The sequence below is a fragment of the Talpa europaea genome (genome assembly GCF_964194135.1).
Source record: "Talpa europaea genome assembly, chromosome: 2".
Lineage (NCBI taxonomy): Eukaryota > Metazoa > Chordata > Mammalia > Eulipotyphla > Talpidae > Talpa > Talpa europaea.
In genome coordinates, this window is record NC_140068.1 from 156,459,294 (window position 1) to 156,527,810 (window position 68,517).

Sequence of the window (68,517 nt, forward strand, 5' to 3'; positions counted from 1 at the left end):
GCCCTGAGGGAGGGGGGCCGCTGCCCTGAGGGAGGGGGGCCGCTGTCCTGAGGGAGGGGTCCGCCCGGGCGTTCCTACAGCCTCTGGTTTGGAAACGCCCTCTACTCCCAAACCTAGGTTCGCTCCTCAGAGCCCTCAGGGCGACGCGCGGCACCGCAGCGCCGACATTTAAAATCCCCACGGCCGCAGCGCGCGTGCGCGGGGCTCCGCAGCGGCCCGAGCGCGCCAATGAACGCGGGGCGGAGGGCCCGACTCTCGCGGGAACCCGAGGCCCGCGGCCACGTGACGCCCGGCCGCGCGCGGCGCGCAGCCACCGTGGCGCGTTCTCCGGCGGGGGCGGGGCGCGGCGGGCCGTGCGCGTGCGCGTGCGCGCCGGGGCGGGGGCGGGGCGCCGGCCTGCGCGTGCGTGCCCCGCCCCCGCGGCGCCGGACGCGGCGTAGCGCCATTGCTGCCGGCGCCGGGCACTCGCCGACGCGCCGGACTCCGAGCGGCCGCGCCATGGGGCTGCCCCCGCGCCTGCTGCTGCTCCTGCTCGTGCTCCCCGCCGCGCTGCTGCTCCGCGGCGGCCCCGGAGGTGAGGCGCGGGCCGAGCGGGGGACGGCAGCGCGGCCGCCCCGGCCCCGGCCCCGCTCCCGGCCCCGCTCCCGGCCCGCCGTGGGCCCCGGCGCGGCGTCCGGGCCGGGCCGGGGTCCCGGCGGGGTCCTGGCGGGGTCCCGGCGGGGTCCCGGCGGGGTCCCGGCCGGAGCGGGGTCCCGCGGGGCGGGGGGTCCTGGCCGGGCAGGGGCCTCGGCGGAGCGGGGGTCCCGCGGGGCGGGGTCCCCGCCGGAGCGGGGTCCCGCGGGGTGGGGTCCGGCGGAGCGGGGGTCGCGGCCGAGCGGGGCTCCCCAGGGCCGGGGTCCCGGGGCGGGCCGGGGCCCTCCCCCGCGTCGCCCCGCCCCGCCCCGGCCGGGCTGACGTGTCTCTAACTGCGCGCCCGAGGCCTCATTCATTCGCCGGGACCCGCGCCCCCAGCTCGGCGCCGGCTTTGGGGCCCGCGAGCTCCTGCCCCCGGGACGCCCCCCACCCCAACCCCCCCGCCGACCAGCGCCGGGCCCGCCCTCGCCCTGCGGCGGGGCGCTCTTTGCCTGAGGGGCGCCGCGCGGCCCTGGGAGGCGCGCTCTGCCCGCCGTCGGGGCGTTTATTCCTCCTCAGGTTTGCTGCCCCGGCCTGGGGCCGGTGTGACAGGGGCCTGGCAGGACGAGGCCGGTGCGGAGCATGGGCCGCCGGGCCCGGGATGCGGCCCAGCGGCCTGAGGGCAGCGAGCCCTGGTGACAGCTGTCCACCCGCTGCGCGGGGACGGGCGAGCCGGGCCGAGGGGGCTGCGCCTCCTTTACGAGCTGCTCGCTGCTCGGGCGCGTTTGGATTTTCAAAGGAAATTGGTCACTTCTCCATGTGGATACTCGAGACTGTTACTCTTTTCGGCCTTTAAGAAGGTTTTCTGTCTAAGGAAACGTCCATTGAGGAGCCAAACCGAACTGGCTGTCTTTAAACACGCCGTTGTTAGGAAAACATCAAAAGATGTTTTTTCTCTTAATTGTCCAACTCGAAATTGTTAGACTTTATAGGTGCCAAATTGTTGCTCATTCGTATTGAACTAGTTTAATGTCCACTGAAACGGAGGGTGAAAGGCCATTTCATACACAGAGTGAAAGAGAGGAGCACAGCTCCAGTCAGTATTATCTGACCGGTTTTTGAAATGACTCCTAAGTTGGGAGGGGGCTCTTCTAGTCTTTGTTCATTAAGGAGTAGAGGCTGTTTTCCAGCCGTAATGTTCAGCTCGCCCTTCCTTGCTAATTTGCGTAAATATCAGCCGCCAGTAGGAACGCCAGTAGGAACTGAGGAAGCAGCACCGAAAACTCGGGGTCCTTAGCAGATGCTATTTCCCACACCGCCATTCTCTCCAGAATGCCACATCAGCGCTCTGAGAAATGGTGGAATCACTGTAGCTTTGAGATTCCTTTCGAGGGTCTTGCCTGAAATAGATTTCATGTAACCTAGAGTCTTTTGGCCAATAAAATTAGGCAAAACTTTTATTTTGATCTTCAAGAGGAAATTTTAAAAGTACCTTAAAGCATGTTTGAATTCACAAGGAAAGCAAAAGCATGTTTTCTCTGCTGTCAACTCTGACAGTATCAGTATAGTTTTTACCAGACAGAATGTGCTTTATAAGAGCAAGCTAGTTTTTCTTATTTTTAATCACTGGATATTTTTTAAAAAATCCATTTTTTTTAACATCGATATTTGTCCCTTGAACTCACGTGCTGTCAAGTCCTAATCGTTTTAGCTGGAATCTCCATTAACAGTGTTTCTTGCCTAGATGTTGAGATTACTATTTTCTTTTAAATTTGAGGTTGGGTATCATTTGTTTTATGTGGTTAATGCCAGGGACTAAATGTTGCAGTTTCTTATTTTAAAAAATGTATCATTTTCCTTAATTTGTGTAACAAATTTGCTGTAAGCTTTTTACTTAGGCCTCAAGGCAATTTTAGTTCTTGCAGTTTATTTTCAACTGTTGGGTTCTGTGAAAAATTAGATAACATTTCCCATTAAAATTAACATGCAGTTGAGCCTTTTAATAAGACAAGCCACGTGAGTACTTTTGGATGCATTGTATTACCCCTTGGGAAATTTTCCTACAGGTTCGATTAAACCACAGGAGTTTTCCAGGGTAAAGGTTAATTGCCTGTTTTATATTTATTGCTAGGGTCATTAGCAACAGCCCAAGATCTTACAGAAGATGAAGAAACAGTAGAAGATTCTGTGATTGAAGATGAAGACGACGAAGCAGAGGTGGAAGAAGATGAACCCACAGATTTGGTTAGTGGTCAGTGTGTTCTGGTCTGTGTATGTCACATGCAAGGCAGAGCCTTTTAGAAATCTGTTGCTATGATCAAAGTGGATGGAGTTGGGAGGACAGGCCCAGTCACTCAGGGTGGGCCAGTGAGTATTTCTGAAATGGGAGAAGTGAAACAAAGAACAGACAAGGGTGGTATGGCTGTGCACTGAGGGAGGGGGTAGAGCCGTGGGACAATCCTGCCCTTTTGTGGAGAGGGCCTACTGAGCCTTCTGGCCTTGGGCAGCATTTCCTCCTTGGCTTTATGAGGTGAGCATGTCTCGTTGAGTCCCTGCTCTGTGTCAGGCACCGTTCTCCAAGCCAGGGGGACATATTCTTTCTCTGCACTTAGGGCAGTCTTGAGACTGTGTGTGTGTGTGTCTGTCTGTCTGTCTGTCTGTCTCCTGGTGGCAAGGGGTGAGAGGAGCAGGTGAGAAACAGCGTAGAGAATATGTTCTGTGAAGCCTGTGGGGCTCAAAGAAGATCTTAGTCTTCCAGCCTGGCCCTCACTACACAGTAAGGTGTGGCAGTCAGGAGACTGGGCTAACCCAGATCCTCTGTGGCCCACGCCCACCAGGACCCGCCTCCCCTGCCCGCCCTGCACCCCTGAGCTTGCTTCTCTTGCCATTATGCCACTCTCGATCTTGGAACCTTTCATGATTCTGTATGTGGTCTTTTTTTTTTTCCCCCCCAGAATAAAATCCCCAAGTTCATATTTTTTAGTTAATAAAAATATTGAATTATTAGAAAAGTGTGGCTGTTAGTGACTTTTTTTAGCCCACTTTTTTCCAAGTTGTGTGTCATGCTCTCAGCAGACACTGCTTCTGTTAGTTGCAGTGGACGCTCTGGGCCCCAGGCAGGTGTGGGCCAGGCCTGGCCAGCCGTCGGTACACCTTGGCCGTGGTTCGCAGCCATGGAGCCTATCGCAGCAGAGACTTCTCGGTTCCTGAGGCTGAGGAGCCCTGTTGCTGCCCGGACCAGATCTGCTCACCAGCGTGGGTGCTGCTGACATCCAGAGATGTGCCCCTGCCAGTCCCAGCAAGGCCTCATGGAAACTGTGTTTTGTTCTGAGTGGAGGGAAGTCATGTTTAAATGATGCTGTGTTTTCCCCTTAGTAACCCTTTTTTACCATTCTATTAGGTAGAAGATAAAGAGGAAGATGATGTATCTGGTGAGCCTGAAGCATCCCCAAGTGCAGACACAACCATCCTGTTTGTGAAGGGAGAAGGTAAGAGGGGAGCATCTGATGCCTTCCTGAGGTGCGTCAGCACCTGTCATGACAGCAAAATAATTCCTTTTGAGTGTAAACATTAGTGACATAATACATCTTCACAATCAGGCCATGGTTAGAGGCAGGTTTCATGAAGGGAGGTGACCAGAATGGCCTGTGGGGCAGCTCTGCCCAGGCATGGTTCTCGCCCCTGTGCCATCTCCCCGGCAGCCGGTGGCATCTCTTGTTAAGTGAGGTTCAGAGAGCGGCCTGGGCCATCTGGAGGCTGAGCGGATAGCGTGGACTTGGTGTGCAGACCGTCTGTTGGGCCCCACGTCTGCAGTGTGGGTGGAACGCCTCTCTCAGGACAATGCACTCAGGGCACGACTGAGTGATCTTGTCTTCTGCAGGTTTCCATCTGTTGCCAGGACTCTATGCTGACAAAAGCGTAATTAGGGGTGTTTCTTGAGGCAGCCTTCTTGGGTCTTAAAGATTTATTTATGCATACAAGAACTGGGGTACAGGCCAGAGATGCAGGGGGTGAGAGAACTCACCAGAGACAGAGCGGGGAGCAGATCAGGCAGACTGACTGAAATCCACTGCTGAGGGGAGCAACGGGGAGACAGGAGAGGTCTGCTGCGCCATGCTGGTTGCTCCCTGATTGGCTGGGGATCAAACTCGTGCTGCAATGGCTGCAGATAGCTTCATAGGTTGTGTGTTAACCCCTTGCGCCACCAGGGAGGCCTGGGTCTTACTTTCAAATGTACTTGCATAGAACGCAGGGCTTGTTGGATGAACTATGCTCTGACAGAGTTCCCATTTCAGCTGAGCCTCTAGGCTTTGCCGTCAGCTGTGGCTCTCCTCGCCCTGTCTGAAGTGGGGTGGGAGCAGGTGTGACTTCCCTGAGACTTGTGCTCCCTGTGGGCAGTTCTCTGGGGTGTGAAGCTGCTGGGCCCATTCTGGAACCCTCATGGAGACAGAGGCCGACTGTCCGTGCCCCCCCGGGGGCTGGCGGGTACATGACGCTGTGCTGGGGAGGGGATTCTACACCCAGGCATGTAGCAGGCGGACCCCCATGGTTCTCGGTTACCTGGTTGTCCTCAGTGTGTCCTGACAGGTTTTCTGACCTGACTTCCCTGTCTCCATCCCGCAGATTTTCCGGCAAACAACATCGTGAAGTTCCTGGTTGGCTTCACAAACAAGGGGACGGAAGATTTCATTGTCGAGTCCCTGGACGCCTCCTTCCGCTACCCTCAGGACTACCAGTTCTACATCCAGAACTTCACGGCTCTTCCCCTAAACACCGTCGTGCCGCCCCAGAGGCAGGCCACCTTCGAGTATTCCTTCATCCCCGCGGAGCCCATGGGCGGCCGGCCCTTTGGCCTGGTCATCAACCTCAACTACAAGGACTTAAATGTAAGGCCCTCCGTGCCCCTTCTGACTTGCCTGAGTTAGAGAGGGATGAGGACAGTCGACACTGCTCATTGAATGCTCTTGTAATTGCATGTCCTGGGGCAGTTTGGGTTGAAACTGATTGCCGCCCCCCCCCCCCAGGTGAAGCTAGAACACAGTATGCAGCTCTGTAGTATAGTAGAGGGACGGAAACTGGCACCACGGGGTCCCCAGCCGGGGAACCAGGCCGCAGGCAGTGCTCTAGGGCAGTGGACGGGCCTCCGAGGGCGGGCGGAGCCCCTGGGCTGAGCTCTGCCATCTGTGGACTGCGTGATTTGTTTGAAACATGTTTTTGGTGCTCGCCTTTTGCCCTCAACTGTTTAATTTGTAAGTTCTGAGGGCTCTCTGTAGCCATTTTTCTGCTATTTTATTCCATAAATAAACATAACCAAATATTTTTAAGATAGTTAGCAGGAAGATTTATGGCTTATGAGGCATCAGGAGCCTGATAAAAGCTCTGTGGCCTTCTTGTTTTTCACATCCATACTATGCAATCTAAACCATTGCTCTTTCCAGGAGTTTCCTTAGAAGGAATTACCATCCTCTTCTGGAAGGAGGTTTATTCCGCCTTTCATCACTCAGTGTCAGCGTTAGCTACATTTCTTGTGCTGCAGTTAAGCTTCCCCTTTTGTGAGAGTAGAAAGGGATTCTCATCCTTTCTGTCTTCAAAATAAGGTATTAAGCTTCCTCAGCTTTATAGTTGAGTAACTTGAAGAATCTTATAGTTCATCCTGTTATCAGAATTAAATTTAATCCAACAGGCATATATAATTTGAGTTCATTTTTTAAAAAATAATTATTTATGCATACAAGAACTGGGGTACAGGCCAGAGGTGTGGGAGGTGAGAGGATCCACCAGAGACAGAGCAGGGAACAGAACAGGCAGATAGACCGAAGTACACTGCTGAGGGGAACAGCGGGGAAGACAGGAGAGGTCTGCCATGCCACATGGGTAGCTCCCTGGCCAGGGATTGAACTTGCACTCCAGAGGCTGCCGACAGCTTCACAGCACTGCGCTCAACCCCTTGCGCCACTGGGGGAGCCCCAATTTGAGTTCATTTTGAATATCAATTTCCTCTGTGTGTTCTGGTTCCTGAATTGTCAGAATAAGAATACAGATTCCAAGTCTTGAGGTAAAAAGTGTATAATTACAGTTTAGTAACAAGCAGGAGCGTTGAGAAAGGACACTGGAACCAGCTCTCTTAGGGTCTGTCACAGTGATTCTGATGTGATCGTGTCGAGCTAGTGATTGTTTCAAGAGCACAACAGGAAGTAATGCGATACTGAAAATCACCAGCTGATTATAGTGATTTCCAGTTCTCTGTCTGGAACAGGACTCTTGTTCATGTCTGTTCTCCACGTGGCCTGTGGCAAGCCCCTCCCCTGCTCCCCACGCTCTCCCTCGCCTCTGGTGACGTGTCCCGTGGGCTTGCCTTCTGCACGTTTTGTCTGTCTCTTACTCCCCTGGTCCTCACGCCTTTCTTCCCCTACCCAGAAAAAGGGGAGTCAGCTGCCAAGCTGGAGGCACTTTGTTTTGTGGGAGAAGCACGTCACGCCATGGAGTTATTGTGATTACCTGGGTGGCATTGAGTCTCACCAGCCTTGTAGAGGGGATACAGCTCAGGGAGTGGCTTTGAGACTCTTCATTCCCACACTGCATTTCAGTCTTGGATTGGATTTTTAGATTTGGAGTCTTGGATTTTTTTTTTTCTTTTTTAAACAGGGTAACGTGTTCCAGGATGCCGTCTTCAATCAAACGGTTACAATCATCGAAAGAGAGGATGGGCTAGATGGAGAGACGTAAGTGGAAACTGCTCTGTGGGCCTCTGTCCTGATGTATGGAGGGCGCCCTCAGCCTCCATGCCTGCACTCCTGGGTGAGCGCCGTCTGTGGTGCCCAGAAGTCTGGCGAGCACCCCACAGCGATGTTGAAAATGGTGAACACGACATGGGCCACAGAGTGGGGATGTCCTGACTGCAAACGGCGTTCTTCACCCAGTTCTTAAAGCTGTTCCCATCAATGAGGGAGGACAGATACAACTGAAAGACACTTTCTACAGCAGTAGGCTTTCTGCCCTTTGCCCTGCTGACGTCTTCTGTGCCCCCATGCTCTTCAGCTGGGCACCAGCTAATGCAGAATGCCTCTAAAATTGCTGTTGAAAACATTAATTAGGGGATTTTTACCCTGAAAAGTCAGTTCTTTGTGAATGATGAGTCATTTCTTACTGAGTACTTACATGCAATTCAACAGAAGTAATTTTTTTTTTAAGATTTATTTATTTATTTACATAAGCACTGGGTACAGTCAGAAGCGCGGGAGGGTGACAGAATTCACCAGAGCCAGAGTGAGGAGCAGAACAGCCAGAGGGACCGAAGTACACTGCTGAGGGGAACAGTGGGCGCGGCAGGAGAGGTCTGCGCGTCATGTGGGACCCTCGCCTGGCGGCTGGGGAATCAAACCAGCGCTGCAGAGGCTGCAGGCAGCTTCACAGCCCAGCACTCAACCGCTGCACCACCAGGGAGGCCCAGAAGTAATTTTTTTTTTTTTACTTATTTTGTGTAGAGGAATTGGGGTGCAGACCAGTGGTTTTGGGGGGGAGTAAGATGATGCCCCAGAGACAGCGTGGGGAGCAGAACAGGCAGATCCACTGAAACCCTCTGCTGAGGGGAACAGCGGGGAGACAGGAGAGGTCTGCTGCACCCTGTGGGTCAGCTCCGTGGCTGGGGATTGAACTTAGGCCGCAATGGTCACAGCCTGAGACTCAACCCCTAGGCCCCAGAGAGGCCCCAACCAGAAGTAATTTTTAAACCAAGTTGTATACAAGAGACCTAACATCGGAGGGCACGAGACCTGGTGCACTTCCTTGCTAAGTGAGCTTGAGTGTCACGGATTAGAAAGTGATCTTATTCAGCTCATCAGTCCTGAGTATTTTGATGGACTGGTGGTTCTCAGGTGACGGTGTACACGGACCTTAGCACCGGGTTTAAGCCGGATTGAAAGCCCCTCCCCAGAGCTGCTTGGAGAGTCTGTGGCATGCCAGGCTCATTGCTGCTGGGAGTGGGGCACAGGATGCATGCTAACACCACTTGGTCTCTCTCCTACAGAGTCTTCATGTACATGTTCCTTGCTGGCCTTGGGCTCCTAGTGGTCATCGGCCTGCATCAGCTCCTGGAGTCTAGGAAGGTAACTGTGCAGTGCTATGTGGGCCCCGGGTAGGCCCCTCAAGTACGCCTTCTTGCCCTCGCTCCTGCAGGGGCTCGTGTGGCCACCGCTTTGTGGTGCCTTTTTGAAGGGACACCTGCAGGCGAGGCCTGCTATGCGCCCTGAAGCCGCAGCCCCCGCATGTTAAAATTAACATTACTCACAAGCCCTTGCTCCTCAGAGAGAGCACCCCAGGTGCTGACTCCAGGGCGTCCCTGCGTCTCCGCGGGGCACTCAGCTGGCGTTGCTCGGGGGTGCCGCCATCTCCTTTTTTTCATTTAAGATTTATTTATACAAGAACCAGGGTACAGGCCAGATGCGCAGGAGGGTGAGAGGATTCACCAGAGACAGAGTGGACAGCTTCACAGTGCTGCACCCAACCGCCTGCACCACTGGGGAGGCCCCGCCATCTCCTTTTCCCTGCCCTGGGCATAGAGCTAATACTCAGTTTTCTGTGAACTCAGAGTCTAATTTTTGGACTTCATTGTTAATACTGTTATTAATATAGTTCTTTTTCAGTAGAATCAACGTGGAATCGAATCACTTTCTAGCAGTTTGCTGCTTATACTCTAGGGACAGAGTTTGAGGTCGTTAGCATTGGTGTTTTTATGTTTATCTCATCTCCGCCAACTGGTTAACCTGCCTGCAGGCAACATCTCAGTAATCATCCTACATTTTATTTAATGTGGAGATTGTTTTTTAAGATTTGCTTCCCAGAGGAGGTAAGAAATCACGGTGCAGAGAGAAATTTACTTCAGCCCCAGATGGACCAGGAAGTGGAGCTCTGTAGCAGGGCCCAGGTCTTGAGAGCCAGAGGGGAATCAGGGTCTGGTCCTGGTCACGTCATGAGTGCTAGACTTGGGTGTCCTCTGATGCCTGAGATGCATAAGCAGGGCGGGACGTGCCTGTCAGCGAGTAAAGGTCATAGTGGACACAATGGTGGGGCTTCCTTAAAACAACACATTTCTGTTCTCTCAGCGCAAGAGACCCATGCAGAAAGTGGAGATGGGCACTTCCAGCCAGAATGACGTGGACATGAGCTGGATTCCCCAGGAAACGCTGAACCAGATCAGTAAGTGCCCAACTGGGCGGCGGTTCTCTCGGTGGGGCTGACGCGCCTTAGATGCAGTGGCTCACATTTAACAGAAACGCTTGGTCCGTGCTCTTGCTTGGAGAGACTCGTGCCCCGTGGTTACCGACAGTGTACACTGCCTGCCATGTGGTGCTCACGGGCCTAACTGAGAAATGCTGCCCAGCCTGCAGTTTACATGCAAACGTGAGAATTCTGTGTCCCTAACTTTTCTCCTCTTTTCTCTCCTGTTGCTTCAGTGCAGAGTAGAAGAGGTGAGGCCATGGCGCCGGCGGCGGTGGTGGTGGTGGTGGCGACAGCCGGGGCTCGTGCCGCACACGCACCTTGAGCACCTTTAGCGGGGGCAGCGCTGCTCCCTGGCGTCGTGTCATTGGAGAGCTAACCCCACTCACCACCGAGCCCACGCGCTGCCTTCTCAGTGGGGGCTGCTGACTGCTGTGATGCCCTGAGAGAATAACCCTGAAATGCTTCTGGGAGTTTACGTAATGTGCACTTCAGTTTTGTCAGCCGTGCAGCCAGCTGAAATAGTGATCTTTGCAAAAGAGCGTAGCTTCTCCCCACAGTTGCAAACGGATTCCTAAAGAGCCTGGCTGCAGGAGCAGCACGGCCACGCTGCGGACCCCTCGCTCAGACGTGAGGTCTGGGCTGGCTTCTTGGTCCGCCCACTTCCCCCGCGGCTGGTGTGTAGGTGTGCAGGGCATGGCTGGCCGCCTGAATGGCGGCGTCTCGCGGCCCCTGCTCCATGCTCCTGCGTCTTTCGCCGATGCTCGGTCTCTTCCGTGCGCGTGTCTGTCTTGGGCCTCTCCACAGACGGGTGGTGTTTCTAGGCTCTCCCTCTCAGTGAAGACATGTGACCACTCGGTGTGGACTGAAGTTCGCAGCTAGCCAAGTGCAGGTGTTGCATGTGCTGTGGTTTCACAGCGGGGTCCCGTCTCCACCCAGAGACAGCACCACTTAGGCCCAGCACAGGGGGTGGCCGCCCCTCCTCCACCCACTCCGTACCGGTCCCCAGCGCCGTGCACACTGGCACGGTTGCATCCGCCTGCATGTGAGATGGCAGCTTCACACGCATGTCACCCTCATTTCAGGGCTGCCGCGTGGACGGTGCTCCTGGTCTTGGGGTGTGCTGTGGGTGGGCAGTGTCAGCTGGAGGGCCTCCCTGCAGGAGATGGACGTCCTCTGCGGGGGTTGGGCTAGAGTGCAAGGCGCTGTGAAAAGGCGTCTTCGAGGTCTCCTGAACCTGCTCATGGTGTCTGCCTTCTAGGCAGCCGAGGCGTCGTAGTAGAGCAGAGGACACGTGCTTGCAGGAGCTGAGGTTCGCTCTGGTCAGATGGTTGGGAGCAGGGGCTGCTGGGAGTGGGCGTGGGGTGGATGGTGTCAGGACGCCAGGGGTCGTTAGGCGGCATGAAGCGCACTAGTGGTGGGGGCCTGGGTTGGGGGAGGTCTCTGAAGTGGGGCAGACGGGGTTTTGGGGGAGTTGAGGTGCCTGGGGCAGGTGAGTGCTCTGAGCTTAGGCAGCTGGTTGGGCCGACCCCACGGAGGAGCAGGGAAAGGCATTTGAGTAAGGCCAGCACACGCCACTGGGGCCTGGGCCGTCATCAGGGGTGAGGTGCGCCAGGCCTCAGACCTGTGCGGGACACCAAGGGGCTGTCCAGGGGGAGCATGGACACCACTGCTTTTCCAGGAGCTCACATCTCCTGGAGGGAACTAGTCACGCACGGCAGATGTGGATGCTCGGGCAGCTGAGGAGTGTGTGCTGGAGGGGTGCCGCATGCGGGCAGGCGGCACTGGGGTGAAGGAAGAGAGCCGTGGCCCCTGGGTGCAGAGTGGGCAGGCAGCCCCTCGAAGGCAGTAGTGGTATCGGATTCAAGGCAGGTTGGGTGCTTGGTCCCTGGCAGCCCGGCAGGGAGAGGGTTGCTTGCTGGCAGCTCTTGGGCTGGGGCGGGTCTGTGGACCCCGCATCCCACAGGGCCTGCCACCGCTGTTACCCTGGCAGCATGCGGGGCCCTAGATGGAGCCGGCGAGAGAACAGCCGCCCGTTTTCCTGGGCGTGGTCTCCTGGGGGACGGGCGAGGACGAGCCTGCGGCTCTGCTGGGCAGAGGCGACGCCCGCTCACTGCTTGTGACAAGTGCGGAGGAGAGGGCAGAGGTCATGCTCCCTCGGGCAGGCCCGGGTTGATGCCATGTCGCTCGTGGCAGGCAGATCTGTGCATTTGCCAAAAGCCATGCAGACCACAGGGCTGCGTTTGTGAAGTTTGATTTGTACGCTCGACATAACACTTTTGAGCTGCAAACGTCACACAGCTTTGCTCCTTGTGAAGCATTTTCCACGTGCGCTAACTGTACGCGTGCCCGGCTGTAGGATATGAGGTTTTTGCCTGGTGGCTGCCACCATGTAGCCGCGTCCGTGGCCCCTTCCGCCTGAACTGCAAATGCGCGTTTCCCTGTAACTGCAGCACCTCTTGGAGGGTGGGCTCAAAGGCTGGTGTGGACAGGGTGGTAGGGGAGAGCCTGCGCTACTGCTCGAGGGCTCTCTTGCACGAGTGTTCTGTTTGGAACGTCGCGGTGAGTGTTCTTTAGTGCTTTTGTGTTCAACGTACTTGTAATGTGCAGGAAGTAAAACGTTCTCTTGTCTTCCAGATAAAGCCTCGCCACGCCGATTGCCCAGGAAGCGGGCACAGAAGAGATCAGTGGGATCTGACGAGTAAATGTTCCCTTGTGCACCAGTCCAGTCTGCGCTTAGCCCGCCTGGGTGCCTGGCCCGGCTGGTCAATGCAGGCGAGCCCCGCGGCAGTAGCCCCGCCCATGTGGACCCAGCCCGTGCGGGCCGCGGCGTGTCCAAGCGCACGGTTCTCATTTTTCTAAAGTAACAAATTTGGTTTGTTTTAAACCGTTAAAAGTGCTGTGTGTGCGTGTGTGCACGAGCAGTGGCCGCCCGCACCGCTTCCAGACCGCCTTCAGGGTGCTGGCTGCGCGCCCTGCTCCTCTCTGGCGCCCCACCGCTGCTGCCGGGTGGCTGAGCTGTGCCTGCCTGGGCCGGGCGACAGCAACAACGCGTTTTTTCTGGACAAGCCCAGATCAGCCGGGTGCCGACCAGCTGCCCGTCCTGCTGCCCTCGCCGGTGCCCTGAAGGCCGCGCGGCCTGCTGCTTGCCCGCCCCAGCCCTTGCGGTGTTTGCTGCTGTTGCTGCCACGCCCACCTTCCCAGAACACCCCCTGAGCTCAAAGAGCGGGGATCTCTGTCGCACCATGGTCGAGACACGGCAGAGCCCTGCTGATCGGATCTAGAAAACCAGCCCCTCCTTTTTTTTTTAACAAAAAAAGAAAAAGAAAATGGTACATTTGTGAGAACTAAGTTGTCCTGCGCTGTTCTGTCTCTGACCCAAGGGGGAGCTCGGGAGGGCTTCAGACCCGCTTTGTTTTCAGATGGCACTTTTCTCTCCTTAGAAGCGTCTTGCTTCAGAGAAGCCGCCTGGCCAAGCCCGCACTAGAGAGGTGTGGGAGAACCACTGTTCCCTGGCTAGCCGGTTGTTTTTATCGGATGCTCTGGTGGATTTGGTTCTTGACAGAACTTTAAGTTAATCTGAAAAATTACAAAATCTTAAGTGCTTTAGTCTCAGAACCGAAACTAAAGTGGAACACGACAAACCCTCTTAGGGTTCATGCTCGCCCTGGGAGGACATGAGGTTTGGCCTGGTGGTCAGGCTGGGTGTGGGGCTACCTGAGTGCGGGGAGGAGGCGGGCGCTCTGTCTCGGGGGCTGGGGCTGGCGAGCCTGCCCTGGCCACAAGAGCACTGGGCTTGAGAGGGCAGCTCCCCCAAGGCCCGAGCACACCCCACCCAATGGGGGCCTCCCTGCAGTCTGGTTCTTGTCCTAGCCCGTCTCCTGGGTGGGGGTGGGGGGGCGGCCACAGCCCCTCACTGGCCGCCATTGGGGTGCCTGCCCCTGGTGCCCAGTGCTCAGCAGGCTGGCCTGGGGGTGCCGAGGCAGTGTCGTTCAGCTCTGCCCAAGAGGATGGCAGGCCGTGTTTGGAGCTGGAGGCTGAGTCTCCTGTGGTGCTGGGGCCCTGGGGCCCGGAGCAGCATCTGAGCTCCATGACTGGTGAGGCCAGTCCACTCTGCCTAGAATTTCCTTCAGCTCCAGGCTGTGATCAGCCCAAAGGAGCCCCCGCCCAACGCTTGCCTGGTGGTTTCTGAGGAGGCACGGTCTGTGCTGGTGCTTGGCCCACCCCCGGCGCCCCAGGCCAGCAAGTCCTCCCTGGGGCACAGTCATTCCTGGTGCGTGTCCCATCCCCCCCATCGTGCCTCTTCCTGGAGGACAGACTATGGCATGGCCTCAACCCACCAGTGGCGCTGTCCCCAGCATGGACAGGTGCCCGCCAGTGTGTAGCAGCCTGTGGCCCTGACAGGACAGAATGCACCTGGCAGCACCTGCTCCCCCAGAGCCCTGCGCGCGCCCCCTTCTGGGCACAGGCTTCTGCCCTTCCACGCCCGGGGCTGCTTTTCTCCCCCCCTTTCAGTCTTCACCTGAGCTCCTGTCCCCAGACACTCTGGCGAACCCTGGCTCCCCACCGGCCGCCTTTTCAGCTCAGGCCTCCGTCTCATCCCACTCAGCGCCCCGTTCCCCACAGGGCTGTGCACGCCAGCCTGGTCGGCTCCGGCCCTTGGTGCCGCCGGTTGGCCCTCCTTACCTCGAGGTCCCGGGGCGGCGCCTGTGGGCCCCGCGCGAGGCTCCGGGCGGCAGGGCAGCCCACCGGCGGGTCGGGCGGCAGAGGGGCGGCTGAGCCCGGCTCCCAAGGGCGTCGAGGGACCCCGGGGCGGCGGGTCCAGGGCGGGGCAGCAGGAGGCGGTGGCCGCGGTTTCCCAGGGGAGGAGGCCCCCAGCGAGCGGCCTGCGCCCCGAAGTGCCCCTCCCGGGCGCGCAGAAGCGCCCCCTCGCAGCGGGGAGAGCCGGGCGCCCGTGGCCAGCGGCGCCCCTTCCCCGCAGGCCCTCCCGGGGCCCAGCCCTGCGGCGCCCGTGCTGCCCGCGCGGCCTCGCCGGTGACCCCGCCGCGGGCCCCGCGCAGCCTGCGCCCCAGGACGCGGCGGGGGGCGGGCGTAGGCGCAGGACCCGCGGCCTCGGGACGACGCCACGTCGCCCCCGCGCACGGCCCGCCCGCCCGGACGGCCTCCGACGGCCCCCGCAGGCCTCCGCGGCCCGAGCCCCGGGGCGCGCCGCCCGACGCGGGCCCGACGCGGACACGCCCCCGGCCACACCCGACCCAGCCCGGCCCCTGCCGGACCGGAGCCGCCCGCCCCGCCGCCAGGCTCGGGGGTCGCCGCGTGCGTGGAGCCGGGGCCTGTGCCCCGCGCCTCAGGGCGGGCCCAAGCGCCTCGCGGGGCGCTCCCGGGAGCGCAGGCCTGGCGGCCGCCCTGCACACAAAGCCAAGGTGGGGGCGCGTCCTGCACCCGGCCCGGCCCCCCCAGCGGCACCCACCCGCCCCTGCTCCCCAGGCCGTCGAGTGTGGGGACGTGGGGCGGCCCCTTCCCGGCAACCCCTGCCTCCCCCTCGGCCCCGTCTGCCCGCGCGGAGCGGGGCACTGTGGGGAGCTGCCCTGAGGTCAGATGCCCACCGAACCCCCACCCGGGTCGGAGCAGCCCCTCTGCTCCCTGCAGGCCGGAGGGCGGGTCCGGCTGTTCTCCAGTCCTCTGCGTGGAGGACCCCGGGGTGGGAGGCTCTTCATGGGGGTGACCCTGCCTGGCTGCCCCGGCTGCCCGAGGGGCCCGCCCGGCGGTCGGGAGGCCTCTCAGAGGTCACCCTGTCCCTTTGTCGTTTCAGCCGCAGGAGGAGGGAGACGCACTGAGCTGCGGCCGTCTGCTCCTGCGCTTGTGGCCGCTCCAGGCAGCGGCCGGAGCCGCCTCTCTCCACGCTCCGGAGGTGACCTGGGGCCCTTGGCCGGCGGCTCTGCTGGGGGGCCGAGGGCCTGTGGCCGCAGGCGCCCGCACTGGGTGTTCTGGCTGGTGGGGCCTCCCAGGAGGCCGGGCTGCAGGATGGGGCCTGGTCCCCGCAGCTGGGACTGGACAGCCACGCCCGCCCCGCATCCCCACAGCGCCCAGGTGAGCACACGCGCCCCGGGACACCAGGCCCCTCTGCTAGGGGTCTCCCCTCTGCCTCCTGACGCCCCGGGCATGTCCCTGGTGCTGTGGGGTATGTCGCCTTGCGTTGTGCTGAATTGAGCTGAATAAACGGCATCGGAGCCCCCAGACGAGCTGAGCTGATTCTCACGCTGGGTCCAGGCCCTGGGCATGAGAGACACCGAGGATACTCCGTCCACTGGGGCCGCCGGGTGCAGATGGCCGTGGTGGGAGGGAGGGAGAGGCCGCATGGGGCTGAGGGGAGCCCGGGGGGAGAGGGGGGATGGGCACCAGGACCCGGGTCCCGGGAGCACAACTGTGTGGCCGTGGCCAGGGCCCTGTGCTGCGTGGAGGCTCCCAGGAGAGAAACGGAGCGGTGGCCACTGTGGAACCCGGGGCAGCCGCCCTTCAGAACAGACTCCACCTGGGCGCCCTGAGTGGGGCGCGGGAGGCTGGGTGGAGGGGCTGGGGCGCGTGGGTCGGCGGTGTCCCACACCGGAAGGCAGGAGACCCGAGCATGCGACTCTCTTGCCAGGAGCCGAGGAGGGGCTGGGTGTGTGCGCCAAGGAAGCCGCAGCCCCTCTGGGCTGGAGCTGGCGGGAGCTCTAGGGAGCGCGGCGGGGAGATGGAGGGCTGAGGGGCGCTGCCTGGGGAGCCCGGTGCCCGCACCTCTGACCCGACCCCGACCCTCGTCTGGCCTGTCCTCAGCAGAGCGGCCGATGACCTTCCCAAGCTAGTGTCCTCAGGTCCTGATGGGACGAGTGCGCCCTGGGCTTGGGGGTCCCTCTGCCTCCTGTTCTCCGAGGTGGGGCTGACTGCCCGCCCACCCTGGCTGAATGCAGCCCCGGGCCTGGACGGGGTGCCAGGCAGAGGGATAAACTCCATGGAGAGGTGCAGGGAGAGGCTCGCTCCTGCTTTTTTTTTTTTTTTAATGTACATGGGATTCTGTTATTTATTTTTTTTAAAGAGGCACGTATTTTATTTATTTATTTATTTGTTTGTTTGTTTATACATGCACTGGGTACAGTCAGAAGCGCGGGAGGGTGAGAGAATTCCCCAGAGCCAGAGCGGGGAGCAGAGCAGGCAGAAGGACCGAAGGACACTGCTGAGGGGAGCAGCGGGCGGCAGGAGAGGTCTGCGCGCCATGCGGGACCCTCCTCTGGTGGCCGGGGAGCAGCCGGGGATCAAACCAGCGCCGTGGAGGTCGCGGGGAGCTTCGCAACCCAGCGCTCAACCGCTGCACCACCAGGGAGGCCCTCGCTCCTGCTTTTTAATAAGGCCCCCATTCTCATTTTGTTCTGTACCTCGAAAAGAAGATTGTTTATCCAGCCCCCGCCGATGGACTAGCAGGTGCCAGAAGACGGGGTGTCCCAGAGCCCCAGGGGCTCGGGGCAGGGTCGTGGACCTGCGCGTGGGGGATGGGGCTTCAGAATTCCCTGGAAATTGCTGGAAAAACGTGAGATGGGCCCCGCCTTCCAAGGTTCTCGAATCTGTGGGTCTTAAGTAGAATTTCTGGACGGGGGAGAAGGGGTTCTGCCCATTAGCCCCCCCGCCCCACCCCCATCCTTGCCCCACATTTGGACGTGAGTGGGGACAGTGGGACTTCAGGGGTGGAGCCCCGGCCGTCACTAACCCTGCCCCACGCGTGTTTCCCGGGCCCCTCCTGTGCAGGGCTTCTGGGAGGTCAGTCCTGGCCTAGGGCTGTCCTGGCTGATGGGCGGACTGCCCCAGAAAGCCCTTCCACCCACACCCCTGTGCAGAGGCCACGTGACTTCTTTGCACTGATCAGGGGGACAGGAGAGAAACGCGGCAGGAGACCCCCGTGGGGTGCTAAGTCCCGGGGGCAGGGGGAGGGGGCCTGGCTGGGCGGCCATGTCTAAGCAGCGCACACTGGGTCTGCAGACACACATCGTGTCCACGACAATGGCAGTTGTGTGAGTCCTGCTTCCCCCGAACCACCACCTCCTGGCAGCAGAGGCCCAGCCACCTGTGCCTGGGCAGCCCAGAGTGGAGGGCAGCTGTGAGGCTGTGAGAGCAACCTACAATTGAGTTTAAAATAGCCCAATGCCTCCCTGCCCTGCCCATGGAGCCTGGGGTATGTGGAGGAGGGGCCTGGCTGGCCCTGGGAGTAGGCCTGCTGTGGGCAGCACTGGCCGTGTGCCTCAGCTCTTGGCCCCATGGCCTGCGTGACAGGCGGGGCAGCTGGGGCGCCTTGTGTCTAGGCCAGCGCTGTGCGGGGGTGGCCAGAAGGGTGGCTGAGGACCCACACTTGCACCCCAGCTGGGCTCCGGTGGGCCACCCTGCCTGGCCCCAATGGACAAGGCTGCCTGGCCTTGGGGTGAGGAGGGGAGAGCCCCAGTCTCCCAGCACCCCTGTGAGGATGGATGACGCTGATGGGCGCCAAGGCCGAGCCACTGCAGCATGAGTTTGATCCCCGGCCAGGGCTGCTCCCCTCTGCAGTGGATTTCAGTCAATCTGCCTGTTCTGCTCCCCACTCTGTTTCTTTTTTAAAAAAGATTTATTTTTATACAAGAGCTGGGGTACAGTCAGAGGCGCAAGAGGGTGAGAGGATTCACCAGAGACAGAGCGGGGAGCAGAACAGGCAGACTGACTGAAATACAGTGCTGAGGGGAGCAGCGGGGAGACGGGAGAGGTCTGCCGCGCCATGTGGGTATTTCCCTGGCCGGCCAGGAATTGAACCTGGGCTGCAGAGGCTGCGGACAGCTTCACAGGGCAGCGCTCAACCTGCTGTGCCACCGGGAGGCCCTCTCCACGCTGTTTCCGGTGAATCCTCACCCCCACACCTCTGGCCTGCACCCTGGCTGTTGTATGCATCAATCAATCAATCAATCAATCAATCACTCAATCTTAAAAAAAATTGATTCCAAATATCAAAAGCACTGGCTTCTGCACTGGTGCTGGGTAGCCCCTGCTGCCCCTCCCACCCAGGCAGGCACCACCTTCTTCTCTCTACCTTCTAAAGGAGAGGCAGGGGGCTTCGGGGAGCAACCCCCATTCTCTGGAGGCTGCGCTTGCACAAGGAGCCTCGTGGGGACCTGGCTGAGGGTGTGTCTGGGCACAAGGGGAGCCCCGAGGACCCAGCACTGCTCGTCTGGGGGGGTCTTAGCACCAACCACCCCAGTTCACTTCTCTGCTCCAGCCCCGCTGAGGTCACCCCCAAATGTAGGTTTGGACCTGCCCCACCCCACTGTGGGGTGCTGCCCTGCCTAGGTCCCTACTGCCTGCATGGTCAGACGCCAAGTGACAGGGTGCCTCCCTCCACTGGCGGGGTGTTGGGCGGGCCGGGCAGGCCCCTCTAACTGGGTGGGAGGGGCAGAGCTGCCCCCAGGAAATAGATCTTGACCCCCTAGGCGCTGGCAAGCTCGGAGCTGCTGCCTCACGCCCCGCTCCTCCGTGGGACCGGTGCCAGGTGAGTGGGGCGCGCCCTGGCCCAGCCCGACCCCACGACCGCCGGACAGGGAGACAGGACACCACAGGACGGCCGTGCGGCCGGCCACGTGCTGCTTTTAAAGTAGAACGTTTATTGCTTCGCTGGTTTGATACAGAACAGCTTGCTTCTCATTTGAATCTGGAAGTACTCGACAATTGAACACAGAGAGGGACATAGTACCAGACCCGACATGTGATTCTCTGTTCATGTGGCATAAACCAGTCTTGTGCAGAACAGGTAGCAGCAGCTTTCAAGTTCCCTTTAGAAAAACATGAATTGTACACAATTATTATTGTTTCCTGTTTAATGCATGGGCTGAAATCACCAGTATCAACTTCCTTCTTGAGGATGGGGAGGAAAGAGACAGACAGAGAGGAGAAGGGACCGTGGATCTTTCTGGAACCCGACTTCCGTAGCTTCCCTGGGGCCGCCCGGGGGGATCGGCCCCCACGGCGGGTTTTGCTCCACAGCCAGGGGTTCATGTAGTGATTGAATCTCAGCATCTTGTCCATAAATCAATGAGAAAAAAACAAGAGAAAAAAAACTTGCACCTCCAAACACTTTTCAGAAGATCCATATATATATATTTTTTGTAAAAGCCCTGAGAGAAGGAGAAAGAGAATCAACACGATGTGTAGGAACAAGGCAGCCGGACAGGCAGACTAAGCTAGGGTTTCACCCGGAGTCGGGACAATCACAAATTTCACAGTTTAATATTGGGGAGGGTGCAGAACAAACAGAAACATTTCTCAGCCTCACTAGTAAGATGTGGCAAGACCTCATGACTACGGGGGCAGACGCAGGCTAAGTAAAGCTTTGAATCGATCGTGATTATTGCAAGCACACCGGTCCGCCGCGCCCCCGCCGCCGGGCCCCCCCCACGGCCGTGAGCTCAGGCTGGGGAGCAGCGGGGCGGGACGAAGCACGAGGAACCCAAATAATAACAACGAAAATCAACAACCACCATCATGAAAAGGCAGGGGCGCCCGAGCGGGCCCTCCTGCTGGGGCCGAGGGACCCGGGGCCTCGGTGCCGCCACCCCCACCCGTCCTTCCACGCAGGGGAGCACCAGCCGTCCCCCCGCCCGAACCTCCACCTTCCTTCCACACAGGGGGCGGTCAGCGTTTGGCCACCAGAACAGGTGAAAAAGTGGATAGAAAGGGTCCGTGTGTCTCTGTGCGCACCGGTGGGAAGGAAGGGAGAACCCGGAAAGGGGCAGGGCGCTGGTGGGGCGCGGGGGGCTCCGGGGCAGGGCCAGGTGTCCTGGAGGTGCGGCTGGAGGGCAGGACGCTGGACACGCTCAGCTACAGTAGCGTCTGCTCCTCTCGCTGCTGGCAGCCGCGGGGAGGGGTCTAGTTTGCTCGTGGAAAACAAAGAAAAGTTCCTGCCTTTCGCACCCAGGGGTCGCGGCTACGTTCGGCGAGCACGACCCCCACCCGCAGGAAGGTAAACCTATTCTCCTCCTCCACCGTGCATGTGCAGCTTATCACCAGTAGTATTTCCTCGCTTCGCAGAGACGGGCGCGGGCAGGCGGCTCGGCGGCTCGCAGGAAGACGGCGCCCCCTCCCTGCCGCGCGCAGGGCCGGCGGCCCCGGAAGAAAGGCTTGTCCTAAGTACAGTAGAAGGGCGGCCACCCGAGGGTGTCACGGACAGAGCTTACGAGGGACCCGGGCGTTCGGGCCTCCAGGACAAATATTGCCCATTTGTTTCTGCTGACTGCAGAGACCAGCAAAGTGATGATCCAAAAATAATAATAATAATATTAATAATACATATACCAAAAAGGGGGGGGGGCAGAGAGGCAGCCCCTGAGCGCGTTCTCCGCAGGCAAACTTCTCCGAACGTCGGCGGAGGTCTCCAAGCGTCCATAGTCGCGGCAGCGGCCAGCGGGCGGGCCGGAGGCGAGGCCGGCCCATCCCCTCGGGAGCTGGGCCCGCCTGTCTGCCTCCCTGGGGCCGGCCCGGCCGGCCGCTGGCGCGCGGAGAAGAGCGGCCACAGGGAGCAGCCTCCGCTCTGGCGGCCGGCGCGGGCGTCACCTCTCTGCTTCCAGTTGTCGGGGCGGCGGGCGAGGCGGCGGCTCCGGGGCACGGACGGCAGCACAGAGCGGCCAGCGCGGGCGCCACGCGGCACAGGAGGGCACGTTAATGCTTGGCGGACGACGTCCTCTCCGGAGAATTCATGGAACACCTGCTCGGCTCGAAGTCGTCCTGGGAGAACGCCGCCCTGCAGGGCTGGGGGCTGGAAAGTAGTTAAGGCACTGACCGCGGAGCTGGGCTCCGGGCGGGAAGCCACGGCACGGGGACGCCGCTCTGGTCCGGCCGTCCCTCCCGATGGTGATGGGCACCGGGATGCCTCGGGAAGTCCAGACTCGGGACGCTTTGCTCTGCTGGCTCTGTGCGCGCCGGGCGGCGGCCATCACTCCATGCCCAGGAGCGGCGAGGCCCCGTCGGCCGTGGCCAGGACGGGGTGGGCGGGCCGCCTGCCCGGCGGCTCCTGCGGGTCCTGGGCCGGGGCCACCGGGCTCTCGCGCTCAGCGTCCCCCCGAGACGCCGGCTCCCGGGGGCTGGCCGCGGCCCTGGGGGCACTCCGGCCGGCCTCCTTCCGGCTCCTGGTGATGGCTGGGTGGGGGGCGGCCAGGCGGGCGGCCTCGGCCTCGCTCTCTGACACGGCGTTGGTGCCGCTGTGGGTGGACTCGCTGCCACTGTCGTCCTCGGCCCGCTCGTCCCTGTCGCTGTCCTTCCCGTGCTGCTCGGTGGGCCGGGCCTTCTGGTGGACCCGCTGGTGGCGAACCAGGCTGTGCTTCAGGGTGAAGGTGCGCTCGCAGGTCTGGCACTTGTATGGCCGCTCTCCTGGGGGAAGAGGAGCCGTCAGGGCCCTCCCGGCTGTGCACGGGGGCCCGGACAGCAGTGGCGCCCCCAGACCCAGCTCAGCCCCAGCTGCAGGAGCCCAGAAGTCTCTGCGAAGCCAAGTCCTGCAGCTCCCCCTCCCCCAACACAGACCCCAGGAACCCCCACCCCGCGGCTGAGCTGCCTGCAGGAGGCAGGAGACCCTGGGAATAGGTGTGGGGAGCTGGCGTGTGTGGTGCAGGGACAGGTGTGGGGGTGGGGTGCAGGTACGAATGCAGGGGAGCAGGTGTGTGGGCAGCAGAGGCCCTGGCTGGGCGGCACAGGGTGCCTGCTGGGACACAGGCTGGCGTAGGTTTAGACCGGGGTGGGTGAGAAGGCAACCTGCCTTTTGGGGGCTCAGGCTTACGTCTGGAAACTCTTTCCAGCAGACCCAGAGCCCCAGGGAGCAGGTGGTCAGGGGGCAGGGACCCCGAGCTTGCCAGGCCCTGCTGTGTGCACCCCGAGGTCCTTCTCCGGGGGCGAGCGGGGAGGCCGGGAGGGCGGCAGGGCCGGGCTGGCTCACCTGTGTGGGAGCGCATGTGGCGGGTCAGGTCCTGCAGCGACCAGAAGCGCTTGTTGCACACGCTGCAGACCTTCTTCCTCTTGTCCGCCTTGCTGGCCGCGCCCCGTGGCGAGTCCGTCTTTGGCTTCCTGTCCTCGTCGCTCTTCTCCGAGGGCTTCTTCTCGGCTGGGCCTTCCCCGTCAGAGGCGCCCTCCGCCTCCTCGCCTGGCTTCTCGGCAGAGGCTTCCGGCGAGGACTCCCCGTTGGCCGGGGGCTCTGGGGCCGAGGGACCGGCAGGCTTCTCCTCCGGCTCGGGACCCGGGGGGCCATCGGGGGCCCCCTCGTCCGCCCCGCCCGCAGCCTGGGCCTCGTCCCGGGGCCCCTCGCGCCCGTGGGCCTTCCGGTGGCGGCTCAGGGTCCCCAGGAACTTGAAGCTCTTGCCGCAGGCGTCGCAGGCGTGCTTCTGGTCCTGCTGGGTGGGGCCCCCGCCGCCCGCGGCCAGCTTGAAGCCCATCAGCCTGCTGGCCAGGTTCAGGTCCAGGCTCTTGTTGCTGACGGTGTCCTCCTCGGGGCCGTCCGCCTCCTCGTCCCGTTCCTCCGCGCTGTGCCTGTCCTCTGGCTCCGGGGTCCCCGCGGCCGCCCCGTCCTCCCCGTCGAGGACCGTGCTGGCGGCGCCCTGGGCCCCCACCTCTGTGGGCTGCTCTGCCTCCAGGCTGGCTTCCGGGGCCCCCTCCGCTGGCTGCTCCTTCTCCCTGGAGGTGAGGTCCAGCGCGTGGGCTCCGGCGGCCGGCGTCTCCACGTCTGACTGGCTGTCTGTGGGGACATGCACAGGGGTGGGTGAGTCTAAGGACGCCAACAAGCCTCCTCCAAGGGTCCCCGGCTGCCCACATCCCCACCCAGTGAAGACGGCACCCATCCGAATGCTCGGCGACGGAGTCCTGGGGCCAAGGCCAAGCGGGGCTGAACCTACAAGGGACAGACCCTCCCACCACGTCCACACGAGAGGCTCAGGATGGGGAGCTGCAAGGAGTCTGGGCAGCACAGACAGGACAGAGGAGAGGAGAGCGGGTGTGTCCAGAGACACAGCCCATGGCGGCGAGGAAGCTGAGCTGTGGTTACTTGTCCAGAGCAAGATGATCCCAACAGGCCACACGCAGACCTCCCGGCCGGCAGCCACGGGTCAGCCAGGAGAGCCCCCATCTGGCTCACCCCTGACCCTTGTAGAACCACATGTGACCGCCTCCCGTGTCCATGGGATGAGCTGGACCCGGAGTGAAGCTGGCTACTTTCCTACGTGCCCTGACCGCGGAGCCCAACTCACTGAGACCCGCGATTCCACCAGAGGCCAGTGGCCCAGGATGGCTGCGGGGGCCCCTAGGGACACCCCTCCTTGTGCCTCCCTCCCCACAGCAGATGTGGAACCATGCAGAGTCCCGCTGGACCCTCGGCCAGCTCACCGGAGGACACCCCCAGCCACACCTGCACCCGCTCCCCTCACCGGTTCTGTTCTGTGCAAGCCTTGGCGGCCACCGAGCACTGCAAAGGAAGCAAATAACCACAGCGAGACTCTAAGTCTCCAACACGATTATCTGAAAATCACTCCAAGCCCTGAGGAAGACGCTGAGGATAACAAGCCAAGGGCCAGGCCAGATTCCAAGTGGCCACTAAGTGCTCGTCCCCTCAAATCCTCCCAAGAGTCCCCACTACAAGGGCTCGGCATACGCTCTGCGGTCTACGAGGATGACGACCCAGACGCCGAGTCTCTCTGGGCAGTCACACCAGAGACACCAGCGCCCCATCTCGGAGCCCGCACGCTGTTTCTTCTTCTCCACCCGATTATTTAAAGGCTTTCACTGCTGGGAATACAACGGAGTCGACAAACCTCCAGCAAGGGCCAGAATGAACTCTGACGGCAAACCCAAGGAGCCAGTGAAGACCAGGGGGGCCCTGCCACGCGGCCTGTTCGGGGGCGTGGGGGCCGGCTCCCTGCCCCACCCCCGCGGTGCTGGTTGCACTGGACTTGGTGGTGGTGGTGGCCGGGGGGGTCGGTAGCAGAGGCCCAGGCCCTGGGGCACCAAGCGAACCCCAGACTGAGCCCTTTCCAGGCAGGAGCGCCCACCTGTCAGGGCCACGCCTTAATCTGGTACTGCCCCGGGCAGCGGCCGCCAGATGGGCAATGTACTTGGCCTGGGGGCTTCTGGCTGGGGGGGCCAGTGTGGAGGGGGATGGCCCGGGCACCTCTGCCCCCAGAATGCCAGGGGGAATCTGGCTGGTGGCCTCTGAAGACTGGCCCGGCCACAGCGGCACGGCGTCCCATGGGGGAAATCCCCGGGGCGCTTTCACCACAGACGAGAGACGAAGTCAGGCCCTGGACTCGTTTAAGGGACCCCACGCCGCTTCCTGCCCGCCCTGCTCCCAGGGCTCTCCAGCCTGACCCCCGACCTGACCGCCGCCTGAGGGCCCACGCCCCGTTCAGCCACAGGCCGCGCCTGTGCTCAGTGGGCTCAGCTGTCGCCAAGAACCACCGACTGCGGGCGGGGGCTGTGGGGACGTGGAGGCACAGCCCGTGAGCGCAAATTTCTGGCCAAATGCTGCCAGGAGAGTGTGAGCCTTGTGCCGCGCTGAGGTCAGAGACGCCTCGAGTGGCACCATCCTGCAGGCCGCCTGGGACAGCACGGCCCCAGCGGGGGACCCTCCGCCGGATCCAGAACAGGCCTGTGGCTCCCTGCACCGCCTGCCAGCCCCTCCCTCCCAGGGCTGAGCCCCCGGGCAGTGCACCCGGCTGGTGCGGCTGGAGCCCCAGGGGCAGCCGGCCAGGGAGAAGACATAGTCTGCTCGCACCACTTCTGTGGGGTCGGGCCTGGGTCCGCCGGACAACACAGCTCCCACCCCCGCTCCCAGGGGCACCAGGCAGTGAGGAAGGGCCCACGCCCAGGACATGCAGGACCCGCGGAGGACGGCCAAGCGGCAGGCGTGCACGGTAACAGGGGGCAGAGCCCAGGCAGCTGGAGGGACACATGCTGACCACACGCGGGCTGTGGGGGCCAGGTGGGGACACTCCAGGCCGGGGGAGGCGCGTCAGCCAGAGAGGCGAGGGCGGCTTGGCCAAGCGGAGGCGGGAGGGAGGCACGCGGGCGCCTCGAGCCGCGGGTTTCCACTCGGCAGAGACCCTTGCCGCCTGCCCTCGGGCTGGGAGTCGCCCCCAGGGGCCCGGGCGGCTCGGCACCGAGGCGCTACCTGGGCTCTGGTGGGGTCCAGCATCACTCTCGTGGGCCTGGGGGATAAGCCCGTTTCTTCTCGGGGAGTGGTCGGTAAGTCCGTGCTTGCGCAACTGGTGGCGTTCACAGTTAGACTTGGTGGAAAAGATGGCGTCGCAAGTCTGACAAGGGAAGGGTTTCTGACCTGAAGCAGGAAAAAAACACACATTTATCTGCGCTTAGGGCTGGGACAGAGGGACCCGTCCCCCCGCGGCGCCATCCACCAAGCACATGGTGCACCCTGCGCCCCAAACACGGCACAGCCTGGACAGAGGGTCCTCCCTCCCTGCTGGGCTGCGGCCCTCCCTACTGGGGAGCTGCGAAGGAGCGGGCAGACAGGGCGGGGAGAGGTGCCGGGTGGAAGGACTCGCCCCCTGCCTGGAGGGGTGCCCTGGCCGGCAGGGGGACCCGCTGGCTGTGCTGATGCCCGGGGCACCTGCCAGGGGCCTGGTCCCTGACAGTGGAAGGTGGGTCCTGGGAGCGGGCTCCACAGGGCGGCCGAGGCCGCCTCCCCATGCAGCAAGTGCGTCCCCCCAGCCGCAGGCCGGCGCGTCCTGCCTGGACACTCAGATCCGTGCCGAGTCTGGAAAAGAACGTGGCCGCGGCCTGGCCTGGCCAGGGCCGTGTCCCCACAGCAACGGCCCGGGCCCTGCAGTGAGCATCCTGTGGGCATGGACGGGGGGACACCGTGCGGAGTATGGTCGCAGCTCCGGCAAAGTGGGGTGTCTGGAGTCTGCGGCCTCGGCCTGACCGCCCCCACCTCCCAGTGTGCAGGCAAGCCCAGCACTGGCGGCCACTCTCCAGAGGCTCCAGAGAGCGAGAGGCCCCAGAAACACCCCGCGGGACCTGCCCTCACCCCACGCGTCCAAAGGCTTCTCCCCAAGTTTTCTTTCCTTCTGCCTCTGGCAGACGAGCACCGAGGCTGCCGAAAGAGCTGCCCTGCCCCCAAGGCTGCTGGCCAGCAGGCACTGCCGCCAGGGCCGTGGGCGCTTAGCACAGCGCCCTGCGGCGTTGGGGCGGTGGGAGGGGATGCTGGCGGGAGGAGGGGAGGTTGGCGGGGAGGAGAAACGCAGCGAGGACCTCTGTGAGCGAGCGCGGGGCTCCGGGCACCACTGGGGCGGCCCCTTCCTGTCCTGCGGAGTGTTCCGGCTCCTCCGGGTGCCTGGAAACACGTGAGGCTAGGGAGGAAGGGCAGGAAGGGCAGCCCCAGAGCTCCCTCCCACAGAGACGGGGCAGGCCGGGGAGGCCCAGCAGGAAGAGGGCGCAGGCAGGTGGGGCAAAGCCGGCTTCTTCCAGGACTCGGTTTCTGGGTCCCAAGCCAGGCGAGGCCTCAGGAGCCTGGGGGCCCTGTCCCCCTTCTTCACGCTGCCTGTCCGGGGCGCGTGGGTTGGAGGCAGCAGTGACCAGCACCCATCCCAGGTTCCGTCACCTGAGGTCAGTGGCGGCCACGCACGGTCTCACTGCCGGTCAGTCATTCTGCTCACCTTTCCCTGTGCCCCAGTCTTCAGCCAGATACCACCATGGAGAGGAAAACACACCCCCCATCCGGGCCTGGGGGCTGCCTGCTGTTCAGCACCCAGCAGGGGCTCAGAACTCACCCCCACCCCAACTGTGCAGGGGCCAGAGATGCAGTCCAGGGCTGGCTGTGGCCAGCGAGCTGGGATCTGAGCTTTCACACAAGGATTACGGAGGAACCGTCCTGGGGCCGTCACAGAGTCTGTTTACTGCCTGCATCTCACACAGGCGCCTGTCTGCTCTGAAGTCTGGGGGTGGGGGCAGCTCCTGGGGAGCCTTGGGCTCCAACCCAGAGAATGAAATGTCCCCACGGAGTGCTGGACGTGGCCGAGCATGCGCCAACACCCGAGCCGGGGGTGGGGGGGGCGGGCACGTGGTTGCTGGAACCTGCTCACCTAAGCCAGCACGGACAGGCACCCCTCCCCCCGTCTCAATTCAGGGGCGCACGCCAGAGAGCCAGGGCACCCCCGGATGGGCCTGGCAAGGACACTGCCCAACAGCAGCCACTGAACATCTCCGGTCAAGGTCGATGGCGTGGCCGAAACTGCCAGCTCCCAGAAGACAAGATGGAACAGGTGGGCGAGCCCTGCAACCTCGCGTTCTCTCCGACACACAGGCAGTGCCAGCCGGACGCACGAGCCGGCACCTGCTGGGACCTCCTCCGCCAAAGTCCTTGTTTCCCTGGCAGAGTGGACCCTTGGTGGGGGCTCTGCACTTGGGTGGCTGCCCAGCTCCAACACCCAGTCCTGACCCGCCATTGCACCCTGACTGCTGGCCTCAGTTTACCAATATGCCGAAGCAGGGCTCAGGGAGGCAGGCCGAGGCCTGTGTCCAGACAGCGGGCACCCGGCCAAGGTGGCGTGGGAAGCTGACCCCTGCTGTGGACGCTGGCGCCCCAGGCCAGCACTGACTGCTTCGGCCTTGGCTTCCTCCCAGCAAGCGTGGATGTGCCCATTGCTGCCTGGAAGGGCTCTTCCCACGCGGGACGCGTCCTCCAGGGTAGCACCCACAAGGCCAGGTCGGTGCGGAGGGGAGGGCAGCGGCATTCCCCCCACCACCACCCTGTTAGATGTACAGCTGGATTTCCCACAGCTGAGACGCGGGCGTTCAGGCTACAACAGCAGACATGACCGGCAGCTCGCTGACCAGGGAAACGGAGGCCAGATGAGAAGCAGGCAGAAGAGCCCAACACATCCTCTCCGAAGAAGGCCCAGCGTCGCCCGCCCCAGGGCAGTGAAATCAAGCCAGCGGGACCACCTCGTGCACTGTACCAGGGAGCCCAGAAACATGTGCTGGGGAGGGGGATGCAGCCGCCTACACCGTGGGGAGTGGATGGTCGGCCCCCGGGGACGATGAGGCGGGGCTTCTCGAAGTTTTAAAAACACATCAACCAAAGGCCTCCCTGGGGAGGCAGGGGGTAAGTCTCAGCGCTATCAAGCATTGCCAGCCATCACGGCCTGAGTCTATCCCCAGCCAGGGAGTGACCCACAGGGCGCAGCAGACCTCTCCTGTCTCCCCACTGCTCCCCTCGCAGTGGATTTCAGTCAGTCTGCCTGTTCTGCTCCCCACTCCGTCTCTCCTGAGTCCTCTCACCCCCTGCACCTCTGGCCTGTACCCCAGTTCTTATATTCTTAAATAAATAAATTTTTAATACATCTACCATATGACTCAGCGATCTCACGCCTTGAGGTGTATGTGAAGAAGCAAAGTCACTTATTCTAAGGGGTGACTGCACCCCAGTGTTCACTGCAGCGCTGTCCACAAGTCAAGTTAGGGAAACAACTTGAGTGCCCAGGGACAAAGCAGCAGATCAGCAAGATGCGGTGGATACACACAGCGGGGTACTATGTGGCCATAAAAGCTGAGCGCCTGCCCTCTGTGACAGAGACGGACCTGGAGGGAGGGTGCTGAGGGACATGAGTCAGACGGAGCAAGACAAGCACCAGGTGGTGTCGCTCATACGTGGAGAACAGAGAAACCAAACAAAGGAATAGCCAAAACCAAACCAGTAACAGCCCCCAAGACCCGCTCCGGACTCAAGGCTGCAGTCGCGGGGAGGAGGGACGCACCGGGAGGGCCCAGGCTATGGAGGACTGTGGTCGTGGCGTTGACACACTGCTACGGAAGGGAGCCTGACCCGGGGACCACGCAGTGCGGTGGACCAGTGGTACCCCATCAAAAATCAATGCCGGAAAAAAAAAAAAAATCAAATCAATGCCGGCAAGGGAGAGCCCAGCTCTCCAGGGGGCTGCATCCGTGCATCATGGCACCCACCCTGAGCACCCCAACCAGGGAGCCACGGCACTGCGGGAACAGGCGGCAGCAACCAGGGGTCACGTGCAGGGCAGAGGGAGGGTGGGGAGGGAGACAGGGGTGGGCAGCAGGAGGGTGGTGGGGGCAGTGGGGAGGGTGATGGGGGGTAGCAGGGAGGGTGTCCCGGGCTCAGCAAAGCCCTGGGTTCACCTCCACCCCAAACCTTCACACCAGCTGCCCTCCTGGCTGTGTCCCCGCAGGCGGCAGGCACGCCCCAGCCCCAGGAGAGGCGGGGGAGCCGAGGGCCTCGACCCCTGTCCTCTAGAAACACCTACCTTCGCCCTCCCTGCACCCTTGGGGGGCTCGGACCCCGAGGTCAGCCTCAAAGCTGCGGCTACAGGGGAACCTTGCCCTCCCCCCATCTCTGCGCCGGCAAGGCTCTGCGGCAAGGGGGTGGTGGGAAGGGTCCCAGATGCGAGCCCCCTGACCCCCAAGTGCGCCCCGCGGCCCCTTACCAGTGTGGGTGAGCAGGTGGCGCTGCAGGGAGCTGGCCCAGGGGAAGACGCGCGGGCAGTGGGGGCAGGCGATCTTCTGCAGGCAGCCGGCGTAGGAGTTGCGCCTGGCCCGCAGCCCCGGCTCCTCGGGGGGCCCGCCCGGCTCCTCGTCGCTGGCCCCGGCGTGCTCGGTGGGCGCCCCGGCCACCCCGTCCTGGGCGTCATCCTCAGCCGTCTGCAGGAACGGGCTGAACTTGTTGGTGTCTGTGGTGGCCAGCATCTTCTCGATGCTGGCGAACTCCCCGCTCGAGTCCAGGTCCACCCCACCACTGCCTGCGCGGGGCCGGCTCCTGGCCCCCCTTTTCCGGCCCCTCTTTTTGGACAGCCCAGCGGGCCCCGGCTCGGGGGGCGAGGCCGCCTCGGGGCTGCTGGCGGCGGGGGGCGGGTCACAAGAGTCCTTGGGGCTGGCAGAGCCGGCGGGGGCGCTTCTGGGGGTGGGGCCTCCCGAGCCCTCTGGGAAGGGGCCGTTACTGCCTGTGGCGGGGGGCGCAGGGTCGGCTCCGGGCTTGGCTTTCAGCAAGGTGGGGGCTGAGGACACGGACGAGATGATCTGAGCGATGGAGGCCAGTGGGGGCAGCTCCTCCGACGCGGGGGGCTTTGGCAAGAGCAAGGGGGGCTTGGGGCGCAAGGGCCGCAGCAGGGCCGGGCTGCTGAGGAGGGTGGAGCCCCCCAGCAGCGGGGAGCTGTTGACCAAGGCGGAGGAGTAGATGGGCACGGCCAGCTGGACGGCACCCTGCAGGGGCTGCCCCTGCCCTTCCAAGGCGGAGGCCACAGCAGCGGGGGCCGCCTGCTTCTCCAGGACCCCGTTGGGCCCCGGGGCCAGGGGCAAGGCAGGGCCGGTGGGTGGACAGGGGCCGGGCTCCGCGCTGCCTGCTTCCTGCTCCGGTCTCCTGGCCTCCCCGGGGGCCGCCGGCTCCTTGTCGGCCCTGCGCGGGTTCTTGGGGATGGACAGGTCGATGGGTTCCATGGAACAGTCGTAGGGCCCTGAGGCAGCGGCGCTCAGGAAGGAGGTGGCCCCCTCCTGCTTCACGGGCACCAGGGCCAGGCCCTTCTGGGAGAAGTCCAGGGGCTCGCCGAAGTCCACGGGGAAGCCGCTGGCTGGCTCCAGCTTGATGGCCACGTGTGGCAGCGGCGGGGCAGGGCCGGCGTGCAGGAAGCCGTTCTGGGGCTCGAGGAAGGCGGCCAGGGGCTTGCACTCGCCGGCGCCGGGGGCCGGGCCGGGCAGGTCGTCGGCCGCCAGCACGTAGCTGTCGATGTCCTGCTCGGGCACGTGCAGGTGCTGCTTGAGCACGTGGTGCACGCAGTTGCGGCGCGCGGTGAAGGCGGCGCTGCACTCCCGGCACTCGAAGGGCTTGCGCGCGCGGGGCCCGGGGCGCGCGCAGTGGGTGCGCATATGCACACGCAGCGCGCGGTGGTGCTGCAGGTCCCGGCCGCACAGGCGGCACACGGTGTCGGGCGCGCAGAAGGCGTCCACCAGCTCGGCCGCGCTGCTGGCCACGTACTCAATGTTCCTCTCGATGTCCTTGCGCGTGGCCTTGAGGTGCTTCTTGCGCAGGTGGCGCTCGCAGTTGGCCTTGACGGTGAAGGGGTAGTGGCAGATCTTGCAGATGTAGGGCCGCTCGCCGCTGTGCGTGCGCAGGTGGCGGATGAGCGCGGCCTTGTCAGCCGCGATGTAGTCGCAGATGTTGCACTGGTAGGGCGAGATGCCCAGGTGTGAGCGCACGTGTGCGCGCAGCACGCCCGAGAACGCGAACACCTGGTTGCAGAAGCGGCAGGGGTACAGCACCTTGCGCATGGCCGGCGTCTTCTTGCTGCCGCCGGGGCCAGCCATGATGGCCTTGAAGTCTCCCTCGGTGATCTCCTGCTTGATCTTGGCGTCCATGCTCAGGGGCAGCAGGGCCTCCAGGAGGCTGTCCTGCTCCAGCTGTGCCTTCATCTCGGCGGGGCCGGGGAGCTCCACCCGCGGGGGCTGCAGGAAGAGGGGGGCGGCCGCGCTGACCTGGACGCCCGACTTGGACTGCAGCAGGTGCGCGTGGGAGGCGGCCTCCACGGAGCCCTTGAGCAGCCTCAGGGGCGGAGGCGGCAGGCTGGGGCTGGTGCAGCCGGGGGAGGCCTGCTGGGTGTTGACGAGCGGCGGGGGCGTGGATGTGGCCACCACCGTGCGTGGGGCCACCAGGGGCTTTGGCTTCAGCGGGGGCATGTGCTTGAAGATGGCCTGCAGGGGCGCGGCGGCAGGGGCCTTGGACAGAGGCGGGAGCGTGATCTGCGGGGGGGCCGAGGCCGCCATCTTCAGGATCTGCTGGATGTCCGCCAGCTCCATGGCTGACTCCCCAGAGATGGGCTTGACCACGATGCTGCTGTCGGGCTGGATGATGAAGCCCTTCTGGAAGGGCTGCAGGGACAGGCGCTTCACGCCCTCCTTGGAGGCGGGGAGCACGGCCAGGGAGGCGGCCTCCAGGGCGGACAGCCCCAGCATGGCGGCGCAGCCGGGGTCCTGAGGTAGCGGGCACCTGAGCGCCTGCAGCTGGATGGCCTGGTTATCGTCGGGCAGCGGCTCCTCGGCCAGGGCCGGCCTGGCGTCCTTGGTGGGCTGCAGGCCCAGGGCGGCCAGGAAGGCCTTCTGGTCGCAGGCGTCACCGGCGGGGGCCTGGGTGGGCGGCCCCTCCCGCCCCGGCTCGGTGGCGTGGGTCTGCCGGTGCAGGGCCAGTGAGGCGGGCATGGGGAAGGCCTTGTCGCAGGCGTCACACACGAAGCGGTGGTGCTCGCTGATGCTCCTGCGCAGGTTGTTCTCGCACCAGGCCTGGGCGTGGGGTGGGGGGAAGGGGGAGAGCGAGAGGGGCATTGAGAGACGCTCCCAGACCCAAGCACCAGCGCCTTGCTCCCCGCCCTGCAGCCGCCAGCTGCCACTCCTGCTGCTGCTCTGAAGCCCCCTGGTGCCGAGGTCGGCCTGACCAGGCACGGGTCCCAGTGCTGCGGGAGAGAGCACCAAGGGTGGCCGGCACACCCCAGGAGGGAGAGCTGCTTCTCGTCCCGAGACGGGAGCACCGAGCCACCGCTGGAGGGAGGCCAGGGACGTGGTGATGGCTGCAGGTGGCCGGGACAGCCGTGACAAGTGGCAGTCTTAGTTTGGGGCATCTGTCTGAAAAGCAGCCCCAGGACGCACTGGGACGGTCGTGCCCTGGGCTACAGGGCTGACCAGGACACGGTCCATCCCCGCCACAGACACTGTGTGTTCACAAGGGAAGGCAGAATGGCATTTATGGTAAAAGGGGCGGCCCAGGAGGGTCACGCAGAGGACGAGTCAGAAAAACCTGGATAGAGAGTGGACACCACCACATCCAGGAGTGACGTGAGGAAACACAGCAAAGGAGCAGATAAGGCCAGTTAACTGTAAACCAGAGGACGCTGATGACCAGACTGAGATTAAGGGGGTTGGGGGTGGTGTCAGGGAAGCTGGGGGCTGAAAAAGACAGGACAGGCGATAGATGTCTATGCAGTTATGTAGACAGACAGGTGATGGATGGACAGGTAAGACAGATGACAGACAGAGAGAAGACACAAGAGAAGCAGCGTCTTGGGAGTGCAGGAGTGGGCAGCCCGGGCAGCCAGGCGAGTGTGTGGTCAGGGGGTGCTGCGTGGTGATGGCTGCAGGTGGCCGGGACAGCTGTGACAAGTGGCAGTCTTATTTTGGGGCATCTGTCTGAAAAGCAGCCCCAGGACGCACTGGGACGGTCGTGCCCTGGGCTACAGGGCTGACCAGGACACAGTCCATCCCCGCCACAGACACTGTGTGTTCACAAGGGAAGGCAGAATGGCATTTATGGTAAAAGGGGCAGACGGACGGGTGCGTACGGGCAACACCTGACACCCCAGAGGCGTCCATACGTGCACTAATCCTGTGACCTTGCAGTTGGTATACCTAAAGGATCTCAGTTTTGGGATCTTCTACCTCAATTCTTAAAAACTGGGAAGAGGGGGCCTCCCTGGTGGTGCAAGGGGTTAAGACGCAACCTATAAAGCTGTCCGCAGCACGAGTTCAATCCCCGGCCAGGGAGCTGCCCACATGGCGCGGCAGACCTCTCCTGTCTCCCCGCGGCTCCCCTCAGCAGTGGGTTTCAGTCAGTCTGCCTGTTTTGTTCCCCTCTCTGTCTCTGGTGAATCTTCTCACCCTCAAACCCCGCACACTTCTGGCCAAAAAATGGGAAGAACCATTTCAAAGCAGGTGTTTTGTAAGCAAAGAAGCCCAGGTCAGCTCAGCAAGGACCCAGGAGCAGCCACGGGTGAGCGGGGCTTCCCGTGTGTTAATACAAGCCCACAGCAGATAAAAGCCTCACAAGACGGGGCAGGAAGACGGGGCAGGCCACACTGACAGTTGGGACAAGGTGTCACTGAAACAGCCAACACTGACAGCGTCTGAAGGCGTGGGCACGTGGAGGCACGTGGGGGCACGGCCACGGGGGTCCGCTACCTGGGAGATCCGGGGGAACTTCCGGCAGGAGAAGTCGGTGAAGCCCAGGTCGTGGAAGCCGGCGGGGATCGAAGGGTTGTTCTGGATGAAAGGCCGGCCCATGGCGTCCCTGGGGAGCTGCTTGTGGACCAGCGCGTTGTGGCGGAGCAGTCCTCGGTGGGTACGGAAGGTGACACAGCAGATGTCACACCTAGTGCGGAGGAGACAGCCCGGGTTCAGCCCCGCCTTCATGGGGGCTCCACTCGGGGCGGGCACTGGGAGCTGCCCGCTCCATGCCCGTCCCGCCAACTCCCTGATGCCCCGTCTCTGCAGCCGGCACAGCTGGGGGCCGGAGTCCCTGAGCCCAGCACCCTGCGGGCAGCTGGGCCCCCACCCGGAGTGAGGCCCCAAGCATCACCCGGAGTGAGGCCCCAAGCCATCACCGCGGTGGCCGGTGAGAAGCAAAGGCCCGACGTGAGCCAGGCTGGGCCCACCCTCACGGGCTGAGCCTGCCCCTCTGGAGAGCGTCGTAAGTCACCGAGATGGGCCAGCCCAGGGTCCTGGCCTCACCGACCAGAATAGGCACCGCCAATGACACCTCAGCCACCACGCCTGCCACCACCCAGCCACGGGAGCACCGAAGGCCGTGGGTAGAGGGCTGGGCCCAGGGAGGCCTGTCTAGCCGGGGCACTGAGCGGAGGAGTCAGGGACAAGGTGGGCACCAGCGCCAGCTCAGAGATGCTCCGACCCAGCCAGAGCCTCACGGGAGGAGCAGCCGGGGTGGGAGGGAGGAGGGGCTGCAGGGGCCAGAGGAGCACCCGCCAGTCACCCCCGACGCAGCGGGACCGTTTCCGACGGGGAAGCCGCAACACTGGAGGCAGACGGACGGGGCCGCACATGCTCCCGAGGCTGGCGGGCGGGCTCGGCCCCCTCTCAGCTAGGCCACGCTGGACCCGGCGCCGGGTAGTGGCAAGTGGGCCGGGTCCCTGGCCGGAGAGGCGGCCGTGCGCCGGTCACTCTGGGGAGACCAGGTCTCCGGCTCACGAGGGTGTTTCAGCCGGGACTGACATTCCTTTTTACAGGGATTTCACGCTTCGTTGTCCTGGCTCAGTCTCCAGGGGCCAGGGGGGTGGGCGACAGCCCTGCCGAGCCCCTCGCACACGCACTCCTCCCCCGCCGGCCAACAGCTGCACTAATCTCCCCAGTTGCCGGGAGCAACGGTGACCGGCAGCAACAGGGCCTGGCCAGCCCCCGCCCCACAGCGCCAGTGCCCACACCCCGCAGGCAGTGGGCATGTCGGGCCCCCCGGGGCCTGTCCTTCCTCGCGCGCGGCTCAGCCTCACAGCGGCCCTGGTTGGGACACCAAGGCCCAGGCTCCCAGGTGGGGCCCAGGCCGGTGACTCGATCCCGCAGGAGATGGGGAAGGGGGTGCAGAGAAACACCCGAGGGGTCGGGAGCAGCTCCAGGTCCCACCTTCCCCGAGCCCCGGTGGGGCCCCACACCCTCGACCCCACTAGACGGAAGGGGCTGCCCTCAAGTCTAGAACCTCACGGCCAAGGCCAGCCCGGGAGGCCTGGATGGGGGGAACAGCCCAGAGTGGACGGGGAGGTCAGGGAGCCTCTCCCACAACCTGAGGTGCCTGTCCCTCCCCCGCCCGGGCGCCCGTCTTCCTTCACAAACGTGTCCTGGCTGCTCAGCCGGGCGGGCGCTGGCCTGGCCTCTCCTGGTCTCTTGAGGGCCGGGAGCCTCTCGCCCAGCACCGTCCTGCTCCCACCCGCTGGCCGGGAGTGCGGCCACCTCCAGCCCAGATGCCCCACTCACCAGCCCCGACCGCAGCCGGGGAGCAGGGAGGTCACCCCAGAGACGCAGAACAAGGACAGCCCCCCCCCCCGCCCCCAGCGCAGCCCCCACCTGAGCGGGTTGTCGGAGTGGGTCTCCAGGTGGGTCTCCAGGCCATACTTGCAGACGAACTCCTTGAAGCATATGGGGCAGTGAAACACCTCGTCACCCGCCTTCTCTAGGTCTCCCGACTGCCCGTCTTCCACCATCTGCGGGAGAGGGATGCAGAGGTGTCAAAAAAGGAGGCCCCCCACCTCCTGCAAGGTGTGACCAGCCTCACTTACACCCCTCCCCTCGAGCCGCTGCAAGCCCCTCGCCCTCCCTCCCTCCCCCGCCCACCTCCTGCCTGCTGCCCGACCTGCCCCCTCGGCCACTGCTGAGGACCAGCAGGCAAGGCCGAGGGCAGTGCCCACGGGGGTGGCCGACCTTCTTGGCGGGCCCCGGGTCCTCCTTCTCTGACTCGGCATCGTGGCTCAGCTTCCTCTTAGACGACAGCCTCCGGCGTTTCAGGGGGGACGGAGGGGCGGCCGAGGGGGTGCCGTGGGGGTCCTTCTCGTGGATCTTCATGTGTCTGCAGGGGACGCACACGGCGGTCAGCAGAGCACCAGTGGCCCGCGCCTTCCCCAAGCAGCCGCCTGCGGAGTCATCCCCATTGGGAGGCGGGCGCCACCAGCACCGCAGGTGCTAAACCCCTTGCGCTCTCTGCTGGCAGCAGAGGGGGAGTCCCTGAGGCCCCCCCTGCGCTCTCCCTGTGTCTGGGGGTCCGCCCAGAAGGGCCGGCCTAGCACAGAGGCTTGGTGGCCCCGTGCAGAGGAGGAAATGTGGCCTCTGCTGTTCCTCCTCTCGGCGCCCAAGGGTGTCCAGACACCGGCAGGGAGGCCCCAGGCTCCACGGCCGCCTGCCGGGCCCTGGCCCCGCGTGTGACCCCAGACGGCCTCAACCCGCACACAGCAGCAGCCGCAAGTGCCCGGCGTCAACCTCGTTTGCCGCCTCTGGGTGTCCACCCGACCCCATCTCATCGCAGGAGGACCCTGGGGTTCCCACCCCTGTCCCAGGGGTGCTCAGTAACAGCAGGCAGAGGCAGGGTGAGCGAGGACCGAGGGGCGTCTGCCCGGCCATGGGTGACAGTGGCAGCGGGCATGAGGCTGGGCACCCACGGCACCCCCTTCACCATCACGACGGCCTTGCCCCTAAGACCCCCGCCCCGCTCGGGAGTTGGGGTGAGCAGACTTGTATGAGGGTGTAAACACACTGACAGGGGCGGGGCTTCAGTAAAAGACACCCCAAAATGAACACTGAGCACTCGGGCCCTCCTCCCCCCTGCGGGAGAACAGCGTGTGCACTCAGAGCCAGGAGCTGGGTGGGAGCCAGCACCCACTGAAAGTCCTCCCGTGAAGCAGCTGGGCCAGGGAGGATGCTGTTGGAGCACCCACTCAGAGCAAATGCCCCAAAGCCACCGGTGAGGCCGGCCAGTCCCAAGGACCCTCGCCCCCGGCCTCGCCCCCACACCGGAACGTCCCGTGCACCGAGCTCAGGTGTGCACTTGCAGGAGCGCCGAGCACCGGCTCACCGGGGCAGCAGGCAGGCAGATTTCAGAGAAAGGTCATGTGTGAACAGAACAGCACCCAGAGGGCCTTCCTGCCGGTGCCTGCAGCCACGGCCGCTGGGACGGGGTGCACTGGGGCCCCGCCAAGGGACCCCGGGAACCCTATAGGGGCGCCAGGGAGGGCAGCCGCCTTCTAGCAACCGGCTGGGGGAGGTAGGGGCTGTTCTGTCATAGAGAACTGGGGGGGGCTGGGAGGAGAGGGCCACGTCCCAACCCAGTTGAGCCCCATCCTGGCGAGGACCTCAACCGTCCTCTGTACGAGGCTTGTGTAAGCGCCGAGAACCATGCCCCAGGCGCCGTCCCCATTACGCAACTGAGCCTCTCCCCAAGGCGGCCAGCAAGACCCTGAGCCCAGGCCCCCCGGTGGCTCGTAGGCCCTGGGGGAGGGGTGCTCTGGGGTGACGGGCACAGACTAAGGCTTGTGTGGCTGCTCCCCACTCAGGGAGTGAGTGTTGCTGGAATCACCTTCCTTGACAAATCAGAGAAGGCTGCCAGGGAGGGGGCAGGTCTGCCTGTGGCCAGCACTGGCTTGTTCAGGCCAAACAGGTCGGGCAGGCTGCAGTCAGACAAAAGCGGAGAGAGACAGACCCTGGCAGGCCTGGGGAGGAAGCCAGGGCCTGGCCTGCAGGGCTGCAGCCACCCTCTCCCCACGCATGGCCCCCTTTAAACTAAACAGGACCCTCTCTGGGGTCTGGCGCATCCCGGACAGGGATGGTGTGGGAGGGCGCGCAGCTTGGCCCAGGGGCAGCTGGGGCCCTCGTCCCGCCCCCACTGCCTGGCACCGCCTCGCTGCTGCCGTGACCTAATTCCCAGCTCTCAGCAAGGCCTGGAGTCAGGTGCAGACAAGCACGGAGGCGCTACGTCTTGACGCTGCTCACCAGATGCAGCCGGTGGAGCTGAGCTTTCGAAATATTCCAACAAGATGTGTCAGGAACGCTGGCCTCCCTGCTTGCAGGAGATGCCCCTGCCCCAGAACCAGCGAGAAACACAGGCCCCAGCGCTGCCCCAGTGCAGAACGGCGGCCCTGTCTGCCCCATAGCCGCTGCACCCAGCCGGCGGGGCGGGGGCGCGAGGGGAGCTGCCAGGCGCTGGAGCACGTGTCCACCCGGAAGCCGTAGGAGCGTGCCTGGTCCTCAGAGAGATGCAGGACCAGAGGGGCGCCAGCCACAGAACTGGCCGAGTGTCTGCTAAGAAAAAGCAGCAAGCCACGCTGACCACCGCCGGCCCCGCAGATGGCTAAGGGGCGTCAGGAAGGAACCAGGAGGGACGGGCACACACAGGAGGGAAGCCCCGAGATCCGCCCGCCAAGCGAGGTCGGGGTGCGTGGAAGGGGCCTGTTTCCCATGTTCTGCTGCTTCTGTCGCAAGGACAGCCCTGGGTCGGGTCGCCCTGGCCTGCTGCCTGCGGAAGAGACTGGCTTCCACGCTCCTGGTTTCTAAAACGCAGAGCAGGATTCTGAGAAGGGCCCGGGACACCCCTCGGAGGACACGAGGGCAAATCTGCACCCAAAACACAAGCACAGATGAGGCAGCACCCCTGCTGGGTGCAGATAACGGGGGTCTGCACAGCGGGGGAGGGAGCAGGCCCCACAGACAGCCGACCCCAGAATAGCCCTGGTCCAGACCCCACGGCATCCGCCCCAGAGTGAAGGGCCAGCTGACGCTCATGCGGGGCAGAGAAGGGAGCCGCTGAGTGTGTGACGTGCTGGAGGCCACGCCTCCCTCCAGCTCTGGAGTCTCACGGTGCCCATGAAGATGGTGGCGTGGAGCCGGCCATCCGTGTCTCAGCCGCCCGGGAGGCAAACGAGGCCTGACTGTGGGAAGACGGGGAGCCATGCAGAGCTGGGGCCAGAGACGTGTGTAGTGACGGCTCCGTGATGCACAGGGCGCGATGGGGAAACACTCAAGTGTGGGGGGCCAGATTTTGCGGGGACCCTTCCTGCTACGGGAAACGTTTCAAAGGGAGCCGATGCTTGGGTGTGTGGCGTGCAGATATCTTCCTGCCTCTGGGCTGTCCTTGAACGCAGCCACCTGTTCCTCTGCATCCACGGGTGTGCCAAGGCCGGCCAGGGTTCAGCGACAGCACGCAGGCCCCGTCTCTGTCCAGCGGTGTTTGCGTCCAGCGTGCTGGGAACACCTAAGCCTCTGGACCCGAAGACGCATCTCCAAGGGCCCCTCAGGCTTCCCCCACCTGCCAGGGTCACGCCCCCTGCAGAGCTGTTTACAACCTGGACGTGGCAACACCATGTGCCTGGCCACAGCGCGGCCACCTTGGCCACCAGGAGGACCAGGCGCTGCCCTTTCCAGCAACCTGGGGGAGCTCAGGGAAAGGGGTTGCAGCACCAGGTCAGTGTGGCAGGCGCTGGACACGCCACGTGGGGAGGGGGCGGCATGACCAGCACAATTCTTAGCAAAACACCAGGAAACACTCACATGCCCGACCAGGGCTCGCAGCAAGAGAACACTCAAGACGGCAGACAGTCGGACAGACCCTTGTCTGGAGAGGACACAACGGCCACCTGCACAGGAGGACACGCCGGGAAGAAGCGGAAGGGAGAAGAGGGAGTTGGGGCCGGGCGGCAGGGATGTAAACCCACCGGGTGGTGGCCTGGCCTGCTCGAAACAAAGTCACTGCCCCGGAGCCCGCCGTCCGCTGTCACTGTCCCAGCACAGGACCAGCATGGTGCCCTGTGCGTGATCCCGGCACCCCGTCCCGGATTCGCCCCTGTGCTGCTTGTGTGTGCTGCGTAGAGAGCTGACGTTCTCACACTGCAGGAAAGATCCATTTCTCACGGATGGAGGGTGCGGTCGGTGCCGTTTATAAGTGGCTATGGATAATGTCTTTTGAGAGCGGGCCTTGGGGGCCTCCTGGCCTGACTTTGGGCTTGTTCTGCTGTGATCTCGCAGGACGCCTCGACTCGGAGGAGGGGGTAGCTGCTGGGCCGAGTTTCAGCTCTCATGGTGCAGGAATCTCTTTTAATTGTTCTCTACCTGGACGGTCAGAGCTCAGGCTGGAGGGTGTGGCCTCTGGGGTGTCACATAGGAGCCACAGTCCCTTCTGTCCCCATCCAGGGAGCACGGTGACGCCTCTGAGCACCCCTGGCACCCACAGCCACCTGTTACTCCTCTTGGGAACGAAGCCACGGCAGTGAGGTTTGGGAGGAAGATTTTCAAACCTCAAAAACGTGCGAATCCAGGGTCAGGAAGGGCAGCTTGGAAGCCGGCACCTGTGGCAGCAACACCAGGGGAAGACGGCCCCTCACCGACTCCCATGCCTGGCTGCTCCCGGGCGCCCCCGGCCTCTGTGAGCCAGGGGCACTGGGGGATGGTGTTGGCTGGTCAGCTACTGCCAGGCGAGCATGCCCTCATGGTCAGCAGTGCCCTAGTTGTGAAGCCTGTTCCCTGCCAGGACAGCCATGAGGGTCCAGATGTGCTGGGCCCCAGGACGAAGGGCCAGACAGGGCAGCGGCGGAGGAGCAAGTCACTCTCAAGGCGCAGCTACAGAGAGCAGCCCCCACCGGGGAACTCTGGGGTCCATGTGGGAGGCAGGCCCCCAGGCCTGAGCCTCTGGGACAAGGAAATCAGAAGATACTTCGGGATGCGATGGAAAAGGATACACAAGACTCAAAAACTTACAGGATGCAGGCAAAGCAAGCGTGGGGTGGGGTGGAGGGGGTTGGGGACGCTGCGATAAATGCTCTCCAAGGAGAATCCCTGGAGTCTGCCTGCACCACGCCTGAGTGTGCGCGCCCTGCTAAAGCCTCACTTCGAACTCAAAAAAATGTTCTCCAGCTACTAATCCCACTTTCTACCTTAAAACACCGGGGAAGAAGAGAAAGTACATCTGAGAGAGCGGAAGGAAGAGGAAATCATCTTTACAGTGAAAAGCAAGGAAACAGCAAACAGAAAAGCCACAGCGGAAAATCAGCGCAGCGAAAGGCAGTTTCTTCGAAAAGACGAATGTTGATGGGCTGGGCTGACTAAGGAGGGAGAGCGCGGACAGTCAAGTGAGCAACCGCGGGAGAGCGCGCGGACGCTGACCTCACGGACTAACCAGAGCTGAGGGGTGCGGGGAGCAGACGCCAGCCAACGAGGTAACTTCTGAGAAACGGCCATTCTCGGAATGGCCACAGGACCGAGTGGCTGATGGGGAGCGGGGAGCCCGCACGGAGCAGCCACACACGCGCATTTAGAAACGACCCAGCCATTTGGAAACTTCTCGGAAGAAAAGCCCACAGGAGGTTTCGCCGGTGATTCTACCAAAGTGTTAAAGATTAACCCCCACTCCCCCAAACACAGGAGGGCGGCCCACTTCCCCGCTGGCGCCGTGGGCAGCATCACCTGACACGGAAGCCGGAGAACACGGGGCAGCAACGCCGCCCTCCGTGAGCCGGCACGACCCCACGAGCGCCAGGCCGGCTCATCACCAGAGGGAGGCGACTGCGCCGTGACCGTGACCGAGCGAGCTCCGGAGTCCGCTGAGCTCCTCGCCCCACAGAGCAGTGCGCCGAAGCCACACGACTGCCGGCTCGGCCGCAGGAAAGGCCTCTGACAAGCCCGACTCCCTTCCGTGACAGAAGCGCTCGGCAAGGCAGGAAAAGAGGGGATGCCCTCCGAGTGATAAAGGGCATTTCTGAAAAACCCACAAGGAACCGAGTCAATGGGAAAGGCTGATGCTTTCTCCCGCATCAGGAAAAAAGACAAGGGTGTCCTTTCTTTCCACTGTTACCCAACATGGCACCGGAGGGCCTGGCCAGGGCAAACAGGAATAAGATACGGAGCAGAAGTAAGAAAACAGGAGAAAGAAGGACGAGCGACTATGCTGGCGTCGGAGGAACACAGGAGACTGACCACCTCTGCCGGCGGCTGGCCGGAGCCGCCACAGAAACCCTCAGGACGCGGTGCTGGGGCTGCGCTGGGCGGGCCGGGAGCAATGGCGGGGGCTATGGGGGGAGGGGCAGCCTTCCTCGGGGCTGTCTTACCCTGGCCCCCTTCCATGCACCACCCTCCTCTCACCAAAAGGTGAAAACCATCAGGGCTCCCTCCTGCCCATTGCTTGTGTTTCAACAATCTGCAGTAACCAAAAAAAAAGGGTCCACATGTCATGCCGGCGACCCCGCAGTCCTCTCCCAAGAGTTGACCGAGAAAACGAAAACAGGGCCCATGCGTGCCGGAAGGCCACAGCAGCCCCACTCACATTGTTAGGGGGAAAAGGATGTCCCAAAGCAAATTCCATACAGGCTTTGTGGACTCCACCCCCACCCCAGGCCAAAGCCAAAGACACTGGGAACTCCACATCCCATCACCACCCAAGGGAAGGTGGCTGGGACCTGAGGGTGGGGTGAAGCAGCCAGGTGGATACAAAAGGCAGACACGTGGGCTTTGGGGGGCGCTCTCTCTCTCTCCATTTTGGGCTCTCGGCCAGCTTGCAGCGTCCGGTCAGCTCTGAGAGGGACTTTGGGTTTCCAGGTCGTCGGATCGGGTAGGACGCATGAAAGACTTTATTTCCCTATTTTCTCCCTGAGTTGTACCTTTTCCTTATTTCTTTTTCTCTTGTAAATAAACCTTTTATTAACCCTTTTGTGTGTGTCTGTAGTAGAGTATTCATAAGTCCCTTTAAAGCGCACGGGTGAGGACCCACAGCCAGGAACCCGTTTAATATCGGGGCTGCCCTATAACAACGACAGCCCAAGGGGACAGCCTGGAGCCACGACAGGGGCCAGGGCCAGGGCCGGCCTCGCAGCAGATGCTCCTGAAGGGGGTCAGGCGTCAAGGCCCACAGGGGGGCGACACTGTGCACGGGTCCACGCTGGGCAGGATGGGAGGTGGACAGGCGAGGGTGGGTGGCTGCGGGGACAAGTGTGTCCCATGATGACCAGTGCCCCTGGTGAATGTCTTAACTGTGCCGCACACACCTGCAGCCTGGGGGACACAGGGCAGGCAGGGACGCGGCTGCAGGTGTGGCCAGCCATGGTTGTGGCCAGCCACAGACTCGGCCTCACAAAGGATATCTTCCTCATTGGGGGTGGCCGGGCCAAGAGCGGGGTCTCCCGGAGGATGGTGAGCAGTGGGTCAGGGCCAACACAGCCCCTGGGGTCCTTCACCATCACAAGCAAGTGTGTGTGTGGACACAGTGGGCAGGACCCAGGCAAAGAAGGCAGATGACCGTACCCAAACACTCCCAGGAGAGGCGGGGAGCTCAGGGCGGGGGTGCGCCCAGGGAAAGCTCTGCAGGATGTCTCTGAAACACGGACGCTCCTCACGAAGTCACAGCTCAGGGCGGCGAGAGCCACACGCTGCCCGCCCTGTCCCTGCAGGGAACCAGCACCTGCCTCTGGCACCCAGAGCACTGACTTCCAGGAGCACAGACCCAGAAGCCCGCAGGCCTTTGGCGTGGCCTAATACAGACACGCTAATGATTATGGATCATGTTGGGCCTCCCTGGGGACGCAGGGGTTAGTCTCAGCACTATCAAGCCATCAGCAGCCACCAGAGTCTGAGTTCGATCCCCGGCCAGGGAGCTACCCACACGGTGCAGCAGACCTCTCCTGTCTCCCCTCAGCAGTGAATTTCAGTGGATCTGCCTGCTCTGCTCCCCACTGTCTCTGGTGACTCCTCTCATCCCCCGCACCTCTGGCCTGTACCCCAGTTCTTGTATGCATAAATTAATCTTTAAAAAAAAAAGATAATGTCCATCGAGCGCTGGCCAGGCCAAGAACTATGTCAAATCACAACCCCAAGTCCTCACCCTGGTTCCTTGGCCCAGAGGTGGACACTGTTAAAGCTCACTTTAAAGAGAGAGACGGGGAGGAACCAGAGCTGACTCCAGGTGGGGCACTTACAGGAGGCGGGGCTGGGACCTGGCATTGGCGTATGACACCGAACCCGGGATGCAAGCACACACCTGCGTGCCCACACCTGCAGCCCGAGCAGCACACCTGTGTGCCCCGAGCCGTTGGCCGGCTCGTGAAATGATTGTGGGGAATACACTGCACCATCTCATCTAACACCTATGTCACTCTACCTCAATTCCATAAGACTGTCCATTTCCTTTTGAAATAAAGCACAGAGAATGTCAGACCTCAAGCCACCCCTGGGGACAGGGGCACGGAGGTTTGCAAACTGGGTCACACACCCCAGTCCCCTCCAGCAGCCGCTGCCAGGGGAAGGGTGAGGCGTGAGGGGTGAGCAGGGCACGGTGGAGAGGGAGGAGCCCTGCCTGGGCCCAGGGAGGCCGTCAGGCCCCAAAGCCGCCCTAAAAGGTCCAGCCAGGTGTCCCCAGGCCGGCAGCTCCATGGGCCCTGCCCTGCAGACCTGTGCAGCTGTGCACCCACTCTGTCCCGCCCCCTGTAAAAAAAAAAAAACCAAAAAACCAAACCCCCAAAAGTGAGTTTTAAAAAAGGCAGCAGCCCTTTGAGCAGAAGGGAATTTGGAAAATACAAATGCCTGATTTTTTCAGGAAGTGAAATGGGACCCTTTTCGAAAACTGCTAGAGTCCGGCGTCCCTAAAATGTGCAAAAAAGCTATTCCAAGGAGTCCTTCTGCCGAGCCTGACACGCGTCCTACCACGTCTAGGGACTCCCACCTGCCCGGCCCAGCTCCGCCTCCGGAAGCAGAGCCCCCACCGTCCAGGCTCCTCTTCCTTCCCTTTATCCTCTTATCCCCGAGCTCCAGGAGCAGGTCACAAAGGCCCCAGGAAGTGCTGGCCAGGAGTCACCGCGGGGCCCAAGGGGACAGCCCCCCACCCCGCGTGGCCCCGGCCCCACCTGTGCATGTTCCCGTTGGTGGTGAAGGACTGCCCACACACCCCGCACTTGTAGGGCCGCTCGCCCGAGTGCACCAGCATGTGGCGGTCCAGGGAGCTGGCCGAGCTCAGCGACTTGCCGCAGATGCTGCAGGCGTGGTCGGCCCCGCCGGTGTCCGTGTTGTGCTGTGGGACACAAGGGGAGCGGTCACTTGGGGAGACGGCTGGAGGGCCCCCAGGAGCAGGGAGGGGGCAGGGCACCGATGCCCGGCGCTGTCTGCGGCTAAACCCGGGTTTGGGACGCTCCTGCGGGTGCGGGGAGGTGGCTGCGCGGGGCCGCTCCGAGGCCGGGGGAGAGACTCCCAGGACCGTTTCCAGGTGAGGGGGGAGCTGCAGCCAGCCCCGACACGAGCAAGGGACGCTCTACCCAAAGTCAGTCACCCACCCCCGGCAGGCGAGGGCGAAGGGCAGGGGTCGACAGGGAGAAACAGCGGGAGCCCCCATGCGTGACTGCGGCGTCTACACCGCGGCCCCAGAGCCCCAGGCCCTGCAGGGAGTTCCCAGCGCCCCTGCCGGCCCCAGGGCCGTGAGCACTGACCTGGCGGATGTGCATGGTGAGCTGGTGCTGCGTGGGGCACAGCTTCTCGCACAGCGGGCAGCTGTAGGAGGACTTCTCCTCTTTCGTCTCCTGCAGAGAATGGAAGGAGAGTGAGGCCAGAGCAGGGCCAGCGGGGCCCCGGGGCTCCAGGGCACGGCCGGAGCCAGGGTGCAGACTGCGCCCCCACCCCTGCCCGGGTGTCCCGTCTGTGCCGGCAACGGCGTCAGGAGCGAGCGGTGGTGTCCACCTGGAGTGCGTCCCCCCTGGGGAGCTGGCTGGGGTAAGTGCTCCACAAACACCAATGTCCTTTGCAGACAGAACCCCCTGCTGGGGCAACAGTGATGATGAAAAATGAGGTGTGGGGTCCCGGTAGAACCGAAAAATGCGTGCTTCTCCCCAAATGCACCCTGGGGGCCCAGCGCTGTCTCCTGCCTGGGCTGGGGCCCCCTGACAGTCTAAGGACATGGCCGGGTGCTCCCCAGGAACTTGGTGGGGCTCAATAAAAGGCACGGAGGTGCTGGGAGGAGGTCAGTGGGTTTGCAAAGGGCAGTGGAGGGGAGATTCCAGGCCAGGCTCTGCAGGTCCTGAGTCAGAGTCACAGGGGCTGGGGTGGGGCTAGAGCCCAGATGCCGGTTTGTCCCCTGAGCACCAGTGGAGGTGGGTCCGTGTCCAGGTCACCATGTGCCCATGCATCACGGGCTCACGGGGAGCTGTGCAGGGCCAGGCTGGACGGAGGCTGGAGGCCAGCACTGACCAGGCAGGGCCGGGCAGCCGGGGTCCAGCAGGCCTTTTTCTGTGCGCGTGTGAATGTGTTTCTGCTCCTCGTGAACACCCACCACTGAGCCACACACCAGGCTACACCCACAGAAACAGCTGTTTGGTCACAGCCACAGCTAAGAAGCCCATTTTCTGGGGCACAGGGAGGCTCGTGACCCAGCCCAGACCATAAACGGTGAGGAACGGACCCGGGACAGCGAGTCAGCAGCTGCCGGCAGCCACACCCCAAGACATCGGCCAGGCGGGCCTCCCCTCAAAGGTTGGATCCCAAAGGTCGGATCCCAAAGCACGGCAGGGACACGGCCCATGGCTCTCGTGAGAACAGAAGCCGCCCCGGCGCGGGGGCAGAGCAAGCTGGGATGGGTGCCGCGCGCAGACTGCCGAGGCCCACATCCGAGAAGCTGTCTGTGTCTCCGTCCAGTCGCATGAGCTGTCAGGAGGTGGGCCCCAGGGACGAAGCAGCGTTGCCGCCGGCCTCTCCTGAGCCCTCTGGGGGGAGAGCCCTGTGTGTGCAGGGCTGGGGGTGTCGCACATCAGTTGGGGCTGCCGAGAGCCTCCAGCTGGAAGAGCCGGACCTGGCCAGTGCTGGGCACGAGGCCCGAGTCTCGGGATGTTTTCATGAAATTATTAGATCAGCAGCCACATATATTTGTTTTTTCCACTCTCCCCACCCCGGCTTTATGGAGACATACCTGGCCCTTCAGAGGCTGTGTATGTCTAAGGTCTGTGACCGATGATGTGATGAGCATGCGTATAGGGTGACATTAAAGGCAGGGTTTTTTTTGTTTTTTTTTTTACAGAAATGTCCTCAGCAGGAGACAAATAAATGTTACAAAGCTGGGCCTCTGAGTGCCGGGCCTCCCCAGCCGTGAAATCCGTAAATCGAAAAAGGTTGTTGGGAAAAGTCATCCATAAATGTATAAACAATCACCCCGTGCTCCCTGTGGGCAGAGGCTGGGGCAGGGAGGGTCTGCAGAGCAGACCAGATGGCAGGGCCAGCAGGCTGGACAGTGACTGGCCACCGCGGCTGGGATGGATGCCTCGAGTTGACAGATAAAATCAGCGGCTGAAGTGATAACTGGCCATCCTGTAGCGAGGCCGTGCCAGCCTTGGGCTGTGGCACATCTGCCAGTTATACGGGTACTCGAGGGGCTCCCTCTCCAGGCACGTCCCGGGGCCACCCCCACGGCCTCCTGTGCCACCTCTGGTGCAGACCCCCCTTTCTGCAATGAGGCCAGCGCCTGAGGCGCCCAGCAGGCGGAGGTGCTGAAGTCCCCTGCGCAGCCCTGCTGCCCTCCGGGCAGGGCTGGCGCCCAGCAGCACAGACAAAGCAGCGACTGTATGGATCGCGTTCACCCCGGAACGCCCAGCCCCCAGTGCCCTGCCCGCCCCCAGGGAGCCGAGCGCGGCGTGGTCGTGAGATGGGAGGATGAGACACGATGGAGGACAGGATGAGGCACGTGCGAGGGGAAGTGACCTGTGCTTCCCGGAGCTAGCCTCCTCCTGGACGCGGCCACAGCCTGGCCCGGTCGCGGGGCCCGTGGGAGGGGCGCGCAGAGAGGGGAAGAGAGAGAGAGAGAGAGAACACGTCAGTGCCCCGCCCGCCGGCAGCTCCGCATCCCCGGCCCCTCCTGCCGGAGCGCCACGCACATCCCGCGGCTAAGCTGTGCGGGCCCTGTGGGGACAGCCACCGCGGACACTGGCCCAGGACGGTGATGTCACAGCAGCCAGGACAGACTCAGGCCAGCTGGGTCCCGAGGGCTTGGGGCACCCACCGAACAGTTAACCCAAAGGGAACATGCAGGGGTCAGTTCCTGAGACGTGGATGCAGAGAAGGGGATGCCTCACCCTCACTTGCCCCTGCAGGATCGAGCAGGCCGCAGCGGGGACAGCAGCACCTTCTCAGGGGACCCCTAGACCCTCGTTCCAAGCCTCGTCTTACTCCCCAGCAGGAGACAAGGACCGTCCCGACACCTTCCCTGCCCACCCGGCCACCCAGAAGTCCGAGCGCGGAGTCGCATGCGGGGGGGCATTCCCTGGGTCCAGTCCTGCGCTCTCTCGGGCTGGAGGGCCCAACGGCACGGCCGGCCCTTACCACCTAGCGTGAAAACTGGGGAAGAGATCAAGGGGGTGACGGTCTGGGCAGCTACGGGGACATGGAGGGCCCGCTCAGCCCTGACCGTGGTGGCAGCAGCGACCAGGTGCTTCTTGCTCCCCCTGCCGAGAGAACCATCTCCTGGAGGGACGCCGACACAGGCTACTGGGGTCTGCCCATGCTGGATGCGCCGAGGGGGCTGGCGGGCCTCTCCCTGCCTTCTTAGGATGCAGCCGCTGGGCCCCCTGACACCCGAGAGCTCACCTGGTTCCTCCTGCCGATGCGGTTTGGTCCCGAGGGCTTCGCGGGGGACTTGATGCCCGGGGGGCTCCCCCCATTCTCGGACACCTTCCCCACACTCATGGCCGCTGACATCGCGCTGTCGATGGTGAAGTTGGCACCGTCCCCACCGGCGGGCGAGCTGGACGTCATGGGGCTGGGCTACACGTCTAAGGACTGAAGGCAGGTGGTCAGTGGGCCTCAGCGGCCGGCTGGGGCTTGCGGTGCCAGCCCAGGGGCCCTGAACCCGCCTTCCTTGTAGCCCACCTCGCGCCCGTGAGGACCCCGCTGTCCTCTGGGCCGTGCCGTCTCCCAGGACCCGCAGGCATTTGCCTTCCCTTCCAAGCCCCATGCCCCACCCACCCAACTTATCTACTGTCTGGTCAGCGGTCCGGATGGAGCGGCGAGGAGACCCCCAGCACACTGCCCTGCCCACGCTTCAGCCCCCGCAGCTGAACATGGGGCCTGACCAGTCCGGCTGGGCGCCACCTCAAATCCTACACCGACAGGACCGTTCCGGAAGGCACGGTGGCCAGACAGGACCCCCTACATACCTCCATATCCGTCCCCTCCGATAACCGGGCCCCTTGCCGTTGCGTCCGATGTGAGGAGGCGGGTCTGCGCTCAGTCTGTCTGTCTCTCTGTCTCAGCCTCACCTGTCGGTCCTGCAGGGAGCAAGGTAAGGCCCTCAGCCAGGGAAGAAGAAGCCAAAGCCGCTGGGCGCTGGACCCCAGGCCCCCCCGAGGCAGCCCTGACATCTGCCCCTTCCTGGACCAGAGCGTGCCCCGTGGGCTGGACCCCCTTCCACAGCTACTGTGGCTTCTGGGTGTTTTCCTTCCTGAAGCTCGGTTGTGAACAGCGTCCCAAGCAGGCCTCAGACTCCTGGGCCTGAGAGTGACCAAGGACAGCAGTGAAGGGTCCACCCCAGGCTCCAGGGAGGTGCCGGGTCAGCTCTCAACATGCCCAGTGATGGGAGAGGAGGCCCGGGGGCTGTAGGCCCGGCCAGGACACCCCTCTGGCCTCTCCCAGGGGCGAACCCCCAGGACGGAAGCTGCCTCCTGTTGGGTGATGTTCTGCAGGAGATGCCTGGCTGCAGGCGGGCGCTCTCGGGCCCAGGACAGAGGCCGCCCCTGCCAAGGGCTCAGAGGGCCAGCAGCGGCAGTACGGGGAAGGAGGGGATGTGAGCTGCCCACTGCTGGCCAGTCCTGGCGGCCACGGCCCCCTCACGTCGAGGCAAGACTTGCAGGTGGACAGATGTCCAGAGACGTGGCCCTTGAGGTTTTCAAACCTGGGTGAGGACCCCCAGCGGGAGCAGGCACACAGCTGCGGCCCGCTGGCCCGGCCCCAGCCCTCACGCCTGCCGGAAGGGGGAAGGACGCCCAGCATGGAGGGAGACGTGGGGCTGCCTGGGTGCGGCGTCCCTCACGCTCCTCCTTTTTCTTGGGCACAGGAAGCAGCGTACTTTAGAGGACTTTTCTCACCTCAGATCTGAGGGGTGGTGGAGGCAGCTGCACGGCCATTAACCAGAAGCCAGGGGCCAGCACCCGCAGATCCTGCAGCCGTGTCCGAACCAGCCCACCCGCCCCTCCTAATACCCCGCCTCTGGGGACGCAAGACACATGGACCGAGTCAGCGAATCTGCCAAGCTCGAGCCTGGTATTGATGGTCTCGGCGTTCCCATTCTCTCTGTGCCTTGTCTTAGGGCTGACATGTCAGCCCCACACCACTCCACAGGGGTCAGGGAGGCCCAGCAGGAGTCAGGGAGGCCCAGCAGGGGTCAGGGAGGCCCAGCAGGAGTCAGGGAGGCCACTGAGAAGTTCCCTAATCAGAGGGATAAAAAGAAACTGTTTCCTTGCTTGCAGGGCCTGGTGCTCAGCTTTTAACCACTTAAAAGCTCCAGTTTTCATTCAGACGATTTAGGGGTGGGGAGGGAGACATGGGGCTGGGGCCAGCGTCTGAAGGGTGCCTCCTGGGAGCCAGACCTGGCACTGTGGGGCCTCCTGTCCCAGCTGGGCCCCTGCATGACGGGGGTGCCACCCTGGTGGCTTTGCACGGAGGCCCCGGAGGAAAGGGGGGATCCAGGGAGGCAGGGGGAGGGAGACGCGCACCCGGAGTGCTGGACTGACCTGTTCCCTGGAGCGGGCCCTCCTCACTGGGGAGCTGGCGCTTGGGCAGGGCGGATCCTCAAAGCCACCAGCTCTGCAGCAGAAGTGGAGCAGCCTGGGGGACAAGAAAGGATGGTGAGGCTGAGGTGAGGCCCGAGGCCATCCTGTGCCTGTGCCCCCACGCGACACCCCAGTCCTGCCCACGCCGCAGGGCAGCTCCACGCAGCCCCCCCCCTCCCCCCCGGCCTCCTGCAATCATGCACCCCAGGCTGCTGGGGGCCGAGGCTGCCTGCCACGGCGGGGGCGGGGAGGGGGGAGGATGCGACGGCACCACATGGAGCAGCTGCAGGGACACCAGAGCCAGTCAAAGATGGAACTAGACAGTGTCCACGGAAAACGGGGGGCGGTGGGGGCCGCAGGGGTGGGGATAGAGGTTAGGGGCTTCCTGCGCTTTCTTCCAAGAGCCCCTTCCGCTCTGTTCTGCGAACCCCTCGGCCTAGGAGAGCCCACATCTCTCCCTCACGTGGTCCCGCCAGGACCAGACCTGCCACCCCCCTCTTCCGCAGGAGGACCTGAGTACCCCGTCCAGTCGCCCCGGGGCAGGCAGAGCTGGGGGACCCCGAGGGAGACAGGGATTTCCAGGGGCCTGTGCTTCTCACTGGCTGCCCCCACAGTCTGGACTCCCGGGCCCTGCCAGGCACCACCAGCCCCCTCTGTCCACCTTGATCTGCATTTACTCCTCAGGGCCTTTCTCTCTTCAAAGGTCCTGCCCCACGTGATGGGCCACGCCCTGGGAGGCCCAAGACCACCCCAGCCCTAGGTTTCCTGGGATGATCTCCCTGAGGATCTGGCGGCCCCCCCAGGCCCCCACCTCAGCGGCCTCTTCCATGCCAGGTGGGCTGGAGCCGAGTCCCTCCAGGCACCGGGTGCTGGTCAGACTTGACCCGCCACCTTCACTTTTATTCAAATTCCCAGGAGATTTCAGAGAGGCACAAACAAAACATTCTTTCACACCACCTCTGCCCGTAAACCGAAGGGGAAATAAAATACCCTCGGCTACCATTCACTTTTTAATTTATGACAAATTGTATTAAGAGGAAAATCTGGAAAGGAATAGCTTCCTGGTGTTTTTCTAGAAACCGCCAAGAACGCAAAATAGGCAAAGTGGACGTTAGTTCTACACGTAACACAAGCAGGTGTCAGAGAGAAGTTCCCGGCATCAGAAAACCCCAGAATATAACTGAGACTCTCATGAAAACAGGGACCCACGCTGTCCCCCCACCCCCCATTAAAGAAAAAACCTGTGGCTGACCCCCAGTCTCCTCCCGGATGCCTGAGGGGATGTGGGGCCCGGGGAGGGGTGGGACCCTGAGCAGGCCCCCCACGAGGCTGGGGAACAGGAGCCACTTCCCTGTTTGTTTTGGGTTCTCCTAGGCCTGAGGGGTTCAAAGAACTCTGAGAGTGGAAAAGTACAGGAAGCTTCTTGGAAAAAAATACAAGATGCCCTGTCCCTCTATCGCGTGGCCGCAGAAAAAAACACCAGAGAGAGGCGAGGGAGGTGGGGAGGCCACCCTAGAAGGTGCGTCCCGGGTCCGGGGGGGTGCTGCATTTCCGGACTTGCACCCCCATGGGCGCCGCCCGGCTGCAGGGAAGGGTGAGCACTGAGGACAGAAGTCCAGGAGGAGGGGCGGGCGGGGAGATAAGGGACAATGCTTTGGGGAGGCAGGAAGAGAAGATTAGGAGCCTGTCCACAGGCCCGGGAGATAGCAGGGCAGAGATGGGAGATAACGGGAAGATGGTGGAGAAAAAAGGCTGCGAGGCTTCTTCAAAGGAGATGGACCATCTGCCCCAGGCCCCGCCCCCGGGAAAGATGGGGCAAGCCGGGATGCCTGGGATGGCGGTGGTGGGGCCCAGCGGAGCCCAAATACTTGGGATGGCCGATCCGCTGCGGGCTCGGGGCCCAGCGCTGGCAGGAAGGCCAGAGCCCACCAGAGAGAGGGCGAGCGGGGTGCCCGCCCCGGCCTGCCAAGCCCAGGGCAAAACCGCCACTTCCCGGACCGGCCTGGGGGAGCGGCCTCGGCTGTCTGATTCTTGGCCCTCCCGCCGGCCCGGGGCAGGCTGCAGGCCCACGGGGAGCGGGGGAGAAGCACCCCAAAGCGGGATGCACCCCTTGGCGTGACCCTGGGGTGGGGCGGGCTCTGAGCGACGGGTCCGCAGCAGCGGGAGCGTCTCCGTTGCAAATGAAAACCGCAGGTCCCTCCGACATGCCCCGTGGCAGGCAGACTCCGAGGGGGCGAGGCCCTCGCCCGCCAGACGGGCCCACACAGCTCGCTCAACTGACTGTTTACTGTGAACCGCCAGCAAGGGCGGGGAGTCTTCTGGAACATGCTAGATAAGTCCATCTGCCGTGTCCTCCTGCATCTCTGCAGGGCCCTGGGTCTCTTAGGAGAAATGGGGCGAAGCCCCAGGAGCGGGGATGTAGGCCGCACGGCTGCTGCCCCCGCAAAACCCAACGGCCAGGGAACAGCCGGGCGCAGCTGCCTCGGCACGTGCTCCGGGCCGGCCTCACCCCAGGCGAGCTGGTCTCCTCACACCGAGCACTGCTTTGGTCACCAGGACCTGGCGTTTCATCACCTTCTTGCTCAACCCAGCAGAGAGCTCCCACTCCACCCCGGGAAACCGGGAAGGTAGGTGGGCACCAGGGGCCTGAATTCCAGGGCCCCGGGGTGCTGGGCAGAGGTCCCCGACATCCCATCTTCCCGGGCAAGGAAGGTGTCGCCTGGAGTACCCTACAGGGCTCGGGAGCCCCGGCCCCACCCCATGGCAGAGACCCGCCTGGCTGCTGATCAGGAAGGGGCGGCGGGTGGGGGGAGAGGCCTCCAGGCAAGGAGGCAAGGACAGCGTCGTAAGAAGTCGGCAGGCAAGTGTCCACCCCCTGCCTGGAGACCAGAGCGCCCTCCCCAGAAGCCAGGGAGCACGGGCCAGGTGTGAGAGGCCCTCCCCGCAGCTCCCAGGTAAGGGCCAGGTCACCGGGATTGTCAGGCAGCTCCAGGGAGGCCTGGGAACCCAGCCCAGGGTTGTCATGCTCCGGAATTCTTGTCCTTTTCCTGCACCACCAAGAAAACGCAAGCAGGAAGGATTGGGAAAGCAAGTCGGGGGAAACAAGTGAGGGCGAAAGGAGCTGGAGAGGAAGGAGGGGCGTGGACGGGCACCTCCCCAGGTGTGGGGGTCAGGGACAGGGTGCGGGGAGTGAGCCTGCCGTCCCCGGGGGCATACAAGCAGAGGCTGCCAGAAGCAGAACTCTGCCCGGCCGGGGGGCAGAGCCCCAAGGAGATCATCCTCTGGTGTCCCCACTCTGGCCTGAAGGGGGTCCCTGACTCATTACTGGGGGTGAGGGGTCCTGGAAGGCAGCCCAGGCAGGGCCCTGCTGTGACACCCTAAATCCGGGGCTGGCACAGGTGCACCAGTGCAGCTCTCTCCCCGCAAAGGCGGCACAGGGAGATTCACCCCAGCATGGGCAGGCTGGCCCCCCAGCCTGGGCCGCCTCCAGACCCTGCTCCTGCGCCCCCGGTGGCCCCAGGCCCGGCTGCAGCAGGGAGGCTGCCCACAGGGCCAGCACGTGATCTTTACAAAGCCCCGCTCAGCCCTGAGGTGGACAGTCCGTCCCGCAGCCCCCAGCTGCAGAGGGGACGGAGCCGGCCAGTGTCAGCTGGCGTCCAGGGAGTCACTGCTGCCTGCACCGCAGCCACCTCCAGCCACCTGTCCCTGCTCCCAGGCCACGGCCGGTGGCGGGTGTTCCGGGCACCCCCGTCAAGGGCTCTCGTTCCTTCCGCCGTGTGGGGAGCAGCTGGGGTAAAGTTCACGCGGCCTGCAGAGGGTTTTAGGCAATACCCTGCAAGTCTTGCACAGGCGGCCTCCCGAGGGCTGGGGTGAAGGGTCAGGCAGCAGAAACCCAACTCCCGCTCTCCCAGGGACCTGCTGCCTTCCCAACGGGCAGCCCCGGGCAGGAGGTCAGCCCAGCCTGGGCACCCCCCCCTCCGAACGCGGGGCGGGTCCAGGGACGCACCGTTTATAAACCCAAACTACTCAGGAGCGGACAGGCTGCTGGGGCTGAGTCCACCGCAGCTCCCCGCCCAGTGGACAGTGGTCAGCTGCCGCCTCACGTCACGGGCAGCGGATGGAGCCGACCGCCACAGACCGTGCCTGTGCGGGACTCATGGAACTCCTGCCAGCCCCCGCACCTAACGGAGACCCTTGCCCTGGGTCTGACCTTCGAGAAAAGGGTCCACCACTCTATCTACAAAGAGAAAGAAATCCTGGGAGATTTAAGTGGCCGATTACATGTTTATCTCAAGCCAGCAACCCCAAGCCCAGCCAGCAAATGGTTTCTCTTAAGTGAAGCAGCCCCCAGAGCCACCAGGGTCAGGAAGGCTGGGTAGGCCGCGTCCTGGCTGGATGCTGCCCACGGGCTGGACTGTCCCCTCCGTACCCAGCAGCCCCCGAGCGAGGGACCAGGAGGGTGGGGGCTTGGGACTCTGGGGCTAAGTCTCAGGCACTCCCTGGGGGTTGAGTCCCAGCCCAGCAGGGGTTCTGGCCACACAATGTCCCCCTAGCGTGAGGGTCACTCTGGGCTCCTGCACAGGGTCACACTGCACGAGCCCCACCCAGGGGACCAGATCACCCCTTTGTAAGTCCTGGAACATCCCCCAGGCTACCGAGGACAGGAAGCAAAATCCAAAGTGGGGCTGGACAGTACCAGGGGTGAACCCCAAGATAGACATGCCTGAATCCAGGCCTGGGGTTGCCCGCCCTCCCGTCAGGGGGGCACAGCTGAACGCTGCCCAGGCCCCGAGGGTTGGGCACCTTGACAGGTGGGGAACCCGGGTGCACAAGGCTTTGGGGGCTCCCCATGAACGCCCAGGGGACGTAAGCAGTGCGTGACACCAACACCCCCACACGGGGAGTTCTGGCTGAGGAAACCCCGTACCCCCAGCCCCGAGCTGTGCTGGTGCCTCGGGCTCCCGGGCTGCGGCGGAGGCCAGGCGGCCTTCCTCTGGCTTGCCGGCCGTGATAAAGGCCCCTCGGCCAGTCGCTGACTTTCTTTTATCGGCCCCGCCAGGGTGCCGTCCAGCCGCAGGCGGGGCCTCGCCACCAACAGTCCACCTTTTATCTCCCGCTGACCACGCCGCTCCGTCCAGGCTGCTCTTCCTGGCGCACTGGGGGTGGCTGGACTCAGGCCCCGGCCCCGCTGGCCTCTCAGCAGTGGGGTGCAGTGCCAAAGTCTGGGCGCCCCAGAAGCTGGTGGCAGTGGCTGGAACTCGAGTCTGCGTCTACGCGACAACTGTTGAGTGGGTGTTTAGCAGCATCCTTCACCCCGGAGAAGCCACCTGGGGGGCCCCTGTGTGCAGAGAGGCCAGCGGCCCTCTGTGGGGGTCCCAGTGCTTCCGCTGCCCACGCTATGGTGTCTCTCGGGACACCCCAGACCGGGGCCAGGAGCCAGGCCCCTCGTCGGTGAATCCAGGCAGCCTGACAAGGGTGTCCCAACAGAGAGGCCGACCAGAGCAGCCACGGGGGAGCCCAGCCGACCCAAGCCCAGAGCAAGGACAGGCGTCCGCTGTCACCCCAGGGCACGTGAGATCCTTGGTCCAGAAGACGATGCACCATTTAGAACAGTCCCCCCGAGTCACCTTTGGGGGCACAAGCAGGGATCTTTCCAACGCCATCAGAGCAAAGGCAGGCTCCATGCCCACGAGGCCCCCGGCCCCCGTCTGAGAGGCCGGGGCTGGGCAGAAAGCAGACGGGGTGATGACAGTGGCAAGGTCACGGGGACGGGGGCAAGTGACAGAAGCCAGGCGGCGCTGAGCCTCACACCGACCGCGTGCCAGCTCCCGAGCGCAGCTGGTATTTTTAGGATCTTTTTTTAACGGAGGCCAGATAATGGGGCCGAAGCGGCGCACAGGGGCCAGCGCGTGCCATCCTGGGCACACCACAGGCAGACGAGGAGCCCGGCCGGGGGCGGAGGCCCAGGCAGGACCCCGCGGCCCCTCGCTGCCCCTTCCCCCAGCCTCGCCGCCGGCACACCCTGGGCACACCCGAGAGGACACAGAGAGCCACGCCTGCGGCCTGGACCGAGCGCCGGCCCCGCCAGCCTCCAGCACCCGAGAGCGGCCCCAGCCCTGGAGTGGGGGGGGGCAGCGGCACTTTGCCATAAGCTGCAGCAGAGCCCGAGACACCCCCCCTCCCGGCCTGGACCGAGCCCCGGCCCGCAGCCCCAGGCTCACCCCCAGCGCCGAGTCTGGGCAAGCAAGCCAAGCGCTTTCAAGGTTTCTTCACCACAAGTGAGGCGCTGACGGCTCTTCCTAGAGGTCGGCTCCCGGGCCCCTCCCGGGGTCGGGCTGGCCGGGCCACACGCGCCTCTGGAGTCCGTGACTCCAGAAAAACGCTCCTTTCATCTTTTTGGAGCGGGTGGCGAGCGCCAGAGGGCCGCCTTCTCCTCCTCCCCGCTTCAGCCCTGACCGTTCCCTGGGAGGCGCGGGGCGGCCGCAGCGCGGGGGCCACAGCCCAGCCAACCGGGGTGCGGGAGACAGCGCTGTCGGCCAGGGGTTCAGCGGGTTGAGAGCTGCTGTGCCGAGACACAGGCGAGGCGCCCCTTCTCGTTACACCCCGGGATGAGAGCCAGCCCTGCGGCGCACAGGCTGGGGGGCAGCTGTTTGAAAGATGGGTGCTGGGCCACAGGGGGGCTTCTCTGGGCCAGGTGCTGAGAAGGTGTGGCTCCAGGTGTGGTGGGGAAATGAGGGACCCACGGCAGGAGGGGTGGACAAACAGGGAGTGGGGTTCGGGGGAGCGCTGCTGGAGAGGCCCAGCCCCAGGGGCCCCACAGGGAGCTGGCGTCAGGCTGCCCCCCTGAGCTGCGGGCGTGGGGAGGGGGCTTCACGGCCAGACAAGTCTGTGCACAGACGTACCAAACACCAACCCCGGAAACCAATACCCGCCCTGCTCTCGCCTGCACAGCCCGTCAGTGATGCAGCAGGGACGTGATGCGGGGAGCACCTGCGAGCACCTGCGTCCAGGTGAGCACCCCTGCGGGCAGCAGCCAGTCTGTGCTAACTGCCTCCCCATTGACATATAAATAGAGCCACAGAAGGACTAAGGAGGCACATTTTCTTATCTTATTTAAGGTTAATCAAACCCAAGCAGCCCCGGTGCCAGCGCTGCCAGGCTGGACAGCAGAGACGCGTCCCCTCTTCTCCCCGGTGCTCGCGCGCTAGGCTGTCACCCGTGCTCGTTCCAGCCCTGGGGTTCAGACCCTACAGCAGGAGAAAGATGCTCCGATGCAGTTCCCAGCTAAAGGAGGGGAGGGAGCTGGTCTGAGAAGGAACTCGCTTAGCTTGAGTTCTCACAGCCAGAGGCTGACGAGAAATGACCTAGGACGTCCAGGGCGTCCAGGGCGGCCCAAGGTGGTGGCCCCAGCCCTGCCCCGCCGCTGGCTCAGCCTGGGCCCCCAATGAAGGTCACTGAGTGTTTGCAGTGGTGGCGGGAGCTTCCAGAGCAGGGAGTAGAGAAATGAGACACATCCTGGGGATGCAGGGACAGTCACACCTGGATATATATTCACATCTATTCCTGGGGACTGTCACTAAGTGACTTTTGTCCTTTAGAATCATCTTTAAGAATGCACGGACAGGGCCTCCCCGGTGGCGCAGCGGTTGAGCGCCGCGCTGCGAAGCTGTCCGCAGCCTCTGCAGCGCTGGTTCAATTCCTCACCGGCCAGGGAGAACCCCACATGGTGCAGCAGACCTCTCCTGCCTCGCCCACTGCTCCCCTCGGCAGTGTCTTCAGTCCGTCTGCCTGTTCTGTTACCCTCTCTGTCTCTGATGAATTCTCTCATCCTTCCGCGCCTCTGACCTGTACCCCAGTTCTTGTATAAAATAAATAAATAAATCTTTAAAAAAAAAAAAAAAAAAAGAATGCATGGACAGGGCCTCCCCGGTGGCACAAGGGGTTAAGCACCGCACTGTGAAGCTGTCCGCAGCCTCTGCAGCACGAGTTCAATCCCTGGCTGGCCAGAGAGAAACCCATATGGCGCAGCAGACCTCTCCTGACTCCCTGCTGCTCCCCTGGCAGTGTACTTCAGTCAGTCTGCCTGTTCTGCTCTGTCTCTGGTGAGTCCTCTCACCCCCCGCATCTCTGGCCTGTACCCCAGCTCCTGTATACATAAATAAATAAATCTTTAAAAAAAAAAAAAAGAATGCACGGACACTAAAAAGGCAGAAAGGCTTACAGAGATTGAGAGGGAGAAGAGGTTGGGGTGTAGGGAGTGGGGGTTACTTTTAAATACAGATGAGGATGAAACAATCAGACTCTGATGAAGAGGTGAAGCTGTTTCCCTCCCCTAGTCTCTGTGACTTAAGTCAAAGCTCAGCACCTGCCACACAGTAGGCATCTGTTCACTCTATAAAAACGGGCCTACTACGCCCTGCCCTTGAAGCTCTGCCCTCCACGCCTCTCAGGGATAATCTGGTATTTTCTGGGTGGGGCCTGGGGATGTTACTGCTGCTGCTCTATGTGGAAAAGTTCAAGCATTCCCAGACCCCCCAAATTACCTACCACATCATGCCAAGTGGGAAATTTGACTCTGGTGTACCAGGGGAAGGCTGTTTTCAACTCCCAGGGAAGAGTCTGTAAATTTGATCAGATTTTCAAACCGCGCCCCCCTTTTTTGAAGAAAAGGTGAGCCTGACTACGGGATTCACTTAAATCAGACTCAACACAGCACCCAGATGTTAAAATCAAGCCCCCAAACAGCCCCCCAGAGCCACACTGAATGGCGGCGGCTTGGAGTCCAGTTCCTCCTACAGAGAGGAAGACGGGCCGGAAAGAGGCTGACCCCAGCGGCCAGCGCACTCGCGGCTTTGTCCTGGCCCCGTTTTCAGGAAGGACTGTCAGAATGCGCTTTGCTATCAGGTTAAAATACGCCTGAGGTTCCCAGGGGCCTTTCTGGAAGGTCCCGTCTAGGTGGGGGGTCCGGGCCCTCCTGAAATGGGGGGCTGGTGTTGGTCTTGCAGTTAACCCAGGAAATGGGGGGCGCCTGCCAGGCTTCTAAATAGAAGCCGAACCGAGTCCCCTCTGTACCCAACGGCTCTGACTTCAGTTGCAACGCGTGAAAAGGAAATAGGGAGGTTTGCATCAACTGAAATTCAAGTCCCGGCCAGGGCAGGGGTCAGAGGCCAATTCGAAGGTGTCAGGGCGAGCTGCTTGGCCCTTGTTTTCTCCTGGGTCCTCTGAAGGTGCAAACCCACCAATTTTTCCTTTGTTTAAAAAAAAAAACAAAAAAACAAACCTGCAAATGGGACCTGTGATCCCCCCTCAAGTGATTTTGGGGCAAAGATGCTCCCCCAAGGCCCTGAGATGTTTCTTGATGGTACGAAAGCATCTCCCGGCTCCCCTGAGCAGAGCACTGCTCACACCGGCCCTGGGGGGAGCGCTGGGCAGAGACAGTGGGGGCTCTGAACAGCCTCCATCGGGAGGTCTGGGGGGACCGGAGGCCAGGCCCTGCAGGCCCAGAGCTGGTCCTGATGCAGGAGTGTGGGTGGGGCCGGGAGCCCCGGGCGGTCGGGAGGTGATGTCAGGGTGTGAGGAGGCCTGTTTGAACACGGTGTGGGGCTGCAGGGGAGGGAGGCCCGGCTGGAAAAGGAACAAAGGAGAGACCTGCGCCTTTCTCAGAACCGCAGGCCGCGGCGGCCCCAGGCTTCGCAGGCTGCTGCGGGGCGGCTTCAGACGGGGACAGGTTATTCCCAGATACTTGCCAAGCCCAGACACAGGAGGGGTCTCGGGAGCTCCGGAGCCCTGAGATCCGCCCCCAGAGAGGAGGCTGAGCTGGCAGGCTTAGAGAGAAGGGGGGTGCACGACGAAGGAGGGGGAGCCACTCCAGTCCCCGAGACACGGAGAAGGGCCTGCAGGCAGGAATGACGTCCCAGGAGGGAGGAGGGTGGCATCCAGGTGGCTGTGGCGGAGCCAGGCCCCGTGAGACGGGAGACGGGTCCAGAGAAGGGGGTGGCTGGAGGAGGCCTTGGGGCCAGGGCTCAGCCATTGCACCTCTGCCCACGCGTGCCCTGGGGGTGCTTGGCTGGCGGCAAAGCACCAGGACCTGGAGGCCGGCGCGTGGGGGGCTGGGGTAGAGCCCGTCCTCCAGGTCGGGGCGTACACTGACCCCCGTGCCCGCTGCTTCAGGATCCCAGGGGCCGGGGCGCAGCCATGATGTGTCTCTTCCCCCAGAAGCCTGATGCCCTCCCAGTGCTGCTGGAGCGGCTGGAAGCCCCAGGGCGCCGCAAGAGAGAGGAAAAGGCCCGAACCCATGGGGCTCTTTCCAAAGCTGACCTTTGAACCTCCACCCTGCAGGCCCGGGAGCTGCAGGCCCATCCCGAGAGCACGCAGGCCGGCTCAGGGCCCGCCCCTGCAGGGAAGAGCCGTCCCCTCAATGAGCCAGTAGAGCTGCTCTTTTAGGCCAGTTCTGTCTTCTTTTGTTTCGCTCTGACTCAGACTTCCTTCAATTATCTGCACCTCGGCTAGAGGGCCCGAGCAAACGACCATTGAAAGTGAAGAGGGGGCGGAAGGAAGTGCATCTTTCAAACAAGCGAGCCTTTCCTCCCTCCCCGCCACCACCGCGGTCCTCCTGAACCCCCGGGGACATGCCAGGCCGGCATCCCGACGGGACACGGCTGCAGCGACGCCCCGGCTTGCAGAAACCGAGAAACTGCAGCGTGTGAAGGAGGAGGCGTGTTCGGGGCTGCAGGCATCACAGCAGCTGTTCCCGGCCAATATGGAAACCGAAAGGGTGATGCTATCTTTATCCTCTCTCCTGGCCGGCCCGGGACCGGCCCGCGGAGCCGCCAGCAGCCCTGGTTCTAGTCTGCCGAGCGCAGAGACAAAGGAGGCCTGCAGGGCAGGCCAGCGCGGGACACCTGAACAGCAGCTCACAGCGGCACCTGCGAGAAAGAGGCCACGGTTAATAATTAAGAGTCTGACAAGGACGCAGGGAAAGCTGCTCTCGGCCTGGAGAAAATCCTTCTCGGCGGCTCCAGCCTGAGATTAGGTGGCTTTCCACACGCCCTGGACTGCTCAAGGGCAAGAGGAGGAAGCTGTGGAGCCAATGTTGGGAAGGAAAACACGTTTTCACTATTTCGACTCTGACCACCATGGGGAACAGGCCCCAGGGGCAGCCCAGAAGCAGATGAGGCTGGAGACAGAGACCCAAGAGGAGGAATCCAGGGCAGGCGAGGAGGCAGGGCGCCCCACCATGAGCTTGGCGCTCTCTGTGCCCCGAGACCCCACGGCAAAGGCCTGGGGACGCCTCCCTGCGACCAGCCAGGGCTTGGGCCCCACAGTTATGGCGAGGACGCAGGCGGGTGGCTGGGTGGAGGGTCTGGCCTCTCTGTGCCTCAGTTTCCTCATCCGCAAGCTGGACCCCAAGTCTATGAGTCAAACTGAACACAGCCTGGGGCAGCACTGCACGTGGTCACCCATGTCCCCACCCCATGCAGGGCGACTCAAGAGGGACAGGCCCACGGGCTGAGACCCCTGCTCAGCTGGGGCAGGGCCTCGACTGTGACACCAGCTGGCCCCTCCAGGGCGCTGACCCAGGCGGCCAGGATGTGGTCAGTCCAGGGACGGCCCTGAGAACCATTAGCGTTTGTGCCCGACACACTGAGTGGCCAGTTTGCGGCGTAAGTCCCAGCAGGGCGTCCACACCCCTGCCTCCCTGCTCTGCCTTCTCCCCCGGGCCCTGGACACACACTTGAGGGAGGGCAGCCTGGACCTCAGGCCCCACGTGGTGGGACCACAAGCTGGACCAGAGGCGCTTCCGTGGCGACAAGCAGGAGGCGCTGGGCCCAGCAAGGTCTCCGGCCTGTCGGCTACCTTGGCGAAGGCCAGCTGGACCTGCTTCCACTGCGGCGCCTAAGCCTGGCCTGGGCAGCTCAGGGCCAGCCGCGCCTCCCACTCCAGCCAGGCTCCTCCCCCACACCCCCACCCCGCCAAGGGAGAGGAGCGCCCAACATCTCCCACGCTGGTCTGCTTCTCACCCAACATAAAAATTCTTCACTGAGACCCGCTGATGTAACAGTCGCCGATAATTGAGAGTTGGATGCGCGAAGTGCTGGCAATGCGCTACGTAAATAGACTGGAAGTGGACCCACGCTCGCACACGCACGCACGCACACACACACACACACTCGCACGTCCCCCGCGCGCGCACACACGTCTCTGCGAGATCCCCGACTCCAGCGCCGGTGGGAAGCAGCTTCCATTTTACTGACTCAGTCTCCTACGGATGGATGGGTGGCGTGTGTTGCCTGAAGGGGCGAGGGAGAGCTAAGATCACGAACATCACCGATAACCGGGAAACTGCTCGAAACAAAAGAAAATCCAAATGTCTAGTTTAACAAGCCGTTCAAGAGCCGCCCCAGGACTCCACCCACAGGCCGGGATTCACGCGCATCACCCCCGTTCTCCCACAAAAATTACACTCCGATGTAATCGAGAACAAATCAAGAAGCAACTGAAACCAGAAAGCTGATCAAATCCACAACCTTGAAAGCAGGGGAAGAGACTGGAGAGCCTCCAGGCCAAAGGGCCACTCCCGACCCAGAGGGCAGGGCTGGTGCAGAGCCCTCCAGGCACAGCCAGGGGAGAGGCACCGCACCCATCTCAGACACGGAAACTTCCCAGCCGGAATTCTCCCCTGCAGATGCCAGAGAAGCAGCCCGTGCAAGCATACACGCGCACGCACACGCACACGCACGCACGTCTCGGGGACACAGGGACCGGGCAGAGGCTCAGGTGCGGGGGCCCGGGCCTCATTGGCCGGGCGTGCCACATTCCACCAGCTACGGCCCTTCCATGTGACCCAAAACAGGGTAAACACTCACGGGAGGGTCTGGCACACGCAAGAAGGGCTGTGCAGCCAGAGCAGGGCGAAGCGGAGGCCGGCAGACCGGAGCCGGCCTCTCTGTGTCTCACAGCTGCCCGCGACCCTGGGGTTTTCCCAGGAATGATTTTTTCTTTCTTTCTTTCTTCCTGGAGCCGCGACACAGTCACTGTGAGAAAGGCAGACCTGGGATTTAATCTATTACGTGATTAATCAGGACTTCAGGGAGGCCAGCGAGGCTGTGTGCCCCCAAAGGGCGGGGGCGTCTCTGCTCTTCCTGTTAGAGCCCACCTGAGGATGCTGTCAGGATGCCCGAGGGCAGGGGTGCAGGGCATGGCCATCCAGGGTTGGCCGGTTAGGAATCCCACAGCCAGAGGCACTTGGGGAGCCTGCAAGATCCCGCCAGGCCCAACGTTGAGCAAGCTCACTTTACGAGGCCTGCGGTGCAGGAACATCCACGTTTAGAAAACGAAAGGCTCCCAAGGGCGGCCAGCGCCCCCAGGGAGGCCAGCTGCCCAGTGCTGCTCCTGTACCAGGCCCCTGACCAGAGAACCCGTAACCAGTTCCTGGAGCTGCTCCGGCCAAGGCTCACTGCCCTTCCTCATCCCAGGCCTCAGGCTGCTCCTGTTCCTCACCATGGTCCTGCGCCCCCTCCTGGGGGCCCAGCTGAAGGGGGGGGGGGCACAGCAGGCTCTCCCCTCGGCTCACACCCACGCCCCCTCCCACTTGCACCCAAATACAGGGGTTGGGGGCAAACAACACGCCATGTACTGGATCAAACAATTCCTGGTTGCCTGACTCCACCCATTCACCCAGGGAGTCGCCCAGAGGCCAGGGCTGGGACCCCGGCTGCTGCAGGAACAAAGCAGAAATTCCCTGGTTACAAGCAGGCACTGCCTGCTGGTCCTCGAAGTCCCGGCTAGGACCCGCCATCGAGTGACGTTTCAATTCTCCAACCACCTTAAGTCAGTGGATGGGACTCTCCCCTGTGGGTGCAACACCCCCACCTTCAGAAGCCCACGGAGGAGCAAGGAAGGGCAGTGTGAGGGCAAGAAGCTCTGAGTGGGCATGATGGAGCCGCTAGGAGCTGCCCGGCTAGTTTCTGTCCTGCCTTAGAGGCTCTGAGGGCCCCCGGATGTTTGCTGGAACCCCCCCTGCCCCCCCAGCACACTTGCTTCCTTGTGATTCATGGGCGCTGATGCCAGACCACCAGCAGCTGTTCAGAGCCAGGCCTGGAGGTCCCCTCCCCTGCCGGCCCCAGCGGCCAGTTGTCCCCGAGGCCCCCTGTGGAGGCTGCCACCCCGGCCCAGCCCCCAGCGTCCAGAGGGAGCGGTGGGTCCTTGGAAGGACCCCCACGCCCTGTGCCCCATCCCTGCTCCTTGCTGCCTGGCTTCAGGGCCTCCCACGTGCTGGGCCTCCCTCCCTGAGGGCCTGCGCATCCCGCCTGGACGCTAGCCTGGGACATGGCCACCTTCACAGTGGGGCTGGGGGGAACACCAGAAGGCCCACTCTCAAGACTAAGCGTTTTCAAAAGGAAAGTTCCCCAGCCCCTACACCCGTGTGATTCAGAAGCTGCAAAGCTCATGTCTACCTGTTCCCACGGTAACCGCTCCACAGCCCGTCCCAGGTACAAAAAGCCTGAGCTCACCTAATACCTGAGCGTGTAGGAGGCATGTGGGCATGGGGGTTAGAACTCAGGGGGGCGAGGCGCCCCACTGAGCAGGGAAAACCAAATGCTGGAGAATCACCACTGGGTTCCTGCGACACTGGGGGACACCCGCCCCAACTCCCCTGAAAATCCCCCCACAGAGGCAAGGGAGGCTTCCTGCCCCCCAGCAGGTCCTGGACTCCCCCACCTGGAGCACGGCGCAAATAGTGCTCCCCCCCGCACCCCCCAGCTCAGATGGTGTCTCTGGGGGAAGAACAAAGGCCACAGCTCCAGGCAGGCGGTGTGGGGTAGCACGAGCAAAGCAGGCGCCTAGGAGGGCCTCGAGGAGACCTGTTTGGACACTGAAGGCTTCCTTGGAGCCCGAGAGGCGGGTTCCACATGGACTGGGCCCCCCCCCACACACCCTGGGATCCGTGACTTCCCTGGGACGCACCAACAAGGTCCCCGCCATTGCCGGCTTTGAAAACGCCCAGACATCTTGGGGGTTATTTTACGTAAAACAACGAAGGAGCCAGCCCGCTTCAGCAACAGAGAACCAGCTATGGCGTCTACACCGCTGTGCCCCTGTAGCTCCGGGCAGTGGCTCCCAGTGCCGGGAGGTTCACACCGACACTTCACGTCACCCCTAAAGCGGCAGCTGCAGGGGAGGGGTGCGGGGCTGATTTTCCATATAAAATTCGGGTGCGAGGCGCCCCAGGGTGCCCTGCAGACTTCCCCATCGCCTCCAGCGGGTGAATCAAGGCGTGATTAATCGGACCTTGGGTGACTCAGGGTCATCACCGTGAGCGGCTCTTACACAACGTGCCTGGGAAGCCTGCGGCCTCCCGGCCCGCCCGCGACTCCCAGCCCGGGGGGAGGCGCTGTTTGAGCGGGTGTGGGTACCTGAACAGCTGGAGGCAATGCCCGGGGTCCTGGCCACTCTGCTGGCCTCCCCTGCAGCCACCGCTCTGCTCCCCACCCCGGGCCCTCTTTGTCTGCTCAGCCTGTCCCTCCACGTGGGCTTGGCTGCACGGCAAGGTGGTCAGGGCCGCCTCTAATGTGGGCGGCCAGTGGGGCCTGGGTGCACGGCTGCCCCTGCAGTGGCTTCGGGGCTCTGTCTCACCCGCCCTGCACCCTGTGGTTTCCGCTTACCTGCTGGACACTCTGAGCCTGGAGGGGTCCGATAATTGCCCTCCCCGTGATGGGGCTGGCACCGGCCCCTGGCCCACCCAGGCCTCCCCCAGAACAGCGTCCACCAAGCACCATTACTATAAAGTGGACACACACAGGTGCAAACAAATTTTTCTGCATTTTTCCTGGAGTCACAGTGTTTTCAAGAGGTGTCGACGTTTCAGTCTCTGTGCTACCCGGAACAACTCAGGCGAGTTCAAGGGATGAAGCCGGGACAGGGACGGGACAGCCAAGCGTGTGTCCAGGGGATCACGGGGCCTGCCCCGCCGGGCTCAGGGACCGACTCGGAGAGGCTGACACAGAGGGGCTTATCAGCTCAAGAAACGGGAAGATGGTACAATTAACTGTCACACGGTCAGGTGGGGCTGAGCAGAGCAAACAGGCCAGAGACCTGCCCGGCTGGTCTTTTTACATAACCCAATGTCGCAAGCGCCTTTCCTTAAGGCTTCTCTGCACACGAGGCCTGAGAAGAAAGGGCTGGGGGAAGGAAGGAAAAGCGGACAGAGGAAAAGGAAGGCGCTCTTATCGGAGCTGCAAACGCCCACGACCCGGGCACTCTGGGGAGAAGCAGCGTGTCCTCCCCCCCAGGCCTCCTGGGCCACACACCTGCCGGGGAGTCATGCCTGGCCAGGGAGGCCCAGCCAGGAGGATGGAGTGTCGTGAACAGTTGGGGGGCCCCCAGCGGCCAGACACAGGGGGCCCCTGGCCCCTGAAAGAGCTCAGCGGCGGCAGCTGACTGTGCCAGGACCTTAAAACAGAAAACGCATGTGGGCCAGCGGGCGAGAAGCAGGCTCTGCTTCCCAGGCAGGTGAACAGAGGCCTTGGCCGTCCTCACGTGGGGGGGGGCGCTTCTCCCATGTGCCAGTTCGCTGGGGTGGGAGGCATGTCTCGGACCCGGGAGGGCGGACACA

General features: G+C 63.0%; 2 protein-coding genes across 6 annotated transcripts; one reads left to right on the forward strand and one right to left on the reverse strand.

Annotated features, from left to right (window-relative positions):
* Positions 1-498: 498 nt before the first annotated feature.
* On the forward strand, positions 499-12,533 carry SSR1 (signal sequence receptor subunit 1; the record flags this gene model as incomplete). 3 transcript variants are annotated; one of them, XM_084228275.1, is made up of 9 exons in its annotated part: positions 499-574; positions 2,744-2,860; positions 4,017-4,100; positions 5,236-5,498; positions 7,258-7,334; positions 8,639-8,717; positions 9,714-9,807; positions 10,065-10,079; positions 12,466-12,533. In XM_084228275.1, 9 exons carry the CDS (start codon positions 499-501, stop codon positions 12,531-12,533), a joined length of 873 nt encoding a protein of 290 aa, XP_084084401.1. The 3 variants fall into 3 exon arrangements, with proteins under 3 accessions (XP_084084401.1, XP_084084400.1, XP_084084402.1); XM_084228274.1 differs by lacking the exon at positions 10,065-10,079; XM_084228276.1 differs by lacking the exon at positions 10,065-10,079 and having other exon boundaries at positions 5,440-5,498.
* A 9,269-nt stretch (positions 12,534-21,802) lies between these two features.
* On the reverse strand, positions 21,803-49,894 carry RREB1 (ras responsive element binding protein 1; the record flags this gene model as incomplete). Of its 3 annotated transcripts, XM_084228383.1 has the most annotated exons (10): positions 49,723-49,894; positions 46,587-46,676; positions 46,011-46,174; positions 37,066-37,210; positions 36,712-36,848; positions 34,822-35,011; positions 30,315-33,153; positions 26,012-26,176; positions 22,796-23,587; positions 21,803-22,236 (listed from the first exon to the last, which is right to left on the reverse strand). In XM_084228383.1, the coding sequence occupies exons 1-10, from the start codon at positions 49,888-49,890 to the stop codon at positions 21,803-21,805; spliced, it is 5,124 nt and encodes a 1,707-aa protein (XP_084084509.1). In that variant the 5' UTR covers positions 49,891-49,894. The 3 variants fall into 3 exon arrangements, with proteins under 3 accessions (XP_084084509.1, XP_084084510.1, XP_084084511.1); XM_084228384.1 differs by lacking the exon at positions 26,012-26,176; XM_084228385.1 differs by lacking the exon at positions 22,796-23,587.
* Between the last annotated feature and the right edge of the window lie 18,623 nt (positions 49,895-68,517).